The sequence below is a fragment of the Coffea arabica genome, chromosome 6c, assembly GCF_036785885.1.
Source record: "Coffea arabica cultivar ET-39 chromosome 6c, Coffea Arabica ET-39 HiFi, whole genome shotgun sequence".
Taxonomy (NCBI): Eukaryota; Viridiplantae; Streptophyta; class Magnoliopsida; order Gentianales; family Rubiaceae; genus Coffea; species Coffea arabica.
The window spans coordinates 23,438,915-23,511,003 of record NC_092320.1 but is presented as its reverse complement, the minus strand read 5'-3'; the positions used below and the strand labels follow the sequence as shown (position 1 = coordinate 23,511,003).

The 72,089-nt window shown below is 35.0% G+C and overlaps 1 protein-coding gene and 5 long non-coding RNA genes across 23 annotated transcripts in view; 2 read left to right on the top strand and 4 right to left on the bottom strand.

The window, feature by feature from the left end:
* Positions 1–2,358: 2,358 nt before the first annotated feature.
* Positions 2,359–6,304, bottom strand: LOC113691469 (uncharacterized). Of its 2 annotated transcripts, XR_003448712.2 has the most exons (3): positions 5,975–6,291; positions 5,032–5,073; positions 2,359–2,948 (listed from the first exon to the last, which is right to left on the bottom strand). It is a non-coding gene; the product is annotated as an uncharacterized lncRNA (long non-coding RNA). The 2 variants fall into 2 exon arrangements; XR_003448711.2 differs by having other exon boundaries at positions 5,032–6,304.
* A 32,608-nt stretch (positions 6,305–38,912) lies between these two features.
* On the bottom strand, positions 38,913–41,198 carry LOC140008019 (uncharacterized). Its single transcript, XR_011815434.1, has 3 exons — positions 40,874–41,198; positions 39,605–39,691; positions 38,913–39,118 (listed from the first exon to the last, which is right to left on the bottom strand). It is a non-coding gene; the product is annotated as an uncharacterized lncRNA (long non-coding RNA).
* Positions 41,199–52,936: 11,738 nt separating this feature from the next.
* Positions 52,937–54,860, bottom strand: LOC140008018 (uncharacterized). The gene is made up of 3 exons (XM_072051665.1): positions 54,009–54,860; positions 53,844–53,922; positions 52,937–53,757 (listed from the first exon to the last, which is right to left on the bottom strand). The coding sequence occupies exons 1-3, from the start codon at positions 54,030–54,032 to the stop codon at positions 53,069–53,071; spliced, it is 792 nt and encodes a 263-aa protein (XP_071907766.1). The 5' UTR covers positions 54,033–54,860; the 3' UTR covers positions 52,937–53,068.
* A 2,584-nt stretch (positions 54,861–57,444) lies between these two features.
* LOC140008565 (uncharacterized) lies at positions 57,445–58,656 on the bottom strand. Its single transcript, XR_011816055.1, has 2 exons — positions 58,579–58,656; positions 57,445–58,040 (listed from the first exon to the last, which is right to left on the bottom strand). It is a non-coding gene; the product is annotated as an uncharacterized lncRNA (long non-coding RNA).
* Positions 58,657–65,644: 6,988 nt separating this feature from the next.
* On the top strand, positions 65,645–67,645 carry LOC140008017 (uncharacterized). The gene is made up of 2 exons (XR_011815433.1): positions 65,645–66,116; positions 67,336–67,645. It is a non-coding gene; the product is annotated as an uncharacterized lncRNA (long non-coding RNA).
* Positions 67,646–69,787: 2,142 nt separating this feature from the next.
* Positions 69,788–72,089, top strand: part of LOC113715586 (uncharacterized) — a 5,456-nt gene continuing 3,154 nt past the window's right edge. For 8 of the 17 annotated variants that reach the window (XR_011816045.1, XR_011816043.1, XR_011816036.1 and 5 more), the window contains exons 1-2: positions 69,788–70,068; positions 70,462–72,089. The exon at positions 70,462–72,089 is cut by the window's right edge. This is a non-coding gene — a long non-coding RNA (uncharacterized lncRNA). The remainder of the gene's footprint in view (positions 70,069–70,461) is intronic. The other 9 variants (XR_011816040.1, XR_011816039.1, XR_011816049.1 and 6 more) reach the window with 8 other exon arrangements.

The window sequence follows — 72,089 nt, the reverse complement described above, 5'->3', positions numbered from 1 at the left end:
GTAGCCACAGTAGAACGATTTCTTGAGTTCCAGGTATGTTATTCAATAATGCCGTCTTTAATACTATTTTATTTGAGTATCAAAGCATATTTAATTTGATAACGATTCTATGATTTTTTCAATGTTTCTGGATGCAAGAATGCACATGCGTATCTGAGCATTTATTTTATCTGATTATTTTAGACTTTTCAATCTTTCAATTATATTTGTTGCTTATTGCATTTTTTTCCTTTTGTTATTTTTGGTTTTTGTAATTGTTGTCGTATACATCGGTATGAAGTTTGTGAAGGAGATTTGACTGGGTTTTTCGAGGGATATGTGCATCATAAAAAATGCTCAATTGCAAATTTCTTTGCTAAAAGAAGGGAAAAAAACTAGAAAAGTAACTGATAATTAGAAAATTAAGAGCTTAGTTGAAATTCAAATAATTGGCATGCATCTATTCCCGTGCTATAATATATACAGGAGTCAATAGCATTTGTCTAAAAAAAAAAAAAAAAAGCATTTGTCTAGAATATAATTTTTACACCATGAAAAGACTTGGACTAGCATTGTTAGGCATATTTAAGGAAAAAGTACCCAAAAGTTATAGTACACTATTTCAGTTTGCAATACGTGATCTTTCTCATCAATTCTGCTCCTCATCAATATCACTAGGCTAATTATTGATTTCTCATTTTGTTTTTCATCACATCCTCTACAGCAACAACGATTTGCCATGAAGTTCCTTGGTTTCAATTTCTTTGCTCGGAAACGACAAGTTGAAATACCTCCTCAAGTTGAGCAAGAGGAGTTGATGTTCATGGTATATTCTACTACAATTTCCTTTTCATCAAAAGTTAAATTTAGATAATTAATTTCTCAATGCTTAGTCTCTCACTCATTTAATTGGTTCTGTATTTCATTTTACTTTCTTCAGAATTGTGTTATAAAAATGAATAGGCTTCAAAAGGGGTGGCAAAAGGCAAGAATACAAATAATTGATTGTATCCAAGGTATTGTTAAAATTTCACTTTGTTGTTCCCTCTTTATTCATTTTCTTTTTTCCTCTATTGTTTCATCACTTCGCATACATCGCTATCTCTGATTTAGTTGTAAGTAGAATAGTCTTGGTCACAGAAAATTAAGGGATTTTCCCTTCAAAACCTGTGTGTATTGATGTTTAGCTGTACGATTAAAAAGAAATAGGTATAATACAGTTGTGTTGTGTGTGATTCAATTCGGTTATTGTATACGCTGAAAATTTTTATTTGCAATCACATTAATCATTATAATGTTGTAATGAATACATGTGAAATATTTATTTATATGCGTCACTTTTTTCACGAATATAATAATATACCAACTCTATACCAAATAAGATAATAAATACAACAACCAGAGTGAATCACACGGAATCACTGCCCCTAGTCCAAACAAAAAGTATTGCTGTTATTGCTAACAAAAAAAATGTCGAATTTGTTTCCTATATTACGTATGTGTCCTTGTAATTCACAAGTCTTGCGTTTTAGACTGGCTGAGAAAAGTGCTTTAGTTTTTCTTAATTAATTATCCAGAATTTTCAGTGGTTAGTTTTGAGCCTTCAACGCATATAATTTATATTCCAGAAATTATGGACTGACTGAATCTAAATGCTTAATTTGTTTGGCTAAATCTTGGTGTGCATTCATTTCTCTTCTCTACACCATCAGTTCGCAATTATAGAGGGGAACAAGACGAAACAATGATACTATCAGGAATGTGTCATCCCACGGAACTCTTAAGGACGATTAGGAATTGCAAAAAGAAAGCCGAGCTGTGTTGGTTTGAATATGGAAATTGCTCTAGCTATTTGTACGGGCCAAGCAGCGGAGTTCCTCGCCCACCACAGCCAAATCAACCTTCAAACATACCTGCCGCAAGTGCTAGTGATCAAGCAGCAAGAGGTACTGGAATTGCTACCCGAAGGGCTAATGATCAAGCAGCAAGGAGTGGAAATGCTACCCGAGATGGCAACAAAATCCACTACTAAGTAGTGGTGAAGGCATTAGTTGTTATGTGGTTTAAGGTTGAAGGGCAGGCTGAGATTTACTTTTTGAAGGGACTACGTTATAATAAGTAGTGTTTTTTCAAGCAACTGATGATATTTGACTGGAACGTTATAGTACTTGATTACGTTTTTTGCCTATTTATCTATATTGGAATGAGGGCAATTTGCTCTTTACTTTTTTTGTCAAGACTATCGCATATTGATTGAGAATCTTATGAGCCGTTTGTTTAAAATTTCAGAATCACTATCACTATATGCATCACAAATTGTAGAGCATGAAAGGCTTAACCAACAAAGTAAGTGAGAGAGCAAGATCTTGGAAGTGGCAGTTGAAAGTAAATGGGAACTTGGCACTGAGAATCTAATTAAAGTGCCCTAGCACAGCACAATAAAAGGAACAAATTCATGCTTCCTCCACCATATATATCTCTCTTGTTCTGTTTCTGCATTTACACTAGAATCAATAGGTAAAATTCTCCACTTTGCTAACTCCAAATCCATTGCATCCCTGCTTTCAGCAGCCAAATCCAATGGTTCATGGGTATAAAACCAAGCACATACTAGATAATAAATCACATTTACTACTTGTATTCCAGTTATCAGCCAGTAGTAATTCTCCAATCTTCCGTGATTGAGATTCCTATCAGGCAGCCAATTTCTTTCTTTACCACTGTATTTATGAACTGAAGAGACTAAGATGGACCTCTTTCGAAAAAAAAGAATGGTGGACCTGAAATATATCCACGTGTTCAAAGTACCACAAATGGGGCTTTATGTTACATCATAGAATTGGGCGGCACCAATTTGGGCTAGAACATATTAGTCCCCCCAAGTAATCCCATAGCATAAATGAGTTATTTTCGCAAGAGCCCCTTAATCCCAAATACATCCCACTCAATGCTCCCCCACCATCATCAGGCTGCACTTAAACAAAAAATCGAATTCTCAACCTTCGTGTCTAGTACCACCAGGAAATTCTAAGAAAGAAAAATTGAGAAAAGTGGAGAGGCAAAACAGACAAATGCATGCAGAAGACTCAAATCTGTTTCTCAACAGCGATCACACTAGGTGAAAAATGATCAGCACACAAAAGAATTTGTCATCCAATAACAGTTTCTAGTTATTTCTATTCTCAACTGAAGTTCAAGAATCTAAAACATAAATCCCAACTCTTTCTTGTTCGGTAAAACTTGAATCCTTGTTTCATGCATTTATATATCATGAAACTGATGGCAATTTAATCTGCTTAGCATATCGTTAAGGATAATAAATATATAAGAGGAGAGCAATAGAATCTACAATTGTGATCGTGGGGAAATAATTCGTCAACTCTCATATATTAGGCTTAACAGGTTGGAATAGAACAAATGACACAAGGAAGAAACTCACGTACCCAATGACATAAATGACACTAAATAATCAATTAGAGGCCTGCCAAGACATTTACAACTAAAGCAATTAAAATCGGTCATGTGAATTTGAGGACAAAGTAAAGCGGTGTTCAGAAGTAAGAGCATATCAACAAATGCTGGCATTCTCCACCTACAATTAAAAAAGGCACTACACATATATATGCAATGGATCAATCATCAGTTCCACATTATATGCCTATTCCTTTTTACTACTACTTCCTCCATGTCCTCTGTTTTTTGTTGGTAGATAGCAACTTGTCTGGTTTCTCAGGTTGCTATTTTAATATGATTATTACACCATGCCCAAGTCACCAGAAAAAAAGCTTTCTGAATTGTGTACAAAAATGCTATCTGAATTGTATAATACTTGACACAATTCAGAAAAATGCTATCCAAACAATCAGGTTGCTAATTTCATATGTTTGATTTCTCAAAAAGCTGAGTTTAATAAAACATTAACCCAACAATTCCTACGAAAATATTCAAGCCAGTGATGATTTTCCAAAATCAGATTGGTGAAACTAAAAAGAAAAGAGAAAGGAAAGAAACGAAAATAGCCAGAGCTGAATAATAGACAAAAAAAGGAAAAAAAAAATTGCCACAGCTGAATCAACCACTAACTACTTGTTTCTGCTTTTCACGTTTCATTATTTCAAGCACAAATTCAATGTGGTAATCAAAGATTTGCCAATTAGTTATACAACAAGCCATTATCAGTAGCAGAACTTACATCAAGTACTTCAAACATAGTGATTATGATTTCAAGTAGATGTTAGTCAGACTGTGATTTTGCGTACTTACATCAATATATGCATCAATTGACATAGGGACGACAGTATTCAGAAGACTATCTAACAAATACTTGTTTTCTCCATTTATTTGGAAGTTCTCATTCCTCACTACAAAGATGCCTGCTAACAAGGAAATTCTTCTGGTACTTGACCCAGGGGCCACAACAAAGCTTTTGATTTGCCAAGTAAGGAAGACACATAACTCATTCATGAAGCATTCCAATGACTTCTTGGAACTTAAAGAATAGAGTGAGATTTCCCCCGCTCATTAACACAACACATCCTTCTTTGTTAGTAGCTATAGGCATGGAAGAAATTGTGGCAGATTCTACTGCTTTGCCTATTAACTTGACCAGGTTGAAAATTGTTTGCCAGTCTTTGCCATGAATGGCTAGGAGCATTTGAAAAAAAAAATTTTGAAAAAAAAAAAAGAGATACAGAAAGTAACAATGACAGCATTAAGCCTCTCGCCTTCTGTGAGTACTTTCATAGCGTGAATTTAATTTCACTAAAACTGATAATGCATACTTAAGTCAATTTAAAAATTGACACCATCCTTCGGCCAGCAACATTACATATTTGACAATTTATTGTACATATTTTGCATGAACCTAATTCTATTTACAAATAAATAACAACCAACCATGATATGCCTGATTATATGTAAATGTCTGAGAATAATATTTTATTTATGGCTACTCATGGATGAAATTTAAAGATGATGACACAACCAGAACACAAGGGTTGTTCAACTTCATATGCAGCAAGACAAATTGTGAAGAATAAGCAAATGACTAACCGTACGAAGCGAGTATGTGCCACTGAGACGTGAGATCCATACCTGTCATGCTGAAAAATCAGAGATTAATTTGAAAGAGAGTAAAGAGTTAATCACATAGTATTTCGTTGCATTAGGATCAACAACAGCACTTAGTCCTTAAGCCGTAATGCCTCATCTTCGATACTCAAGCAATGGTATGACTTTCAATTTGCCTGAACTAATCAATACATAATAATAATTCATGTCAAATTATGACTAGATCCGATCAAAGACTAAAGACTGACTAGACAATTTAGATCCAGTATGCCACAATACATTTTACAAAATTAAGCACTTAGGCTTCAATTATGAGTTATTGAAGAAACAAAAACAAAACCTCATTCTTTTCCATAGTTCCTTCAAACTTCAGTCTGCAATTATTCCCAAAACATTAATACTCCACAGGAAAAGACTCTGTAGGAGTTCTGAAGTATTTCAACCAAAGTACAACTTTCATGCTTCTTTTTTTCAGAAACCAAAGAGATGCAAAAAATCTACGAATTATGCTGAAATAAAATTTGCAACTAAGAGTAATCCATAAATTTGAAATGCATATCCAGAAACCTTCCCAACTTGAGCAATTAGGAAATACGTTTCGGAAATTCGTTTGCTTTGCCATTTTTACAAATACATTTTGGGCATTAGCGAAAACGGAACTTTTTTCTTTCAAATGTATTTCTAACCTATCCGAACTCACAACCAATGTTTCAGCAACACAAAAAATAAGAGAACCGAACAAATAATCTACCATTATTAACCTGAACTAAACCCACAAACAAGAAAGTATGGTCATGAAAAGCATTTAAAATTGGAGCACAAAATTTCAATTTCAGATAATGACAATCCGGCGATAGCGATGGCGATGGTGATAGCGGTGGTGGGCTGAAAATTACTAAAAAACAAAAAACCAAAGAAACTTCACCGTGCTTTTCTGAAGAAGAAATCCAGCCACCACAGTGCTGGCGAAGTCTGGTCGGCAAACAATAGCTCCTCTCTATTACTCGAATTCCCTGTTTTGTTCTGGCTTTGCATTTGCTTTTCTTTTTTTTTTTTCCTTGTTCTCTTCTGTTTTGTTAGGTGGATGATTATGAAGATTGTGAAGGGATTTTGTATAGGAAGAGATGTTGATTACTGATTCTAGGGAATGAAATGTCTGAAATGAGAGTCAGTTCTTCAATCGTTCAAGTTGATCGTGCTTCTGAAATGCCCTTGAAGTTACCCAAAATTACAGTATAACCGATGCTATGGCAACTCCAACTCGCGGTTTTAGTATAGTATGGACTAAGGATGTATAAAATAAATCAAAAAAATACAGTTGAGCGTATCAATCATACGATTCTGAATCTGGCATTGTTATTTCAACTAGGTAGTATATTATGAAGTACAAATAACAAAAAATAATAATTACCATGGTTAGTAACAAATAATAATAATAAATCTAATACTAATAGTAATAATAATATTATTTTTAGAAGGACAAAAAATAATGGCTAGCACACATAAATTACCACATAAATGCGGAAATTTATTTTGGTTGCTCTCCCTATTTATACACTTTCTTGATTTACTTTCCCTTTTCCAAAAAATTAGTTCCCCATGATCAACCAAAAACGCTAACTCGAACTTACTAAATTTAAACATGGTTTCTCTTGTGTTTCTGAGTCACCACTTTCTTCTACATTGTGTCTCTTTTTTTGCTAATTTTCTCTTGATTCCTTAAGGAAACAATTATTCCTTTTCAATTTCTTGTACAAAAAAGGAAATGTTTCGTCTTATAATTGTGAATCTAACTTCTATTCCTTTCAACCTTTTAGCCTCTCCCACGAAAGGAAGAAACTATAAAACCCTGAACTTTATAGTTTTCTTCACAAGAAGGTAGCCACATCCGCTTTCTCTTCACAATTCAATTGTATCAGTAGGACGATTTCTTGAGTTCTAGGTATGTTTTTCAATAGTGTTGTTTTTAATACTATCTTATTCGAGTACCAAAGCATATTTAATCCGATAATGATTCTATGATTATTTCAATGTTTCTGCATGCAAGAATACACATGCGTATCTGAGCATTTATTTTATCTGATTATTTTAGACTTTTCAGGCTTTTAATTATATTTGTTGCTTATTGCATTTTTTTTATTATTTTCGATTTTTTGTAAATGTTGTTGTGTACATCCATATGAAGTTTGTAAAGGAGATTTGACTGGGTTTTCTGAGGGATATTTGCATTATAAACCTCTCAACTGCAAATTTGGTTGTTAAAAAAAGGAAAAAAAAATAGAAATGTAACTGATAATCTGAAAATTAAGAGCTTAATTGAAATTTAAATCATTTGCATGTATCTATTCTAGTGCCATAATATACACAGGAGACAATAGCATTTGTCTAGCATTGTTGAAAAGACTTGGATTAGCATTGTTAGGCATAGTTAGGGGTGTGCAAAATCGAAAAATTCCGATTTATCGACCGAATTCGAATTCGAATTGAATTCGGAATTTTCGAAATCGGTAAATCGGAAATCGGAATCGAATTCGGATTTTCCGAATTCATATATTTCGAATTTGGTTCGAATTCGGTAATGGAGTTTTTCAAATCGGAATTTCCGATTTCGAATTCACAATTCGAAATCGGAATTCGAATTCCGATTTCGATTTCAAATTCGTTTTTAATATATAAATATATTTTTTATACATGTAATATAAAATTTATACTATATAATATTATATAAAATTTATATAATATAATATAATATAATATAAAATTTATAAAATTTATATAATATTATATATTATTATAAATTTTATATTATATAATAATATATAAATTTTTCCGAATTCGGTGAAATCGGTGAAATCGGAATTTACCGAATTCCGAATTGAATTCGGTACGAATTCGAATTCGGAATTGGTGAATTCGAAATCGAATTCGGTCGAATTACCAGGTACCAAAATTTTGAAAAATTCCGAATTCAAACTTCCGAATTACCGAATTCGAATTCGATGCACACCCCTAGGCATAGTTAAGGAAAAGATTACCCAATAGTTATAGTATACTATTTCTATTTGCAGTCCGTGATCTTCGTACTTCATTTAAATAAAATATCACAAGGCTAATTATTGTTTTCTCATTTTGTTTTTCATCACATCCTCTACAGCATCAATGATTTGCCATGAAGTTCCTTGGCTTCAATTTCTTTGCTCGAAAACAACAAGTTGAAATACCTCCTCAAGTCGAGCAAGAGGAGTTGATGTTCATGGATATTCCACTACAATTTCCTTTTCATCAAAAGTTAAATTTAGATTATTAATTTCTCAATGCTTAATCTCTCACTCATTTAACTGGCTTCTGTACGTATTTCATGTTACTTTCTTCAGAATTGTGTTATAAAAATGAATAGGCTTCAAAAGGGGTGGCAAAAGGCAAGAATACAAATAATTGATTGTATCAAACGTATTGTTAAATTTTCACTATGTTGTTCCCTCTTTATTCATTTTCTTTTTTCCTCTATTGTTCCATCACTTTGCATAGTTCGCTGTCTCTGATTTAGTTGTAGTTTTGGTCACAGAAAATTAAGGAATTTACCCTTCACCACTTGTGTGTATTGATGTTTTGCTATATGGTTAAAAAGATTAGGGATAATGCGATTGTGTTGTGTGTGATTCAATCTAGTTATTGTATATGTTTGAAATTTTTTTTTCAAATCACATTATAATATTGTAATAAATATATGTGAAGTATTTTATTTATATGCATCACTTTTTTCGTGAATATATCAATACACTAACTCTATACCAAATAAAAGTACAACAACTAGAGTGAATCACACGGAATCACTGCCGCACCGCCCCTAGTCCGAACAAAAAGTATTGCTTGTGTTGCTAACAAAAGAAAATGTCGAATTTGTCATTAATTCCCATATTACTTAAAGTGTCATTGTAATTCACAAGTCATGCATGTTAGAGTGGTTCAGAAAAGTGCTTTAGTTTTTCTTAATTAATTATCCAAAATTTTGCATTGGTATAATTTATATTCAAGAAATTATGGACTGACTAAACCTAAATGCTTAATTTGTTTGTCTAAATCTTGGTATGGATTCTTTTCTCTTCTCTACCATCAGTGCGCAATTATAAAGGGGAACAAGACGGAACAATGATAATATCAGGAATGTGCCATCCCACGGAGCTCTTAAGGACGATTTTGAATTCCAAAAAGAAAGCAGAGCTGTGTTGTTTTGAATATGGAAATTGCTCTAGCTATTTGTACGGGCCAAGCGGGGGAGTTCCTCATCCACCACCGCCAAATCAACCTTCAAACATACCTGCCGCTAGGGCTGTGCATTGAAATCGAATTTGGTAAATCGGAATTTTTCGAAATTTTGGCCTGATTTTTCCCGACCGAATTCGATTTCGAAATGGCAAGTTCCGATTTCGAATTCGATACCAAATTGAATTCGGAATTCGGTGGATTCCGAATTCACCGAATTCAAACCTGTGCATTTTTTTTTTTGGTTTCCCCTCTTTGTCAAAAACAGAAAAACCTGTTCAAATTTCATGCAGTCCCCTTGTACAAGGACATTGCCGCTTCTAAACAATCATATTGATGCCATTAGCCGATCAAACAATATAATCCAGGATTCAGCACTGATCAAGATTGAAGACCATGCTTAGAAATAAGTGGACTGTGATCACATACTCAGCATAAGAACACTAGAAACTGTCAAACATGTCCAGCAATGAAACATCACCATAAAGCTGAGAAAATGAACACAAAGTATCTTTTTGTTCAGTCAATGCAACTACTTACAAGACCCACAAACATGAATAAAAGGACTCAGAATTCCTAATCAGTATCTGGAAGTAAAAACTTCATTATGTCAATACCCATAGGGGGGGAAAACCATCAGAAAGAAATTCAAGAAAAAGAAATGATTGTCAAGTCTCTGAAACAGAAATATTACAGGTACAGATAAGAATATTCCAGTCCAAATTTCAAATACAAAACAATTCCAGCAAATAATACAAATCAACTATTATCAAATAATACAAATGTAAGCAACAATTCCAGTCCAAATTTCACACAAACAATTCAACAACATTTCAATTTGCAACTTCCAAGGGATTGAGGGATAGGTTTGACTAGTCAATCTTGAATTTCTATACTCCAAATCAGAATCACCATTAGAGAATTCAAACATCAACAATTGTGGCTTCTGCACCTCCTTTAATCAAACCTATTATTCAAGAAAGAAAAAAAAAGAATGAAGTAACTTAATTGCATTTATGAATAGAAAAAATATTTCAAGTTTGTCAATAAGAAAGAAGATAATTTACCAGATTCAAATTCCTCAAGATCTTCCAATTTTTCTTCTACATTCAACTCATTTTTGGATGCCCGAAACCAGTTTTGAGCACAAATCAAGGCTTGCACAATTCTTGGAGTTAAAGAGCTTCTGAATGGGTCAAGAACACGTCCTCCGGTACTAAAGGCAGATTCGGAAGCAACCGTAGAGACCGGGACAGCCAACACATCACGAGCCATTTGCGAAAGTATTGGCAACCGAAAACTATTACCTTTCCACCAATTCAAGATATCGAACTCGGGATCCTCATCCTCACAATCCTCACTTAAATATTTGTCAAGTTCAGATTTAGCATTCTTTCCTCCAAGTTCAACTTTTCTTTTCTTAAACTCAATTCTGTATCTATCATTTATTTTTTTGGAGACTTCTCTATCAAAGGAAGAGATGCTATTTTCAGATCCACTAGAAAGTGAAGAGGTAGAGGAATGAGAAGATTCAACAGGAGTATTGAGTCTCTTGTACTCATCAAACAATTCATACATTGCATCCTTGGCTATATGAGCCACAACGGCACCCTCGGTATCACCATACATTTTACAAGCAATGAATTCAAAATACTCAAACTTTGTCCTAGGATCAAGCATGTAAGCAATGAAGATCAACATGTTCATTTTCTCCAATCTTCCCCAATACTTATCATACTTGTCTTTCATCGTTTTTGCTATTCCACTCAAGTCAGGATTAGCACTTTCTGCCATTTCCTTTAGGATGCCATTAATGTGATTAAACTCATTGATAAGATTATTAGATGTCATATATTTGGAACCAGAAACCTTTACTGTGAGATCATAAAAGTTCTCCAAAAATATAGTTAAGAATCTTGCCTTTTTCCAATCACCTTTTGTTGGCAACTGCTCTAACTCATGCAACATATATGGATCTTGCTCCTCAAACCTCTCAAATTCCCTCTCAAACCTATGAGCACTGTCTAACATTAAGTAGGTTGAGTTCCACCTAGTTGTCACATCTAAACTTAGTAACATTTTACAGTCAATTTTTTCAATTTCAGCACATTCCTTGAATTTTTTCGAACGAGAAGGTGATTGTCTAATATATCTCACAACTGTTCGGATAAAATCAACGGACCCCTCAAATTTTTTTAGGCCATCACTCACAATCAAATTGATTATGTGAGTTACACATCTTATATGAATACACTTTCCCCCTAATATAGCTTTGCCCCAATTTTACAATTTTCCAGCCAAATATTGCACAACCGTGTCATTTGAAGAAGCATTGCCAACTGTTACTGTGAAAACATCATCAATCCCCCACTCTAATAAGCATTTCTCAATATTCTTCCTAATTTCAATCCCTTTATGACTACTAATTGGACAAAAATTTGAAATTCTTTTGTTCAATAGCCAATCACAGTCAATAAAGTGAGCTGTCAAACACATATAATTTATTCGCTGGATAGATGTCCAACAATCAGTGGTAAGACAAACTCTAACAGCTCTACGCCTTAACATATTGTGAGGACTCGCAAATTCCTTGCATATTTCTCAAAAATTCCCTTTAATTTGAAAATTATTTGGAAATTATTATTTCATGTTATCCATGGTTCAATCACCCTAGAAAAGTGCCAATGACCATAGGAAATTAGGGTTTTCCTATTCGTTTTCAATTCAAGGTGAAATCGGATTTTTCGTGTAACCGCAGTATAATTATCCGGTACCGAGTAAGGATCAAATTTGGTGCTTAAGAGTGACTTTTAAGTGAGAAATAATATGTGGTTAGAAGCAATGATAAAAAGTTAGTGAATTGGAAGTAAAAACCCTAGTACGCGCGATTTAAGAGAAAACGCGTCACACCGACGTGTACCGTGCACTACCGTTTGAACCACGACTTGACCACCACTTTCTTGCCATACAAGTTTATCATTAATGGAGCAAAATATCTTCCCCCTCTTAGCCCTCCTATTGGCCGAAAATTAGAGGTTAGAAATGCAACAAGAGAGAGAAAAATTTGTGGTCAAGATTAGTCCAAGTGTTAGCCAAACTTGTGGCTAGAATTAATCCTTAGCTTTCCAACCTTCTTATAACACAAGCTTAGCTTAATTTCCTTCATTAATTCTGCATCTTGGCCGAAATAAGAGAGAGAGAGAGAGACAAAGAGAGTTCATCTCATTCTCCTTCATTTCTTCTCCAAATCTTGAAAAGTTTCTTCTATTCGTGCAAATCTACTCCGATTAAGTTGTTATCTAGCACAAAGGCTACCTACCGGTGTAATTTTCTTGAGGAACAAAGGCCTTGAACACTTGTTTCTAGTCTCCTTGGAAAGGTATACATGCTGGAACCTTGACTCTCCGATTAAATTCACGATTAGTTGCTAAATATGTCACATATGGTTGAATTATTGAGGTATGTGGTGAAATAGAGGCTTGGGTCATGATTTTCCATTTTATTGGAATATTTTTCAGCTTTCCTATGATTTTTCTAGTGCTTAAAATTTGGGGCTTTGATGTTTAAAGTCTAATATGGGAAGTTAAGATGGTGAAGCAAGCCAAAAATAAAGAAATTAGCATTTGATTTCAAGAATTTCCAGATTTCAGGGACTTGAACATTCAGTTCTGCCCGTTTCTATATCACCTAGTTAGAGGCCGAATTTGGCTTGGCATAAAACATGAAAGTTGTAGATAATGGTATTTTATAGGTGTCTACAAAATTTCAGCTCAATCGGAGCAACGTAAGATGTGAAAAGTCCAAAATACCCTTACTGTTTTAAGTATTTCCCAAGCAGTCCGTGTGATCAGTTAAGTCCAGTTTATCACATTTTTCGACTAGGATCCATTCTGATTTAGCTTTTTTCCAAAACATGAAAGTTGTAGTATTCTGAATTAGCTTTCAAATGCCTCTAAGAACACCTGATTCGGACTTGTGTACTCTGAGATATGTCCATTACAGTGTAATGCATTTAAACAGCCGACGAATTGATTTCTGGTTTAGTAATTTGAGAATTTGACCAAGTTACATTAGAAACTGGACTAAGTGACCTTCATGAACATTGTAGCCCTGTGTCTTAGCTTCGAAACGGCATAAGTTGTGTCTTAATCCGATAAGCGTAACCTCGGATAAGTTATTTCCGCTTTCATACGTCAAATCTGTCTTTTGCTAAATTGAATTTCTGCACTTGTTATTTCTGTATTTCTTATTCTTATGATATTGTGAGCCTATGGAACGGCTCTTGACTTGAATTGCTTATGTGTGATGTTGGGTTGTGGTTGAGGAAAAATAATGAAGCCAAAATGGCTGGAAAATTAGGTAAACACAAAGGGCATGCTGCCCAAATTTTCGCCCGAAAGCTAAGGTTTATTTGAACTTGTAAAATACTATGACCGTTTTTCCATCTTAAAAACATGATCCTTCTTCAATTGGAACTCCAAATGTTTACTTACTCTTACCAAATAAAGAGGAGTAGTTTAGGATTTTCTTGAGTATTTTGTCCTCTCTTTTTCATGAATTTCATTAAGACAATTAGTCTATAATATCTACTTGAATATGAGATAAGTTTCAACCATATAAACGATTCCAAAAACGGTATTTCTTAGTCTATCTAGTTGGATTTTGACTTGTCTTTAGTTCAAGTGTTTCCATTAGAAAATTTATAACCCTTTTGAGTTTGGTTTTATGTGTGGTCTATGAAACCCTAGTTATTTTTGTCCACGGGTCCAAGTGTTCTCGTTCCACTTTAAAGTCTTTTATTACGTTCTACTCATCATTCGTCGAGCCTCTTTGATTGCACCTAATTGGTTGTGATAAATGAGCTGTAATATTCTTTTCGTTTAATCTTAGGTTTTCTCGGTGATTAAAGATAATATCCGAAGAGATATTTTGCCATTGTTTTTCATACGTAGGTGAGTGTTCTATATACGTTTTGTTTCTATGACTATGTGGATTGTTGGGTCTATGTGATTATTTGTGACTATTTGATTAAATGTTACTTGTTTTCTATGATTTCTAAAATGAACTTTTTCTAGGTGAGTGTGTACTTTATCGCACTCGACCTAAATAAATATGAAATTTTCAATGATTTAATGATGGAAACATTAGTTGCGCATGATGTAAGCCTTTTGGCTGAATTGGGCCCTGCCCTTCGTTACCGATCGACTCGAGCCAGAAGCGGACTCGGTCGGGCGATATGGTGACCCTGGGTGAATTTGGTATACTCGAGTATTACCTTGTAGTCCGGCTACGTCCGGATGGGTGGAGTCCGGCCAATGTCCGGATGGGTGGAGTCCGGTCAACGTCCGGAAAAGGGGATGAACGAACAAAAGGATGAACGAGGAATTCTACTTACAAAAAAATGTATTTTCAAACGATTGGAGGAATAAGGGGAAATGTCAGGGGAACGAACGAACAAACAAATAGCTCCTCGTGAGCCTGTATCCTTTTAATGAATGTATTATCATTGCTTTATATTGAACATGTTTTCTGGATTAAATGTTATTACATGACTAATGTTCCTTGTTTAATTACTTGTTTATATATATAGAACCTCACTGGGCTTTTTAGCTCATACCACGTCAATTGTTTTCCTTAGCAGGGGAAGGCGAGCAAGGACGAGCGTTCTGTATAGTCTAGTTGATCTAGTTCTTTGGCCTTGTAATGGTTCTCGCCCTAGTGCTTGGCACGGGCTGGTTGTATGAGGAATGAGAACCCTTGTATATTCGATGTTTGTACTTGAATGGTAAAAACTTTGAGGACTTCTGGTGTGTAGAAGTTTCTTATCTTTTACTTGAGCATCTATTGTCTATGGATGTATATACATGATTTGAGTTCCATAGTGAGTGAGTCCTGGCGAGAGCTGGGCAGGCGACCCGCTGAACCCTGGGGTACGCCCTAGGGGGAAGTGGGGCCGTCACACATATTCTTCAACTTAATTTTTTCATCTAAATAACGTTGATAGCAATCTCTAGTAATTGTCCACCTTGAAGGAATCTTAAAAGAAGGACAAGTAGTTCTCATGACATGCTGAAATCCTTTGCCTTCTACATGTTTGAATGGCAATTCATCAACAATCAGCATATAAGCAATGCTTTTTCTAATTGCATCAGGGTCATACTTCCAACTAATAAGAGCACTCTTAACATCCCCCCCAAGAGCACCAACTTCTCCCAAGCATAACGTACCTTTCCCCTTACTTTTATTTGCAGGATTCGTTTCACATGATTTAATATGGGATAAGAGAGGAGTAGTACCATGAGACTTCGGATCAGCAGGTATCATTTTGGTACAGTAGTTACATACGGCATGACGAACACCTTGGACATACTGAGGCTGAAAATGATCCCAAGCCGGTGACCTTTTCTTGTACTCGCCTCTCTTCTTCTTAACACCAAGGCCAGATTCTTCATAGCTGTTGGAAATAGGAGCTGGACATGAAGATGGTGTTGAATCACTTGAACCTTCTATCTCCTCAAAAGTGGACATGTTTACTGGTATGCAAAAATCAAGAGTAGTTTTTTTGATGAGTTAAAAATCAATCAGATGTGACTTTTTCCCATAAAGAGGAAAATGCAGCTGAGGAACATTTATTTCCAAAATATGATACAACTCATTATTTTGTCAGACACAGGATACAAAATGAACATCATGCCATTAAATATGCTATGACAGCAAAAACTAGACACAACTCGGAACTAATAAAAGCTAGATATTTTAGAGTCCTGCCGAGAAACTCTGGTTGGGAAACCACCAGCATCACAGAGAGACCCACCAATGATCGTTATGGAGTTCAACCCCTTATTTGCCTTCTAACTCCCACTTTTAACTCAAAAAATAATTTATTTTGGATGATCGATACCTCACTGCTTAAGTAAGAAGGCCCTTTCCAAGCATTCCTATTGGCTGTATCATACTAAATTATATTGAAAGAATGCTAGTTACAAAGGCAAACCCCAGCAGAGATGGAGAAATTCATCAAATCACCCCTTTCCAATGGAACCAAACCAAAAAGAAAAACAGAAAAGGTTCTTTATTGATGACATTTGATTTAAATGGAACACAAACCAGATACTATTCACAAAGCAAACAATTTGCCAGATAGCAAATAAATACTCCATGGAGTAAAATGACAAGAAAATGAAAAGACAAGAAAGCAACTCAACAAAATGAAATTGACTTGCATCTGTCAGCGCTGCTTCAGCACCTTTAATTCCAGACTTAAAGGACAAGAAACACATGCAAGTCGGACCTTGTATTCTCCTTTTTAAACAGCAAGCTACTGGACAAGAAACATATCTAAGAATACATCAAACATCACAAAACTCAAAAACAAAAGGCCAAGGTATGCAAGCTGTTTGATGAAATGACTAAGAAAAATACACTAGAAACATAGATGAAAGCTAAGTAAAATCAGCCGCGTACCTCAATTTCTCCTTGAAGATGAAGGCTGATGATGGCTTGAAAATGAAGAGTGAAGATGGCGTGAAGATGTCTGTCGCCTGTCGGGCTTGAAGATGATGGCTATGTCTGTCACTGTCAAGCTTGAAGAAATGGCGTGAGGATGAAGGTGAAACCGAGAGTGAGAGAAAGTGGAGGTGGTGGAGGTAGAGAAAGAAAGGTGAGACAGTTAGTTAGGCAGTGGAGGCGGTGGTCGGTGGAGGCGGAAGAAGGAAGGTGAGAGAGAGACGAGGAAGAGGCGGCGGAAGACAGATTAGGGTTTTTGCAATTTCAATTGTTAGATGTTATGTTAGTATTATTGTTATTACTTATTATTTATTAACTATTTAACCTATTATGTTATATAATATGTATTATATATAAATATTATAATTTGAATTCGAAATAAAAGTTCCGATTTCAAAAATTATAATTTCGAATTCGACCCGATTTCGACTAATTCGAAATCGGAATTACCGAATTCCATTCCGAATTACCGAAATTCCGATTTTGAATTTCCGAATTCAAATCGAAATCGGAATTTTTCGACTTTGCACACCCCTACCTGCCGCAAGTGCTAATGATCAAGCAGCAAGTGGTGCTGGAATTGCTACCCGAAGTGCTAATGATCAAGCAACAAGGAGTGGAAATGCTACCCAAGATGACAACAAAATCCACCACTAAGTAGTGGCGAAGGCATTAGTTGTTATGTGGTTTAAGGTTGAAGGGCAGGCTGAGATTTACTTTTTGAAGAGATTACGTTACAATAAGCAGTGTGTTTTCGAGCAACTGATGGCTCCGTTTGGATTAGCTGTTTTTGAAGGTGTTTTTTAAAAACTTTATTGTAGCTGTGTATATGAAAAACCTTTACTGTAGATGTTTTTTGGATTATTTTAGAGGTATTTTTGAAAAATAATTTTGAGTATTTTTATAATTTACAATTTTTTTGAGATTTTTTAAAATATATACTGGCTATGTTTCTATATATTAATATTTATTTATTTATATATATAATATTTTTTATTTCAATTTTGTTTTATAACATGTATATTAATATATATTTATATATGTATATTAAATATATATTAATATACATATATAAATATATATTAATATACATATTGTAAAACAAAATTTAAATATATACATTTACATATTTATATAAATATATAAATAAAAATATTTATATAAAAATATTTTAAACAAAATATTTATATTTATATATAAATATATATTTATTTCAATTGATATAATATATATAATATACATAATTGAAACATACATATTAATATTAATATACTTTATATATATATATATATATATACTATGATATACATAATTGAAATACACAAATTGAAATATACATATTAATATACATATTATAAACAAAATTGAAATAAATATATTTATATATTTATATAAATATAAATATAATATATTTATAAATATGTATAAATATATTTTAAACAAAATATTTATATTTATATATTAATATATAATATTTATTTCAATTGATATAATATATACAATATACATATTAATATACATAATTGAAATATACATATTAATATATATTAATATACATATTATAAAACAAAATTGAAATAAATATATTTGTATATTTATATAAATATATATAAATATATTTTAAACAAAATATTAATATTTATATATGAATATATATATATATATTTATTTCCATTGATATAATATATATAATATACATATTAATATACATAATTGAAATATACATATTAATAGTAATATAATTTTTATATATAATATAATATACATAATTGAAATATACAAATTGAAATATGCATATTATAAAACAAAATTGCAATAAAAAATCTTATATATATATAAATAAATAAATACTAATATATATATATTATAAAACGAAATTGAAATCGAAAAATCTGATTTCTATTTCCAATTTCAAAAACTCCATTACCGAATTCGAGCCAAATTCGCATAATTTGAAATAAAAAATTCCAAATTTTTTTGTATGTTTGGAGCTGTTTTTGATATATTGTTTGAATATAGTGTTTTTGGAGTTGTTTTTGTTTGTATATTACTGTAACATTGTAGATGAAAAAATTATTTTTCAAAAAATGCTGAATCCAAACAGAGCCGATGATATTTGATTAGAACGTTATAGTACTTGATTATGTTTTTTGCCTATTTATCTATATTGGAATGTGGAAAAGCTTGGGTCTGAAAATACTATGGCAATGCTAAATTTTTGCCTAATGTGTTTGGATTGTCTTCTATTTCACTTTATTTACACCTTATTTACACACACTAATTTGCTTGCTGTACGCAATTAAAATGTCAAGTCTGCAAAACGACAAGAAAAAAGAAATACACGACAAATATGTAATATATAAATTTGGAAAAATATGTGGGTACAATCTCTGGAATTTTCTCGAACTTATAGAGAGTTTTCTTCGATTCTTTTACTTGATCTTCGATTCTTTTACTTGAACGTCAATCCAAGGGCTTCACAGCTTATTCTTGGATCAACCACTGATTCTTTCAAATCTTGATATGGAAGATTTGAAGAACTTGAAAATATTTGGAGGTTCAAGCCTTGATATATGGAAGACTTGAAGAGTTTGAAGGCCCAAACCTTCGTAGTTTGGAGCTTCACTACTTGAGTGTATGAGATGCCTCCTGATGTGTATGTGTATCCCTGACTTGGTAGAGAGATCCCTATTTATAGCTGTAGTATGAGGTAGAGGTTGAACACCTGTATACCACTTTACTTGTCTTGCAAGACGTGCAGTTATATTAGGACTGTATCAGTCAAATATTATCTCTTCATTTTTTATTTATTAATAAAGAGATAAGTAATTTCTCGATTGGACAAACTCGTGGGGACACATGATGTGATGCCGTTTGACTGGACAAGCTATTGTAATATATAAGAAATATGTATGAATTAAACAGCTCTAAATATTGTCTCTTTAATAAGAAATAAATATTTAGATATTCATCCGTAATTTGCCAAGTCATAAAGACATGCGACATGGTATAATTTGGTTGGTAGAGATATCCCGGCCATTTCAATTGATTGAAACACTTCAACTTGACACGTGGCAAAATATAATTGGCCATTTAATAACCAATTTTTCCAAGTGTTCATGACATATGGTAATATCTGATTGGATAAAAACAAGCCATAAAAATAATTTATAAACTAATGGTAATTTTTTGAATTTAATTAAAATTCCATTGCCTACAAATACCCCCTCGAAACTTGTTTGTGAATACTAAAAGAAATTGATGAGGTATTTGAACAAACAAGTTTTGACATTCTTAATTTGAATGTGGTAAGATCAAGGCAATATTGATTTCCAACTAAAATCCGTAGGTGAATTTGCATAGACCTTTGATTAATGGTACGGAATGGTGATTGAAAGTATTAGTACTTTCAATTCCCGCGACTGGATTACTCCACACTGAAGCTTTACAATAAGGTCCGTGAATAGACTTTACTTAAAACTTCACAATGTCGTGCTTTTGAATTGATCATAAGATGGCCATCTGGGGTGCCACCAATTCATGCATAATTTAGTGATATCAATCCCCAGGGTCAAAACATATCATGCCAAAGCCTCAAGTCCACCGCTACGCATGCATCATCAGACAAATTTCGATGGCTTCAATTTCCAAGGCCAAAGGACTTCATATCAACTTGCCCAAATTTTCAAGTCTTCCTTTGCCCCTTAGGACGCCAATATCATGCACATGTGACATTTCAAAGCTGAACCCGAGACCTTCTCTAGTTAAACACAATGAAAAACGTGGTCCCTCCCATTCCAGCTGACCACTGGCACTGTTTGCTAGTTTGCTGCCGTATCTTTGTAGATTGCTTGATGCTTGACCATTGGCATACTTCTCCTTTTTCCTCAGCGGGTGAATTAGAGGAGGTCTTTCTAGCAATCTTGACTCAACTCATGAGCTCATTTGAGACGCCCTAGTTGACAAGGTGCATCGCTCCCTACTCCATGACAGCTTTCTTTAATTCGTCATGACATCTCTCACGAACAGCCTCGTCTTCTGCTTCAATCTCCCTCAAATCAATGGTAGGCACCTGAGACGCTTTGTTGTTTTTCTCTTCCTTAAAGACATTACACATGTTCATTAGCTCTTCCTGAAGCCTCGTATACTCTTTTGGTATTGATCCCACTGCTTAGCCAAACTCTCAACTCTTGAAGTCACCGCAGTAGTGGTCATTTTTCCTGTATGATATTCTACACGATTAGCTACTTTTGATAACAAATTTTCTATTTAACAGTATATATATACATATATGGCCTGCTGAACCAATTTAAACACTGCCCAACATCCTAGGCATGGGCTATATACATAAACTGTGCCTCTGCTAAATTTGTCTGCAAGTTTCTTGATTTTTCATGTGTTGGGCATAGTTTATAGGTTATTCACGTGATGGAGTTGAATACTACTGTACTTAAAAGTACATTCCAAAATTACGAGTTAGGTAATTCAACCCATGGCAAGCTCCACCCACGAGAACCCAATTTTCTATGTGAGTGATCTGTCTCATAATATAGTTGGTTAAAGGACACCGTATTGGACTTGAATTCCATTTATTGGAGCTCTACTAAAAAGGATACTGTATTGGACTTGAATTCTGTTTACTGGAGCTCTGCTAAGCATGCGTAGTCCTCAGGGCAAAACTTCCGAGTAGTTCATGTAAACCAGAACTCTATTCGCGTTGGGACTTGAATACCTGTCGGCTTTCGATGAAACTCTCCGCTATAAAACACTCAAGGCCAATGTCATAAACTCATAATTTTTTCCAGAGTTGTGAATCTCCAGTTGCTGCCCTTTTTTTTTGCCCACACTCTGCAGTTTGCCTAGCAAGAGTTGCCGCTATTTCTTTGTTCGCGGCCGTCGCTTCCTCTTTGCTTATGACTTGTAAATCGCTGTCTAGAATTGCAACGGTTATTAGAGCCAGCGTTTGTTGCTACTAGTGTGGAATTTTCATTGCTGACATTGCGTCGATTTAGAGGTGACTATCTCCAATTTTTGTTCACCCTTCATAAATATTTATACTTTTAACATAGTAATCACTTTGCATGCAAGATACGGAAGCTTTTACACCATTGATTTGCATGATTTATTTTGGCACTTTGCATGTGACTACTACTTGCAGTTTTGCATACTAATCTACCATGACTTGAACTTGGAAAATTGAATCATCAACTTATTATAAGATGGCATGATTGCCGAGTCCCGAAGCTTGTGGCCAATTAATATATGAATCCTTGCATGTCTCGATTACAAGTATCTCCACCAAGTTGTATTAGAATCTCAACAATTCATGATTGTCTAACAAAATAAAGTGATTTTTTAATGTTGTACCATAAAACTGATTAATACATTAGCCACCATAATTGCATATATGACTCCCTACAATTGAGACTTCACCGATCCATATTGCTGACCTTCTTGATATCCAAAGTCTATTATTCAAACATAACTTGATTGACTTGCTGAAATCGTAACCCCTTTATCAATTATTTGTGGACACCGTATCTCACTTTTATTTGCCTTTTATTGTCAGGTCTAACTTTAATAGGAAATCAGCATCCTGCTCAAGGAATTAGAAACTCAAGCACGAGGTATCTTGATTGCCAAAGTCTCGTAGAAAAGAGAAAATTTTTTGTTACCAACTCAACCCTTCCTTTTTTTTCCTTCAAATTTCAGCAACCATGCAGATTAAGAACTACACCACGCCGTTGCCGCATATTTCATTGACGGATGAGAGGGGAGGGTTTCAATCGAAAAGTTTGTCATTATATGTGAACAAGCTAGCGATCGGTACCTTTGCTGAGCCTTGTATACCCCTTAAAGGATGCATTCATCTTGAAAATTGGACTAGCAAGTTGACTAAGAAAGTGGTGGCACCATCGACTTTCTCCACTATGTTGAGGGAAGAAAAAGTGATCGTATTAAAGTCGTCACTTCATAATGGAGATCCAGAAATAGCCAAATTCATGCTTTCGTTCGTGGGATTCAATATGGACAATACTACATGCAAGATTCCTTCGTTCTTCTTTGACAAGGCGTGCTTCACCTCTCATTATTGGAGTGGGTCGAGGACATCCTTGGAAGACATAAAGAAGTGCTCACACGTGCTGGTATATTTGAAACCATCTATGCGTCGAGATTCTCCTACGACCGCTGCGAAAATATCTTGCGTGTTTTTTTCAAATATTGGTGTCTCTCAACAAATACACTTCATATACCCGTTGGAGAGTTGTCCACCATACTTTGGGACCTTTATCGACTTGGTGGCTTTTCGATCGATGGCTCGTTCTTTGATGAAGTTGTTCCTTCAGCGTAGGAACTTCTCACTCGTGACAAAGAAGGGAAGCCACTTCTCCCTAAGAATTGCAGGCATTTCTTTTCCGTTTACTACCACTTTTGGACGAACGACCAAGAAAACGATTTTGTCTTGTCATTCCCATGCTTGCAAGTATATATCATGAGTTGAGGGAGATCGTCTACGCCCCTAACCTTGGAGAATGTGGGGTAACTTTTCCAATCCATTACGTCTCTGCTTGGATTGGCCAATACTTTGACGTATATTATGAGAATAAACAAGTGAGTAACCGCCATGCGTGCATGATGAGATTTAACGGTGAGAAAATGGCGATATTTTAGGGTAAATCAGAAGCCGAGAAAATCTTCAAAGAAATGAATCCTTGATGCTTTCCAAACTGTGCTGGACTGAGAATGAAGAAAAAGTATTGATCGACGATGGATCCTTATCATCAAGGCTTACGAGCTACTTTATCAGTCAACACTCTTGCTACTTAACTCTACGCAAGGATAATATCTTTATTATTGAAAACTATAATCCTTGTAGGTTTAGCGGATAGTTCGACTTTTGTCAGGATATTTCAAATAACTTGAAAGAGATCACTTACACTTATACTTTGGGTGAGACTATTCAATTATGGAATTCCTCAATTCGCATGCAAACGCAACCTCAGATGACTATACCTACGCATAGGAAGCATCCATTGATCACAAAAGACGATGATGCCTGGTGGTCAACACGGTCAAACAGCGTTTCTTCAACTTCCTTTAAATTCACGGTTAAAATCCCCCAACAGTCATCGAAGAAGGGCAAGGTTACTTCTATTAATGAGCTGATATATCACAACGGAGCTATAGGGACTGGAATAGGTTTTACTGCATTTACCTTGCAGGAAGGCAAAATGACAGGCACTCGCCTGAAAAGTGTTGTCACAAAAAATAAACTTTCAAAGAATTCTCAACGAACTCTCAAAGAGACGAACCTAGTGACTCCAGTAAAGAAGGCGCCATCCACCATTCCAAAATCTTTAACCAGGACTTCCATGGGAAAAGTCGTTGAAATTGAAATGTTGGATAATTACGATTCTATCAAGACTATTGAAAAACAAGGAACTCAAACTCAGGGCACCGGATCTACCCAAGGAGAAACCCATTCATTAGCAAGCGGCAGTAGCAGTCAAGATCGTCATTGGAACCGATCAAAGAAGAGAACAGCTGATTTGGAGGAGATTTCCTTTATACCACCGTCGGTTGGAGTGTCGCCGCTTAATGTAATCATCTCTCCATTTTTTCGCTTTTTGTAACCTTTCTTTTTCTTTTTTTTGTAACTTTTCCTTTTTTTTTCTCTCAGCCCCCATTTCTTGAATTTCGCCAAGAAAATGTTAGTACCAATTCACCAATTGAACTTGAAACTGATGATACAATTTTAAACAAGAAAGGTGATGAAATCATTATCAGCATTCCAAAACAACTTGCCTCCAGTGGAGGTATCTCATTAATACATAAGAAGGAGTTGACTAGTTCGAACGAGATCCGGGAAAGACCTAATGTAGTATTGGTCTCCGAATTTCATGGTAAAAAATTGATCTAGGCACATCGAAAGAAATACTTGCAGAGTTTGTGGATGAATTTTCGCAGACAGATTCTTGACACTCTTATTGAGCAAATCTCTTCTTTAAAAGAGTGTGCAGAGGAAATTATTGCAGAAATCACAAGGACAGATCCTACCAATGGTCTTCCTTTAAAAAATTACTTGATAAAATTGTTTGCCAAAGCAGAGACGTACGATATTTTGGCATCTTCATTATGAAAAAAGATGAGTAGAGAAACACATGCAAAACTCCGTTTCAAAGTGACCGCTCAACTCGGAAGAGCCAAGACAAAGGAAGAAGAACTAACATGTCATCTGCAAAATATGGGAAAAAAGTTGCAATCTATTGAAGATAGGAAGAAAGTTCTGCAACAGGAACTTATTGATTTGGAGAAATAAGGCATGAAAATCAGCTCAACCATCGATCAAAAGTATGAAACCTTCAAAGAGATCCAAACTGAGATAAGCCAAGCACATGACGAGCTCTCTTCTATTGAAAATACTAGCATCTTGACTGATAACGCGGTGAAGGAACTTGAAATATGAAGTCTGCACTGGAATCATGCAAAATAGCTGTAGTGGACTACAAATTTGACATTTAGACTTTTCACCATGTCATTTTTTTTGAATTTTTCCTTCATTTTTTTTCATGTAATGAAATCTTCTATAAATGGTAAAATACTTTTCATTTCTTAGTTTTCATTTTTTAAGATAAAAGAACTCAAATGTAGCATTTTATTTTATTTTATTATTATTTTTAAGGAAGAGCAGATTTTTTCAAGGAAAAAGTATTTGGTTTGGAGTGGTGCAACTGAATTTAGAGGTTACCCTCTAAATTGCCTACGTATCCCCAGAGGGAATCAAGTAACACGTAGTTCTTGCCGTTCACATTTTAATTTCATGCGGGTCAAGAGTATCTATTTGTTTACCACCTTAGATTTGGTGGAGCGTTTCAACAGTTTAACCACATACTACATTATTGGCGATTGTCATCTATAGTTTTAACTCATGCGGGTTAGGAGCAACATGCTGTTCTGATTATGCATAGCACTTTTTTAGGTATTTACCGTTAATGAGACCAACTCTTAATCCATTCTCAACAACCAATTTATACGAACCATTCGTATACACTTCTCGCACAACATATGGACCATCCTACTTAGGAGTAAATTTTCTTTGTCCGCCATGAGTGAGAATGATTGCTCTTCGAATCGCGAGTACTAACTCTCCAATTTGAAAAAAGCGAGATCGAGACGAGCCTGATAGCACTCAATCTGTTGCTAAGCTTCCAATCTTTTTTCATTGAATGCTTCTAACTTCTCAAGGTGAAGACGAACATTATTTTCTCCACTGAACCCTTCTTAAATCGCGCAATTCTTAACGAAGTTATTTAACACTCAAGTGGAAGAATAGCTTCAACACCGTAAACAAGCGCATATAGGGTTATTTGCTTGAGAGTTCTAAAAGTAGTTATATATGCCCAAAGAGTTTCTCCAATTCGAAGATACCAATTCCTTTTCAATTTATCCACGATTTTCTTCAACAGATTACATAATGTTTTGTTGAATGCTTTAGCGAGTCCATTTGCACCAGCATAGTATATGGAAGAGTTGTATTGTTTGAAATGAAACTTTTCGCAAAACTTATTCATTGCTACATTGCAAAAAGGTTTACCATTATCGGTGATGATATAACGTGGGACTCCATACCAATAAATGATGTGCAAACGAATGAAATTCACTACATTCTTCTTTTTTACCCCTCTTAGCGGAACTGCTTCAACCCACTTTGAAAATGATCTGTAGCTGCCAAAATAAAGATATGTCCACTAGAAGATTTTAGAAGCGGTCCAACTATATCCAAATCCTAAGTATCGAACGGCCAAGAAGCTACAGTTGGGTGTAATGATTCAGGAGGTTGATGAATGAAATTGCCATGAAATTGACAAGTTTGACATCTTCTAGCAAATTCGATGTAGTCCTTTACCATCGTTGGCCAGTAGTATCCCATTCTCTTAATGCGAAAGTGTAATTTCAGATCAGATTAATGAGCACCACATATCCCAGCGTGAGCCTTCTCCATTGCTTGCATAGCCTCATCCTCTCCAAGATATCGTAAAACACTCCATCGAATGATTTTCGGTAAAGCATCCCTTTGTAATAAATAAAACGTGGTGCTCGACGACGTATATCGATCCTTTTCTTGGGATTTTCTGATAACTTTTCATGATTAAAATAATCAATAATGAGATGGAGTCAATCCTCCTTTTCAATCTCATGGACAAAAATATGATAGGTATTTTCTTCCCCACCATTATCTTCTTCATCGAACATTGGAGGTATGACTCAATTTTAACATATTGAAATTTGATTTCGATGAGAAAATAAAGTGATCATGGACGTCAATCTTGCCAAAGAGCCAGTTTATTGGTTGAAATTTCTAGGGATATATTTTATAGTGACATTGTCTAAACATCCCATGAGTTGTTATGCATACTTATAATATGAGATCAATTCAGGTTTCTTGACATCATAAATGTCAAGAAGTTGATTTACCACTAATTTTGAATCGCCATAGACTCTAAGATGCAATTGCTTCATGTCTACAACCGTTTCAAGATCGAGAATTAACGCCTGATATTCAGCCACATTGTTTGAACACCAACGTGTTAAAGTGAAAGAGTATGACAATATATTTGCTTCAAGAGTATAAAAGATAACTTCCGCACCAACTCCATCACGGTGAGCAGCTCCATCGAAATACATCGACCACGGAGATTCGACCATAAACACTTTTTCATCGGGGAGTTCATCAGTCAACTCCTACTCGACAGGCATGGGATGATCGTCTAGAAAGTCTGCCAATACTTGCCATTTGATAGCCTTCACAGGTACATAAATAATTTCGAATTGTTGAAACTAAAGGTACCATCTCGCAAGTCGATCAGACAGTACAGATTTTATCATGACATAGTTAATGGGATTGGACTTGGATATGAGTCGGACAGTGTGTGTTTGAAAATAATGTTTCAACTTCTAAATGATAAATATAAGTGTCAAACACAAATTTTCGATGGATGTGTAATTCAACTCATTAGGTGTCATCATGCGACTCAAGTAATACAGTACATTCTCCTTACCTTCATCATTTTCTTGAACAAGTAAGGCCCCAATTAACCGTTTTTGGGCGGAAATATAAAGGATCAATGATTTTTCTGGAATTGGCGCAGCTAACACAGAGGGATTCATGAGATACGTTTTAATGCTTGTAAAAGCATTTCTACACGCTTCATCCCACTCGAACGGTACCCCTTTTTTCATCAGTCGATTGAAGGGTTGGCATCGTCCCGTCAAATTAGAGATAAACCTCCGGATATAAACCAACTTTCCTTGAAAACTCTTCATTTCATGAATATTTTGCAATTCAAGCATGTTCACAATAGTATCAATTTTAGATCGATCGACCTCTATTCCCTATTGATGAACGATGAAACCAAAAACTTGCTAGAAGTGACCCCAAATGCGCACTTCAAAGGATCATTTTCAGTTGGTATCTCCGAATGCATTGAAAAACTCTTCGAATGTCTTGAATATGATCTTCTCGCTTCTTTAATTTCACTACAAGATTGTCAACGTAGTATTCCACATTTCTATGAAACATATCATCGAAAATTCTTTGTATTGCTCTTTGATAAATCACTCCAATATTTTTCAAACTAATGGCATCACTTTATAGCAATAAATTTCCTCGTCCTCGGCTGCAATGCGTATCTGGTTGTAGTCAGACGATTCATCTAGAAAAGATAGTACTTCATGTCCTGTTGTAACATCTACTGTTAATTCTGGGATGGGGAATGAAAAATCATCTTTGGGACAAGTCTCATTTAAGTCTCGAAAATCAACACAAATTCGAATTTGTCCATTTTTCTGCCTCACATGGACAATACTTGAAATCCATATTGGATATTTCACTTCTCATATGAATTCAATCTCGATCAATCTATTTATCTCATTTTCTATCAGAGGAATCAATTTGGGTCGAAAGTATCTTTGAGTTTGCTTGACAGGTTTTATTTCTCACTTGACAGACAAATTATGAACAACGATCCTTGGATCTAAACCAGACATTTTTGAGTAATTTCAGGCAAAGACATCTTTGAATTCGAGTAGCAAATCAATATATTCTTTCTTTTCTTCAGACGTTATACAAGAACTTATGTAAATTGGGCCAGGAGTCGTCATTTGTGCCAAGGTTAATCTCTTTTAACATATCGACTGTACTTTTTATTCCTTATTCAAATTTAGAGGAAGCGTCATCCGCATCTTTTTCTTCTTTTTCAGGATCACTAATTGTAATATGATGGCAAGAAGCAATACTTTCTTGACCCTGTTCTTCAAAGATGGTTTCGATCCTTATGTTAAACAAGTTTTCATAATGCATAAAGATATTGAAAACTCATTTTTTCGGACCATTCTTCTTTATTGGAGTAAGATTTTCTCCCTTGACAACTTGATATTCTTGTTTTTTGCTGCCTAATCTCTCATAGATGGGCGGTTTCAAATTCTTCAATTGCGGGTCTAGTCTATCAAATACAGAAGTGCACTTTGACTTATTTCGCAATCTATCGAAAACGAACATCTTTCGACTTGTGACCTCCATTTTTTCGTTCACATAGTTACAATTTGCCCTTTTGATCATTATATGAACAGGAGAAGGCGGTTGATAACCAAGACCCATCGATGAACTTTCAACTTTATAGTCTCATTCTTTCAACATTTTCTGCGTAGGCATCAATCCATGAGTCTTCTCGCCAGTCACTTCAAGAGGGAGATTGCCCAATGCATTCTTCTCATTTGGGTTATAACCTGCCTTACCAAGAAGTTTATATGCATTTGAATCAAAATTTTCTTGAATCCGATTGGTTGGTAGTGAATAATGTTCCACTGTAGGTTTTTTTTGGGGCGGACAAACCCTTACAAGTTCGCTTTCTCACTTTTAACAGGCTCTATTTTGGTGAGCGGAACATCTAATGCGTCATTCCTAATAAAAGAAGATTGATCTTCTTCTCTCTTTGATTTTCGAATATAACGCAAAATGGGTACTTTGGATCTTGACTTTCTTCCCTTACTGATTCTTTTCTTTTTGCAGATAAAATTTGGCGTCTGCAAAGTGAGTCTCGGCCTTAGTGAAAGGTTTATCATCGGCAGTAACTTTCTTAACTATACCATCTCGACAATATTTGAAACATTGATAAAGGGTAGACGGTATAATTTCATTTTCATGAATCCAAAGCTTTTCCGAGAGCATGTTATTAGAGATTTTGATGTCAATAATATGAAATAACGTACTTGAAAATAACTCACCAATGAGTAATTCAAATCTTATGAGGCCAATTGCTCTTTGCTCCCCTTGATTAAATTTTTGGATCATGAGGTGGCTCTGGAAGAGCTCATTGCTTGAGATTTCCAGTTCTTTCATAGCGTGTATGAACTAAATATTGATAGCAGATCCCCCATCAATGAGTATCCGATTTATCTTCTGTTTTCAGACATATGCACTAACAAACAAAGGTCAATTGTGGATTTTGAAATCAACTGTTAATTCGTCATCATAAAAAATGATAGTCGTTGCACAATTCACCGGTGATTTATCATCAATTTTAAGTTTTTTCTTAACTTCAATGCTAATCTGTGCGACTTGAGGATTTTCAGCCTTGATGACGTGATAAGAAATAGAATTATCATCATCGTCACTTAAATATCCCTTGAGTATAAATTCTCTCAGTGTCACAGGTTGTCGAACCTCTTGAAAATGCGGATGATTTGAAGAGATTGGTGTTACGGTCACTCCTTTTTGTTCCTTTGTTGCATTTCGTTGTTTCATTGTCACTTTAGTTTTTGTCGAACGAATGCTTTTTCAAAAGGCGTACTTCTTTATTTTTGCTTGCAAGTCTCCTTTCGAGTGACTAAAGTCCATCTTTCGTTGTTATCTTCAATAACATTTTCAATTGAAGATTTTTCAAGTTCCTTTTTTACAGACAGAGCACTGCTTGATGTGGATAGAACTTCTATCGGACAACACATAGATCCAAATATTATTGTTGTTTGGTTTGCCGATACTTGATCCTTCTTGAGGAGAATTTTTCTTTGATGATCTAATTCCATAATTTTATCTTTAAAGATAAAATATTTTGTGAGAGGATGGCCAATCAGCCGATGATAACAGCAATAATTTGGATCATTGACTTGACCGGCTTCCTCTGGGCGCTTCATTTCGAGAAATTTAAGAAGTTTCTCCTTGAAAGATCATCAAACATCCCTTGTAAATCAGATTCAAGGAATGGGTATTTTTTTTCTTACATCTCTTTTAGAGTGGGTCTTTTTATCGACTTGTTTTGGGAGGAGTCTAACTTTTCGGTGACCTTTCGGCTCACCTTGATAGCAATCTTCATGGGAGCAGTGTTTATTGCCATGGACTTTTTGTTACTGAGTCTTGGAGGAAGCTTTTTTCCTTTTTTATTTTCTTGTCTTTCATCACTTTGACGGGGCGGTTGTACCGGCGAAACTTGAATAGGAAACCTATCAGTTGCATTGGCCGTGATACTCAATTCTATATCATGAGCGCGAGTAGCTAATTTTTCAAATGTGTTTGGACGTATACCTTGTAGAATGTAGCTTAAATTCCAATGCATCCCTCGAATACACATTTCTATGGTAGAGGGTTCAGACAGTCTATCTTTGCAGTTAAGACTCACATTTCTCCATCTATCGATGTAGTTGACTACAAGTTCATCCTTTTATTGATGAGTGTTAGTCAACTCCAACATACTAACGGTTCTTCTAGTACAACAAAAGTGATTCAAGAACTTTTACTCAAACTGTTTCCAACTGTCGATGGACCCCGATATGAGATCAGTGTACCAATCAAATGCGTTGCCCTTCAAGGACCGAACAAACGGTTTGACTAGTAAGTTACCATAAGTTCCCATAAGTTCCAGCATTATTGCAGGTCTCGATGAAATGGGCCACATGTTGTTTTGGACTGCTTTTTCCATCGAACTGTTAAAACTTAGGTGGTTGATATCCAACAGGTATTGCTAGATTGTCAATTCTAATAGTGTAAGGTTTGGAATAGGTGAAGCTTGACTTTGAGCCACCTTCCTTTTTGTCTTTAATCATGTCTTCAATGAGCTCCTTCAGTTAATTTATGGGAATAGTTCTTTCGACGGTCGCATATACTTCTTTCACCTTGTCCTTGCCTTTAGAGGAGGGAATTTCACGTTCTTAGTGCTCCTTAGGATTCATATGGCTTCTTTCAGGAACGTGATCTTTCTGAGTGAGTAGTTGAGCGATAAGAGTAACTTGGTCCTTGATATGTTTCATCATGATCTCCATCATTTTGGACATGTTCGAAACTTGTTCTTCAAGATTGTACCACATTATTCCACAAACGGCTACTAGAATGCATAAATCAAGCAAAACGGCAACATTGGAACATGTATGGCGGAACGGCTTACGAAAACGGAAACAGGCATAGTTGCTGTCCCAAATTGTTTTGACCATAAGTTGGGCTAGAAATGTCGGATTAAGGTCTATGAAGTACCATTATGAAACAAAGAAGAAGGGTTATGACTTTCATGAAGACACCTCAAACCAGATCTCAACGAAATTAGGGCAAAAATGCACAAGACAGTCCCAACCGTTTCAATTCAAGGTACCAAACAGGCCCTGTTTGAAAGACTACAACTCATGACTCAAAGATCAGAATTAAGAAATTCTAGAAGCGTTGAAAAACTCATTTATAAGGCTATAACTTTTGTGTTTTGTCCAAAAGTTGAATCAGTACAGAGTATAGGGAAAAATGGGTCTAAAGTTTGTGTTCAGAATTGACCAGTCTTAATGGCAGTTCTGATACCTTACATTGTTTTGGGCATAACTGGAGCTACGGAACTCGGATTTGGACACACTTTATACCGTTTCGAAGCTGAAACAAAGATCTACAAGTTTTATGAAGACCTCAACACTCAGTTCCTTTGTTATCATCATCAACCGAGCATGGTCAGAAGCAAAACCACAACATCACCAAATCCACAGTTTTGCATAGCTATTAGTGTTTTGGTCATAACTCAGGCTATACTGATCGGATTGGGGTGAAATTTTACAGTACAACAAGGACTTAAGAAGCCACAATTTTAATATTTTGGGCAAATCCTAAATTGATACGTAGCATAAAGAAAAATAGAGCCAAAATTTGTAAAGAAACTCGGTAAGTTTCTCTACCTTCTCTTAGTTGAAATGGAAAGAATTCCAGTAGCTATTTCTAAACATTTCCAGCGTAATCTTCCCGTTTTTTTTTTCATAAGTTTTTCCAGCTGAGCTTCTTATAAAACTTAAATTTAAACCTTTGGCATGTATTTCCTAACATTATTCCCCAAAGAAACATGAATAACAGGCTGCAATTCTAGTTTTTCTTTTCAACTCTTAGTCAATCACCAAACAACATTATTCTCAGCTAAAACTCATTTCCTAGCTACAATTTAACATGCAACTTAAGAAGTCAGTTATACCAGATAATTAAAGGATTATTGCAGTCATAGGTGAGGGTTTCAAAATCTGTACGGGTTGCACTTCGTAGATGAGGGTTTCATCTAACTCCACGTCCTCGGGGTATAAAATATGGGTAGGGTCGGGATGGTATTTCTTGAGTAATGAAACATGGAAAACATTGTGAATTCGGGATATACTGGCCGGCAATTCCAACTGATATGCTATCGATCCAACTCGTCGTTGAATCTTATACGACCCTATATATCGGGGTTTCAATTTCTTTCTTTTCTTCCCCTTAGTGGTATAATTTTTAGAAATACCATGTCTCCCATCTCAAACTCCAGGTCTTTCTTTCGATGATCGGCATAGCTCTTCTGCCGACTCTAAACTGTTTGTATTTCCTGGCGAATGATTTTGACCTTCTCTATTGCTTCTTCAATCCATGGTGCTGTGGTCGAATCCAATACCTTCCTCTCACCTATTTCATCCCAATAGATAGGTGAGCGGCATTTGCGCCTGTATAAGATTTTATACGGTGCCATGTGTATGGTGGAATGATAGCTGTTGTTATAAGCAAACTTGATCAGAGTGAGGTGTTGGCTCCAGTTTCCTCCAAAATCCATAATACATGATCGAAGCATGTCCTCAAGGGTTTGTATAGTCCTCTCCGATTGTCCATCTGTTTGAGGATAGTAAGCTGTACTTAAGTGAAGTTTAGAGCTCATAACTTCTTGCATCCTTTGCTAAAATCGTGACACGAAACGGAGATCTCTGTTCGAGATAATACTCACCGGTACTCCATGTAGTCGTATAATCTCATCTAGATATAATTGAACTAATTTTTCTAGGGAGTACTTCATGTTCACGGGAAGGAAATGAGCGGATTTGGTTAAACGGTCCACAATTACCCATATGACATCATGTCCTTTTTGTATCCGGGGTAAACTTGAAACAAAATCCATTGTGATGTTTTTTCACTTCCATTCTGGCACTTCTAAGGGCTGAAGTAACCCTGAGGGGTTTTGGTGCTCAGCTTTAATCTGCTGATAGGTTAGATATATTTGTACAATTTGAGCTACCTCCTTCTTCAGACCATCCCACCAGTATAACTTTTTCAAATCTTGGTACATCTTTGTCGTACCCGGATGTACAGTATATCGTGATTGGTGAGTTTTTTCCAATATCTCCCTTTTAATGTCTTTATCCTGTGGTACAACCAATCGATTGCGATACCTCAATATTCCATCTAAATTCACATTAAAGTCAGGTATTGTCCCTTTTTCAACTTTTTTCTTCCATTTTTGCACTTGAAAATCATCCTTCTGAGCTTCTTTTATACGAGGTATTAGAGTAGAAGTTATCATAATATTGTTAAAAAACACTACTGACGACTTAAGTTGAGGATTCCATTCCCCAACTTTCTCTAATAATTTCCACTTTTTTACCTGCAAACTGGACACCTGAGCTTTATGGCTAAGAGTATCAGCTACTACATTAGTTTTCCCTGAATGATACTTAATGGTGCAATCATAATCCTCTAAGAATTTCATCTACCGACGTTGCCTCAAATTCAACTCTTTTTGCGAAAATAAATACTTGAGATTCTTATGGTCGGTGAATACCTCAAAAGTTATCCCATAGATATAATGACGCCACTTTTGAAGAGCAAAAACTACCGCTGCTAATTCCAAGTCATGAGTGGGGTAGTTTTGCTCATGAGCTTTTAACTTTCGGGATGCGTACGCTATCACCTGCCCATTCTGCATAAGTACACAGTCTAAACCCATCTGAGATGCATCTGTATATACCACAAAATTGTCCTTTTCATTGGGCAATGTCAAAATGGGTGCGGAAGTTAATCGCCCTTTCAACTCTTGAAAACTGGTCTTACACTTTGAAATTCAGACAAATTGATTATGAATTTTGGTCAAATCCATTAGAGATCCAGCTACCTTGGAAAAATCCTTGATAAAGTGGTAATAATATCCTGTCAGCCCTAAGAAACTCCTAACTTCCGTTAGGCTTTCTGGTCGTTTCCATTCGGTGATAGCTTTTACCTTAGCGGGGTCCACCGCTATACCATCTTTTGAAATAACGTGGCCTAAAAAGGATATTTTCTCCAACCAAAACTCACATTTACTAAACTTGACATATAATTGGTGGTCCTTAAGAGTCTGTAGCACTAGTTTCAAGTGTTGTTCATGGTCCTTACGAGTCTTAGAATAGACCAAAATATCATCAATAAATACCACAACAAATTGGTCTAGATATGGTTTAAAGACGCGGTGCATGAGATCCATGAACGCAGCTGGAGCGTTGGTCAATCCGAAGGGCATGATTGCAAATTTAAAATGTTCATACCGCGAATTAAAGGCGATTTTGGGTATATCTTCCTTTCGTATCCTCAACTGGTAATATCCCTGCTGAAAATCCAACTTAGAAAATACAACTGCGCCTTGCAGTTGATCAAACAACTCATCAAGAAGTGGCAGGGGATATTTATTTTTAATGGTGAGATTATTCAACCCTCGGTAGTCAATACACATTCGTAGTCCTCCATCTTTTTTCTTCACAAACAATACCGGGGCTCCCCAAGGCGATTCACTTTCTTGTATATATCCTTGATCCAGCAATTCTTGTAACTGTGTTTTGAACTCTTTAAGTTCTACAGGAACCATATGATAAGGAGTTTTTGATATTGGTTCTACTCCAGGATGCAAATCAATCTTAAATTCTACTTCTCTCTCCGGGGATAGTGATGTCAATTTTTCGAGAAACGTCTTAGAAAATTCACATACCACCGATACATTTTCTACCTTCAGCTGATCCACCGGAGCATTCATTAACATCGCCAAATAACCTCGTGCACCATTGTATAGTGATTTTCGATCCCGAATCCCAGATATAAGAGTAGAAGAAGTTAACTTGCCTCTTACATCTAATTGTAATGTATGCTCACCCGGTATGTGAAAGTCAACTTTCTTAGTACGGCAATTCAACTGTGCATGATATTTGGCCAACCAGTCCATCCCTAAAATGATATCGTATCCCTTAAGAGCTAACTCAATAAAATCCATCAACAATTTTCGTTCCCCTATCCATACCTCACACTCCTTGTAGACCACATTGACAATTAAACTCTTATTGGTAATAGGGGTTTTTATTTCTACATCATACAGTAATTTTTCAGCTTTAACATCTACATGAGTCATAAATGCAGGGTTAACAAAAAATTGCGTGGCACCAAGGTCAATTAAAACACTTGCGGTACGCCGAAAAAGAGCGCCTACCTTTAATGACTGCCGAAGGATCAGCCACCTCTTGTTGACCCATTGCAAATACTCTGGCCGGTACTTTGGGCCGATTTTCCCCTGTGTTTGTCGGCTTAGTTGTGGTCCCTTCTGTCGGTGGCTTAGGTCCCTCCTTCTGCTTCTTAGGGCATTGAGCAATCAGATGTTCTGTACTACCACATTTAAAGCATTTTCGTATCGAGCTGTTTTTCCAGCAATTATCGGCAGTGTGATTGCCGTTACAAAAACTACAAGTCTGCTTAATTCCTGTAGTTGACCCTCCGCGCTGGGCACCCCTCTGGGCCCCTTGCCCTACCTGACCTCTTCCAAAAGTACCCCGATTTGGAGTTTTTGCGGGTCGTGAACCACCCATCCCTCGACCCATCTTAGAGAGTGGTTCATTTCTAGAGCTCTGTCTGGCCGTGAAGTTACTCGTGCTAGGTTGCCTCCTTTTCCGGTCATGGAAGACTTTCACTTGTCCCCTAATTGTGTCAATTCTCTATACCTTTTCTAGTGTCTGGCTAAATGTATCCAACTGAACAGCTGCTAATGCCTCCTGAATCTCCACATTTAAGCCTTGAACGAAACGACGGATTCGTTTTTGCTCCGTTTGCACCAGATCCGGAGCAAAGCGAGACAGTTTCATAAACTGAGTTTCGTACTCCGCCACACTGGATGCCCCTTGGCGCAGGCGGATAAAGTCATCCTCCCGCCTCTCTTGTACAATAGGTGGCAAATATTTCTCATTAAATTTTCGTATAAAGTTGACCTACGTCCAGGGGGTCTGCTCCCGCTCCCACTTAGCCTAATCACATTCCACTCGGGCAGCCCCCTCAAATTGAAAAACAGCAAAAGATATCTGCCGTACCTCTGAATACCCAAGCGCGGCAAATATATTTAACATGCGGTCCAACCAACCCTCCGCTAAGTCAGGGTTAGGTCCACCTATAAATTTCGGAGGTGCAAACCTTTAGAACCGTTCTAAGGCACGGTCCTCTCTCTCGCGATTACCCGCATTATTTCCAGGATTTCCGACATTATCTCCTTGACCCTGACCCTGTTGGTTAGCCATTCATTCCAACAGGTTAGCCATTCACTGGATGGCGGTAGCTATCGGATCAGGTTCATTCTTATTTTCTTCTTTGGGGTCTCGTCCTCGCCCTCTACCTCTATCTCAATCACCGGAGTCCATTTAGGTTCAAAAGTCTATAAATCAAGACATAATGTGTATTTATTCTTCAAAATATGAACAAAATAAAGAACACAAGGCATAGGCATAAAAGACACACAAAAGATTATACTCAAATATATACATATATTTACAAGGTCACGCCAAAAGATATACCAGTTATCCGACATCCGGTCGGTACAAAACCCATTAAATACATGAGCACTTAGGCTCCAAAAATCTAGTCAACCACCAGATAACAAAAGAAATCAGCCATATTGGTTATAACAAAACATATCAGATGTTCAAAAGAAAAGTCAAGCAGCGGCCTTATGCGCCTCACCTAGGGCCCCAATCCCTAACAGAATTTAGAATGTCCACCTCATCCATCGGCTCAGCACCGATAGCTCGTGGTGGTGCCTCCGCGGCCACATCTAGCAGGACCTCATAGTCTAGTATGATCCCCCGGACCCTCTCCCTCAGCTGCCCATTCATAGCGAAGAGGTGCTAGTGTGTGTTGTAGAGCTGACGACGAAAAGCATCTGTCCTCTCCTCCTCATCTCTGAGGCCCTGCTCCAACTCTCTAATGCGCAGAGCCTGACCGTGGGCCATATTCCTGGCCTCCTCCAGCTGTCTAGCCAAGCGATCGGCCGCCTTCCCCAGGCGACGTTGCTCGTCGTTCACCGCCAGGACGGCCTCGTATGGGTAGCCAAATGTGTGTCGGCACTCACATGGCCGATTCTGCCGACCAAAAGGTGAATACAACGTATACGGCCCCATAGGCCTCCTCTAGAATCGAAACACATGCCGACGTAACACCTGGTTCATCGGGCCCCCTGCACTCGGAGGTCTCGGCCCTAGTCCAGCTCCACTAGGTTCCCTGGCCTTCATACCTACAATACTTATTTGGTCAGTTCTTCAGCATTTCAACTTAAAGTATACCATTCAACTTAACTAGCATCACATATTCCTAAGGCCTAATGCCTATCACGTATATCCCAATTGCCCAAATCTTCTAACCTAGGCGCTCTGATACCATCTGTGACGCTCCCGTTTCTCCCAAGGGCGAACCCTAGGGTATCGGCGGACGCCTGTCTAGTTCGCGCCAGGACTCGAAAATACAAAACAATAATAACTATATAAAGCGTACTATTCATAATATATACGACTCCAAAAGAGTTCTATTTACTTCCTCAAAAGGAGTTATTCAGACTACTACATTATCTTATGCTAGTATACAAAAGTAGAGAGTAGGCCCAAAGAGGGGTCCTTATACAGATCACCAAAACAAGAAAAAACATCTTAGTTGTCCGGCTATTACAAACAAATCCTAACTATTCTAGTGATAGTGCCAAAAGTTCCCCCGCGTCGGCCCCTGTTAGGAAAAACAAAGGGAAAGGGGTAAACTATATACTTAGTAAGTAAATAGGGGAAAAAACGTAAATTTCACATTAAGACGAACAATTACATCACAAAGATGTTAAATCGAAAATATAAAAGTAACAACACAAGTTAAGGATACAGGTTGGCTCCAAAGCCACGTTATGTGCCATGTGTGACCTCCTGTCGACACTCCGTCGACCACCGATCAGGGTCCGTAGAACTCCATTTGTACTCCCACCTAACACCTTATCACCCTCATTGGCCAGTCACCTCACGAAATGGCGCGAGCAAACGAAACGAAATTGAACTTGATTCACAAGTTCGGTTCATAAATTTGGTTCACAGAATCACAAACTTGGTGACCTTAAGACTAGATTGGACAAGGTCGAGTGTAATCAATATACTCTCGCCTAAGTACCCTCTCATTTACATCAAAGCACATAAGTAAGTTATACACAAAAACGGCCTGAATACTTACTCAAAAAGCAAGTATAGCAAAAGAGCGGAGATCACGTCACGTGTAATAGCTAGTAGGCCCCACTGGATCCGTCTAACTCACCACCGTCTGAAATAGAAAATTGTACCACATTATTCCACAAACGACTACTAGAATGCATAAATCAAGCAAAACGGCAACATTGGCACATGCATGCGCGGAAATGGCTTACGGAAACGGAAACGGGCATAGTTGCTGTCCCAAACTGTTTTGATCATAAGTTGGGCTAAAAATGTCGGATTAAGGTCTATGAAATACCATTACGAAGCTAAGAAGAAGGGCTATGACTTTCATGAAGACACCTCAAACCAGATCTCAACGAAACTAGGGAAAAAATACACAAGACAGTCCCAGCCGTTTCAATTCAAGGTACCAAACAGGCCCTATTTGAACGACCACAACTCATGACTCAAAGACCAGAATCAAGAAATTCCAGGGGCGTTGAAAAACTCATTTATAAGGCTATAACTTTTATGTTTTGGCCAAAAGCTGAATCAGTATAGAGTATAGGGAAAAATGGGTCTAAAGTTTGTGTTCAGAACTGACCAGTCTTAACGGTAGTTCTGACACCTTACATTGTTTTGGGCATAACTGAAGCTATGGAACTCGGATTTGGACGTACTTTATATCGTTTCGAAGCTGAAACAAAGATCTACAAGTTTTATAAAGACTTAACACTCAGTTCCTATGTTATCATTGTGAACCGAGCATGGTCAGAAGCAAAACCACAACGTCACCAAATCCACAGTTTTGCATAGCTATTAGTATTTTGGTCATAACTCAGGCTATACTGATCGGATTGGGCTGAAATTTTGCAGGTACAACAAGGACTTAGAAGCTACAACTTTCATATTTTGGTCAAACCCTAAATTGATATGTAGTACAAAGAAAAATAGAGCCAAATATTGTAAAGAAACCCGGTAAGTTTCTCTACCTTCTCTCGGTTGAAGTGGAAAGAATTCCAGTAGCTATTTCTAAACATTTCCAGCGTAATCTTCCCGTTCTTTTTCATAAGTTTTTCCAGCTGAGCTTCTTATGAAACTTAAATTTAAACCTTTGGCATGTATTCCTAACATTATTCCCCAAATAAACATGAATAACAAGCTGCAATTCTAGTTTTTCTTTTCAACTCTTAGTCAGTCACCAAACAACATTATTCTCAACTAAAACTCATTTCCTAGCTACAATTTAACATGCAACTTAAGAAGTCAGTTATACCAGATAATTAAAGGATTATTGCAGTCATTTTACCTCTTTCTTTCTTCCTAGAATTTGAGAAATTGTAGCCTGCACTTTTAGTTTCTGCTACAGTTCTTCCCAAACCGGACCAGTCTCTCCTTATTTCTCATTTTTGGCTCACGGTTTTGAGGTTACAAGCTGGAGAAATGAAGCTGGCGAAGCTCCCACTTTTTCTCACTTTCTTAGTTTTGCTCTCGGTTGTGTTTTGTAGAGATTGAATGAAAGAAAAAAAAAAGATAGAACTACCTAGTTTCCTTTGCTTTCGGCCACCGCCCAAAGTTTTTCACCGTTGTCCCCTTCCCCCTTGGTCATCACTACAGTTAACAATTAAATGGGCAGCTATCGTACTGGGTTTATTCATCGCCCTAGACTAGAGGCCAAATCCTATTGGTTTCTCTCTTCCACCGCTTAAGTTTGGTGGATAATGGTCTAGCTTTCCTTTGGTTCCATTCTCTCATTCGGTCACTGCTTACTCAGCAATTTTGGTAGCAGATTCATTCCGGCAGCTGTCCAAATAAGAGTTACTCACTGCCCCAAGCTAGCAGCCAAATTCTACTCATTTCCTTTCCACCATTAGTCTAGTATGTGGTTGACTGATCTCTATTCGGTTTCAACTCCTTAAGCTCTTGGTTTGTTTTATGAATTTTTTGATGGTTGCCATGAACCCGAAATTTTATTGCCTCACACCTTGACTCAAAATTTTTCGTTTGTTCCAATTTTGTACTTACCTTGAAAACTTTCTAAATATATATCTATCTAACAGATTTTCGCACACTTGATCTTAAAGAAATTCAACTAGACGTATCACTTATTCCACTAATCAATATATTCATAGGACACATATGGTAATATGCATATTGGATGTTTATTTGATTCATGTAACTAATTATTATTTTTCCTTCGCCATTCTAGGATATTGCCAAAACCTTACTTTATAGAATAATTAAATGTAGTCATTTAATTTGACCAATTAAATAAGGGTAATAATGGCTAAGTCTATAATATTTCAAATGACAAAATAAGGATAATAATGGCTAAGTCTATTCAAGATTTTCTTGAGTTATCACATTTGTAATGATCAATTGTAGTTCTTCAAGACAAAACTCAGTGGCAACCTTTAATATGCAAGTTCACTAAGTGACGACTATTCTTGTCACTGAATACTAGGACCGATAGTGACAAGCCCAAGTCGTCACCGTAGATTTCAAATTTGTGATGACTTTTGCTACATTTATGACAAATAAATATGTGAAACAATGACAAGAAAAGTTGTCATAGAATGATCACCATAAGTGATGCCTCATTGAATAACAAGATTTTGTGATGACTTTCACCTATTTGCAACATAAAATCAGTGATAACCATGTGACAATGGAAAAAGTCAGCATAATACTCGTATAATGACGACTTGTTGGTTTTTAGTGATGACTTTTTGTTGTCATAAAAGGCCAAATTTCTTGTAGTGTTTGTTTTTGTGGCGTGTTCATATCAAAACCTATTTAAAAACTTTTTATATAGAAATTATAAATAAATCATCGCAAAAGAGTAAAACATGAGTCTCTTTCAAGAAAATATGAGATGTTCTCTTAATATTTTCTAGTTTTAACTCGTCATTAAATATTACTTATATAAGTTTTGAATGTATTATCATTTTATTAACAATTAACAACAAAGTTAGTTTCACTTTTGTTTCACAAAATTGAAAAACTTTTAGAAAAAGGAATGGACAAAAATATGGAAGAGAAAAGTAGTATAAGCAAGAATATATTTAAAAAATGAGACAAAAAGAGCAGAAAATTTGTAGAAGAGTGTTGAAGTAAGGCTAGAAAAGAATATGTAGTCACAAAATAAGGAAGGATATATAAGTATCAGCATTTAATCAAAAGGTAAGTATTTGGAGACTAAAGAATGAAGGCAGGAATAAAAAACTTGGACCATATAAGTAGTATAAACAATGTTTCTAATCAAAAGTAGTATATAAGCAAAGTTTTTAAACTTGGACTGTTAAGTGAATTGGATGAACTTTCGATTTATAGTTCAAACCATTTCAACTTAGTTCATATGTTTTTCTATTTTTATTCTTTTTTTCTTTACATAAATTGGATGACTTTAATTTTTTTTTTAAAAAAAATTAGTATGAAGAGGCTCAAAAATCTGATTTTCATCAATTCTGATTGATTCGACTAGTTTTTGACTGGATTTGCTTGCTTCAATTGATTTTCTAAATTGACCAGTGAACTGAATCTGTGCTACAATTTGAATTGGCTGGTCCTCGATTTTCAAAACACTAACTACGAGAAGAAATCACAAAAAAGGGGGAAATGGGAAACAAATGTGGTTTTGGTTACTCCAATTAATTTTTATTCATAGTGATATAACCCCAAAGTAATATGCAATTAATGAGTGTGAGATAGTATTGTTGGTCACCATTGATCGAACACTTTATTGAGAGAGCAACAGAGAAATGTTGTCCTTAACAAATTTAAAGTATAGCACTTTTCAATTTTGAAGAAATGAAAAGTTTAATATCGATATTTAACCCCTAAACTTCTTTGGTTGATAGAGAAATTCGCTTTATGGAAGAGTTAGCCACACAAGGTAGTTTAAAGGATATTTAAAATCCATTCATTTCAAATTCTACTATTCACATCCAAACACACTTCCAATTGAATCTATAAGGTATAATTAACTTCAAAACTAGACAATCAACAAAATTCACAAAATAAATCCAATAACCAAACAATTACAACTAACATAGAAGGTGAATCAATTTCAACATCCTGGACAATTTAAGCACTTGCAAGAAAGGAAATCTCAAATATCTAAAGTTTAAAAGAATAACACATAGGTCAAATTTGACTATGGAGACAAAAGGTTATGTCTTGTGGTCCTTCGCAGGTAACTCTAAAAGCACATAATATTCTCCTGTATCTTGTATAACACTGCAACCAATTGTATTGTAATCATTGAAGTAGTGAGTGAAATTCTCGTAATCCCCAAATCATATGGATATGATATTGGTGGCGGTGTCGGTATTCTCAAGTGATACTGATCATATGAAGCTAATTTACCATTAAAGAAACGCACGCATTGTGACTTTTAAGTCTCACACCTTCGATTACTCACAATGCTTTTGTGCAATTTTTCATGGCATTCTTTATAGCAACTAGTTTTGAGTCTTACTACAATAATCTAAAATAGTGTGATCAATCAAGAAAGCTAATAACCACAATTTCAAACTATAAATTACAAAAACCATAAGGACTACTAACAGTTACAAGATCAAGAGCATGATTTTTCATTGCCAAACCTTGTTACGTGGAGGGAAAAAAATAAAAAGAAGCTTGAAAACTATTTTAATATTTAAGCAACATTACAAAAAAACAATTAAATATAATCCAAACTCTAGTAATTCAAGAGAAATTTGAAGTTTCCACCATGCAAAACCCTAAAAATAGGTAGCATATGTATTATTCCATGAGTAGCATTGCATTTTCATATAGTTTTATATAAGTTCATGAGAAGAGGCAAAAAAGTGTGCATGTGTGCACACATGTCTATTTGTTTGTAATGATGACTTCAATGTTTGGCAAGTAACTCTCTACTTTATAAACCAAACTCAATATGTTATAGCAATATAATTTAATCAATTAACTATTTTACCTCTTGGAAGCAAGACTTTGGTTACTAGGCCAACTCTAGTGGTTCTAATCTCTTGTATTTACTGTATAATCATGGTAAACACATATTCTTTTAGATTATCATGTATTTGAAATTATGGTTGTCAGTAATAAAACACGTAGAATAATTTAGCGTCATGTTGATAGATGTTTTATAAACATTTTGGTTGAAAAAATGATGTGGTACGGAATCGTAGGAAAACCCACAACAATTGGTAGAAATCAACCAAAGTTTGATTAATATTTGATAAAGGCATGAATACAAAAGTCCTAAAATGCCTATTTATAAGTTACAACAAGTTAAATTAAAATAGGAAATAAAAACTATTAAAACCCTAAAGGGAACAAAAGTCACGTCCAATTGCTATTGTGTATGGATTCATTATTGTGTGGTTTGCGGATTCGAGGTATGGATCTGAGGCAGTAGCTCATTAACCTAGATCTGCATGAAGAACCTAATTATGTTGGGAGAGAATCTGATTGCGAATCTTTTCTGCGAGGTAATTTAATTAATTAATTATTTTACCTTTTTGACGCAAGTACACATACATTAACATAGCAATACGATTCTATGAATATTTTGCTCTTCTAGATAATCTTTTAGCATCACTAGGACAATAAAACTTTTTCACAAATTTTGTCATTAATCCCTTGTGATTTTTTTAATTTTTAAGTTTGATCCCCATCCCACCCTACACTCTCTCTATCCCAAACTATCAAGTACCGAATTTGAACCCCGAACTTGATACTAAGGAAGACTCCAATAGCTTTTCCCTAACCATTGCACTAACTCTAGTGGTTCTAATTCCTTGAGTTGTCATACAATCAAGGTACATATATTTTCTAGATTATTATGTACCTAAAACTTTAGTGTCAGTAATTAAACACATAGAATAATTTAGCATCATGCAAATAGATGTTGTATAAAAATTTTGGTTGAAAAAGTGTTATGGAACCATGAGAAAGCTCACAGCAGCTAGTAGAAACCAACCAAAGTTTGATTAATATTTGATAAAGGAATGAATACAAAAGCCCTATATGTGGCTATTTATAAGTTACAATAATTTAAATTAAAATCAGAAATAAAAACACACTAAAACTCAAAAAGGAACAAAAGTCACGTCTAGCCACTAATATATGCGGATTCATTATTGCGGTTCACAGATTCAAGGCGCGGATCCAAGGCAGTAGTGCTTTCAATCGAATGCACAAGGCAATGTTGTGTTTTTTCTAATTTTTTTCCATTCTGCACACACTATTATTTATTGACAGAAATAAATTAAAAAATAAATGAACAATTAGAAATATTGCTAAAACTAGTGCGATTATATAAATTATTTAATCCTGATTAATTTTCAAGCTGCCTTGCCATTATAGAATGACAAATTCTAGGATAAGAGTTCTTCATTCTGTATTTGAAATATGTTCTTGAACAAGTAGTTACACATGACCAAGGAAGTATGCATGCGGTGCTTGCTACATCTGAGGAGGATAATGCAATTAACAAAGAGAGAGGTTGTTGACATATTCAATTGCCACATCAGCTATGATGTGTCACCGAAGGTCGATCTTGTAATGCATATATGTACAGCAAAGAATTTCACCAACTCCCATCAGCATACCTTATTTCTTAAAGACATAGAAACCATCTCTTAAGCTTGTAGACTTTCTTCTTACAACTTAATCTTTTGAGATGGGCAAGAAAGGTTTGCCTGAACCTATAAACATTCATCAATGGAATCTAGCCAAACTTCATGTCTCTCAGAGGAAGAAGTGAAGATAGCAAATGTTAGTATATAAGGACGGCATTTTGAATGTTCAAGCCTATATTCATTTTTTATATTCTTTCTACTCATCTTTGTCTCTCTACATAATGAACAAAATTTTCTTTCCAATGAAAAGAAATTTATGGCATTGTATAGCATTTGATGAGCTCAAATCATGATTCTATCTTTTACTCCAATTTCTTTGTTGAAGCAGGAGATTGTTGCCATAATACTAACGTGAATTTGCAAAGGAGATTTAGCCAAAGAAGATAATGTAGTTCTTGATTCCAAAATATATGATAAAGGAACTAAAAGGAGTATGAAAATTGTTTTAATATTTAAGCTACATTATAAAAAAGTAATTATCGATAATCCAATCTTTGGTAACTCAAGAGAGATTGGAAATTTCCACCATGGAAGACCACAAAGATGGGTGGCATAAGCAATATACCATAAGTAGCATAGTATTTTCATAAAATACAATATAAGTTCCCGAAAAGAGGCAAGAAGGTGTGTGTATGTCTATTTGTTTGTAATAAATAACTTCAATATCTTGCAAGTAACTCTCTACTTTATAAAGCAAACTCATTATGCCATCACACGATTATTTAATTAATTAATTGTTATAACTCCTGGAAGCAAGTACAATATACATTAACACGTCAATATGACTCTATGAATACTTTGCTCTTCAAAATATTCTTTTAGTATCACCAGGACAATAAAACTTTTTCACAAATTTGTCATTGATCCCTTGTGGTTTTCTTAATTTTTAATTTTTACCCTCCTACCTCTCCCTATACTCTCCCTATCCCAAACTACCTAAGTACAAGATTCGAACCCTAAACCTAATCATAGGAAAAACTCTAATAGTTTTTCCCTAACCACTGCAGTAACTCTAGTGGTTCTAATTCCTTCTACTTGTCATATAATCAAGATACAGATATTTGTTTAGATTATTATTATGTATTTGAAACTGTAGTTGTCGGTTATCAAATACATAGAATAATTTAGCATCATGCTAATAGACGTTGTATAAAAGTTTTGGTTGGAAAAATGATGTGTTATAGAACCCTGAGAAAGATCACAACAGCTGCTACAAACCAACCAAAGTTTGATTAAAGAATGAATACAAAAAACCCTATATGTGCCTATTTATAAGTTGCAATAAGTTAAATTAAAATTGGAAATAAACACACTAAAACTCAAAAAGGAACAAAAGTAGCATCTGGCCACTAATGTATGCGGATTCATTATTGCGGTTCACAGATTCAAGGCGCGGAACAATGTTGTAGTGCTTTCACTTGGATGCACAGGACGGGTCCAATCCTGATGGGAGAGGATCCAGCCACGAATCTATTCTGCAAGGCAATGTTGCATTTTATCTAATTTTTTTTCCATGCTGCACTCACTATAATTTATTGGCACAAATACATTAAACTTATAAATGAACAATTAGAAATATTGCTAAAACTAGTACTAATCCTAATTAATTTTCGAGCTGCCTTGCTATTATAGAATGACAACTTCTAGGATAGGAGTTCCTCATTCTTTATCTTAAAGAAGTTCTTGAACAACAAGGAAGTTTGCATGCGGTGCACACCACGACTAAGAAGGATAATGCAATTAAAGAAGAAAGAGGTTGTTGACATATTCAGCTGTCGCATCAGCTATGATGTGTTACCTAAGGTCGATCTTGTTGACATATTCAGTTTGTTTGTATAAATAATACACCAGCATGTTTTTTTGTATAAATAATACCCCTGCGTGTATTATGTACATTGAATAAAATATTCTCATAGATACTTTCTCCAATTAAAATAAAGGGACTAGTCTCGCGATAGTAATAACTCCTAAGACTTGGATCTGTATGTTTGCAAGGGAATTGCACTTGTCATATAATTAAATGTTTTAGCCCTTTGTGGTTTTCTGCTTTCATATATAGACTCAAAACTTACGCATAATTTACTTGTGAATTGGATAAAAGAGTCAAAGTGAATGAAATTATCCGCTGCAGTGGACCTAGTTGAAATGTCAAGATATTCATTTTATTTCTTTTCAAAGTCAAATTACAAGCAACTTATATCTATTTTATTCCTTTTCGAAATCAAATCACAAGCAACTTAATGAAACTGACATAACTTTGAGAGAATACCCACCCAAAATAGCATAATTTTGAAAAAAAAATTCCTCACTTGCTTCCTTTTTCTATATTTTGCTTTCTTCATTCTTCACTAATTTTTGAAAGCTCCATGAAACATTAGCCATTGCAATGCTGCGTCTCAAATAGCAACGGCCCCACTGCCATGAGTTACAGAGCCTCGTTACCTTGAGCCATTTATGGCAACTGACGGGTATTTTACATACGTGCAAGCTAAAAAATACCGAATTACACCCGTTCACTGCAAGTATACAGATCAACTAGTAGTTTAGGGTATATATCGGGTCGATCCCACAGGGAAGAGTGAACAATTACCGGTATTACTAAAGCTTCTCTATTATTTAGACTATCAACGAATTATAACAAATTTAACCTACTGAAATTATACAAAATAACAAATAAAAGCTCCTTAGGTTGTGGTATCCCTAACTACTCATGCAAGTGTTATATTTGGATCATTAATTACTATATTTAGGCTAGTTATGGTGTAATTTCCTTACACATGTGAAACTACTTTCGTAGTGAATCAACTATACTCATAACTAATCCATACCTATTTTCATGGTTATGAAATTAGCTACAAGTTCATTTCTTCAATGAAATTACATGAAATGAATCACTAAAAACCACATAAGTGCACCTCTACTTTCGTGAGTGTACTCCCTATGTTTAGCACCTCTTGAACTAGTGTTAAATCTCAATTTTCATTGCAGAAACAACACCTTAGATAATCACAATCAATGGTACCAGATTAATCATGATTTAAGAAGCCAAAGTGCTAAATAACTTGCTCAAATCATAGCAGTCAAATAACCAAATAATAAACACTAACAATCATAGAAAGTTCAACCAAACCCAAGGCTTAAACTTTAAACACACATATTGAACACAAAATCCAGAACTTGTATATTAACTAAACTTAGAATCAAGTACAAAAGATAAAGATTTTGGAAGGAATACAACCCTTGTCACATGAGCTTTCTTCCTTGCCTTCTTCATCCTCCATCTTCTTCTTAATCTAGCTAATAACAAGAAAGGATGAACTACTAGCTAAACTAAACTAACCTACTACTAAGAAGATGAAAGAACTACATTGTTGCAGACCAAGTTTCTCCCGTATGTCTCTTCTATGTCTTGCTCTCTATTCTTCCCTCTCCTTCTATTGCAATCTTGGCTATTTTATGATGAAAGATGGTCAAGAAATGAGGCCTCCACCTTCCTTTTACAGCTGGAGATGTTTCTCACATGTCTAGCATCCCATGTGAGTTGGTGGAGGTGAAATTGAGTTTTCCGCGTAAAAAGCAGACCTCTCTGACCACAATCCGGCCAGAAATCCGGCCACAAATCCGGACAAATTCCGGCCGGATTGCTACAGTGACCATTTGGTCACTTCTGGTTCAATTTCCAGCTCTGCTCCGATTTTGACTCAACTTCAACTGAACTTTTCTTGATGATAAAAGCTGATTTAGCTCTTGACCAAAACATAAAACTTGTAGCCCTTTGAGTTAGCTTTCCAATGCATCAAGAATCACCTCATTTGGATCTGTGTAGGCTGAAAAATGACCGAAATACCCTTACCTGCTCATTGCCCTGTTCCAGTTTCGACCAGTAGAAATTTGCTATTGTAATTCGGCATTTTGACCTGGAAAACCTTCAAACTGGATTTAGATGTCTTCACCAAAGTTGTAGATCTATCTCTTATCTTCAAATTGGTTCAAGAATCATCTTAATCCGATCACTGTAGCTCAAGTTATAGCCGAAATACGAAAATGTGTCAAAACTGTCAAAATACACAAAATCCAAGTAAAAAGTGATAAAAACCTCATTTAACCACTTAAAAACATTTTTCACCAATTATAGCCAAAATGAATCATTTTCTTCCAATAATATACCCAAAGTGACTAAAAATAATATAAAATATCATACAATTATTACGTAAATTAGTCACTTATCAGCAACCAGTTGTGTAAGTGTAAACTTGGAAAATATCGCTATAATTGTGATTTTTGTTCAAATTTAATTGAATAAGTTATAAATTGATGTTTTACACAAAAATTATGCTCATTTACTCTGGATGCTTACATAACTAACATGAAGTGAATAACAACTCAACTTGTGAAGGCATGGATCCCAAGGCCATGGCTAACAGTTGCTAAAATTTAACCAATTTTGTCCTCAAACGCTTTCTTTTGCATAGATAGTGACTTTAGAGTAGATTTGGCCTAAAGTGGTTGGAAAGTCCTGAAATGGGTCGATCTTTTTCTCTTTCCAAATCACTGTCCAACCTGGTAAGAGTTCGTATCATGATGATCCTTATTGGATTTAGCAAAAATATGAAACTTTACTGGGAGCTTTTTACATATTATGGAGGAAAGAGATGGTAGGCTTGTTAGTAATTTGACAACTACAATTTCTCATATAGCTTGTTATGCCATAACTTGTTAGGAAAACTATAGCTATTATTTTGACACTCTAATCCAAGGCGTGAGAGCATTCGAATAGATATTGAAATGATAAGAGGGTTACGTGAAAAAGTCAATGACAATACATTATCGTATATGTTTACGCCAATATTTGAACTTTATGTAAGACCAAAATTTTGGGTTAAATGCAGTAGACCAAAATTTGAACTTAATCTTTTTCCATGGTAACTTTTCATTAAATATTATGTATATAACTCCTGAATGTATTATCATTTCATTAACAATTCACAAAAAAGTTAGTTTTGTTTTTGTTTCACAAAAATAGAAAACTTTTGGAGAAAAGAATGGATAGAACTATGCATGAGAGAAGCAGTATAAGCAACAATACATTCAAAAAACTGAGACGAAAATAGCAAAAAATTTGTAGAAGAGTGTTGAAGTTAGCCTAAAAAAGAATACGTAATCACAAAAGAAGGAAGAATAGATAAGCACTATCTGATCAAATGGTAAGTATTTGGCAATTTAAGGCTAAAGATTGAAATGGGAAACAAAATCTTAAAAATCCTAGAAGTTGTATATGTTGGTCAATTCTGGCAAAAAAAAAAAAAAAAGATTGAAGGTGAAAAGTGAAAAATTAAAATTACAAGAGTTGTATATGTGGATTTGTGGAGTTTGGATTTCAATGCGTGCTTTGCCTATAAACCTATAGGAAGTTAGTTGTATTATTTTAATTCTTAAACTTTAAATTTAGAAACAAAAGTCCTATATTTTGGTTTTGTTTTAAGAGGAACCTGAGAAACAATTTTTTAAAAATATTTTAACATGCCGGTAAAAAATTAATCATGTCAATCCTGGGGTAAAAAATTAACTATGACCCATTCTATTTCTATGTCATGTTCATGTCAACTCATTTTTGTCACAAATTATTCATACCGTGTTTTATTTAAAATTTTTTCATGTTGTATCAGATATTGCCGCCCATATCCTAATGTTATTTTTGTTGCTAGAGGGAGTTTAGATTTCTTATCCATCTTCAATTGGGATGGATTTTTTTTTATTCAAATGGACTCAAAGTAAAATGTATTTCAAATCACTCACTCACACTTCCTCAATCTATCCAATAAGCTTGGATTGTTGCGTGAGTATATTGGAAGAGTATCCTTTAGTCACCAATATTATATACTATAAACAATGTTCTTAAACTAGGATCGCTAAGTGAACTGGAGGAACTTTGGTTTACAGTTCAAAGTGGTTCAATTCAACCCAATTCAAATGTTTTTCTATTTTTATTTTTTAATTATTATATAAATTGGATGACTTTAAATTTTCTTTGAAAAAGAAAATTTTGTATGAATCAGCTCAAAAATCTAATTTTTATAAAATTTGACCAATTCGGCTAGTTTTAGACCGGATTTGATTGGTTCAATTGGTTTTCTAAATAGACAAGTGAATTGGACCAGTGCTATGGCCAGAATGCATTTTGACTGCTTAAAGTATCTTTCGAATTTTAAAACAAAACTACGAGAAGAAATCACAAAAAGGTGAAAGTGGTGAATAAACAATATCTTTGATACTCCAATTATTTTTTGTTCATTGTGATATCACCCCAAAGTAGTATGCAATTAATGACTGTGAGATAGAAATGTTGACACTTTATTGGGAGAGCAATGGAGAAGCGGCGCTCTTAATAAATTTAAAGCATAGTACTTATCAATTTTGAAGGAGAAAGGAAAACGTAATATCAATATTTAACCCTTGAACTAATCAATTTTTTCTCTACCAAACATCTTTCACTGATTAGCGAAATTCTTTTTATGGAAGAGTTAGCCACACAAAGTGGTTTAAAGGATATTTGCAATCCATTCATTTCAAAATCTACTATTCATATCCAAATACACATCCAAATGGATCTATAAGATATAATTAACTTCAAAACCAGACAATCGACAAATCTCACAGAATAAATTCAATAACCAAACAATCACCACTAACAGAGAAGGTGAATCAATTTCAACATCCTAGACAGTTTAAGCACTTGCAAGAAAGGAAATCTCAAATATCTAAAATTCAAAAGAATAACTCATAGAGTCAATTTTTTGACTATATATGGTGACACAGGTTGATGTCTTCTACTCCTTCACATGTAATTCTAAAAGCACGTAATGTTCTCCCATATCCTACATAACAATGCAACCACTTGTATTGTAATCATTGAAGTAGTGAGTGAAATTCTCAAAATCCCCAAAATCATATGGATATGATGGTGGTGGTGGCTGCGGCATTCTCGAGTGATAATGATCATATGAAGCTGATTCACCACCAAAGAACCGTGAGCATTGTGGGTTCCAAGTCTCATACCTTGAACTATACGAGTCAAAATGCGCCTGTTTCTGATAATCTGCATGATTCCCAAACATTTGTTTCCCCACCCAAGAAGGCACACCTCGATTGGTACTTGCATTTCTTTGGAATCGGAAGTGTGGATGCTTGAATATATCCTCTTCATCATCCTTTTCCTTTCTGGGTGCTTCGTGATCCCTGTGAGCCTCGTCATTGTTATCTTCCTTGGGTGGATGCAGATCATCATCGCGGCAGCAAAAGTTGGGATGCTTTTCTCTACCATTTTGCCAAGACTTTGGATTGCCATGATCATCATCATGGTTAGGATGCTTTTCTTTGCAACAATTTCCACTCCTTTCGTAATGGTACTGGTGCTTGTCCTCTTCAATTTTGGGCTCCTTGTCATAAAATATAAGTTCAACAGGTTTTCCAGTTCTGCCAATCTCCTTAACTAGCAAGAAAGGGTCTATATTGCCTCTAATTAATACCAGATTCTTTTCTGGATCTATAGACAATTCATGAATACCTAACAGGGAAGGCCAGAACAGTATAAAATATAAGCAAAACTTAAAATCAATCAATGACTTGAACATATAGTATTCATTAACAGACCTTCGATTGCTCGCAAACCTTTGTGCACTTTTTCATGACATTCTTCGCAGCACCCAGTTTTGACTCTTACTACAATAATCTGAAATAGTTTGATTGATCAAGAAAGCTAATAACCACAATTTCAGACCATAAATTACAGAAAACATGAGGACAACTGACACTTACCGGATCAAGAGCACGATTTTTCATTGTCCAAGCCTTGTTGCATGGGGGAGGGAAAAAAAAAAGAGCATGAAAACTACTTTAATATTTAAGCAGCATTGCAAAAAGGCAATTATATATAATCCAAGCTTTGGTAATTCAAGAGAAAATTGAAGTTTCCACCATCCAACACCACAAACATCGGTAGCATCAGCATTATACCATAGGTAGCATTGCATTTTCATATAGTATAAGTTCATGATCAAAATAACTAAAGCAACAAGACGAATGTAATTGAGATTTTTTTTCGTTGTATGATTAGTTCCAGATAAGTTAACCCTTTGAATCCTTTTCCCTGTACTTCCAACAATAAACGCTTTCACATAGCTCCTCTCCACTGATGTAGTTCAATCAAGAGACATGCCATATAATACGAGTTCCAGCTTTATGTTGCCTAATGTTAGACCTTTGATCTGAAAATCTCTATGTACAGTTCAGAATTGTATCCCTTTAATCATAAAAGGCAAAAAGTGTCCAATTAATTGTCTCTGGCTCTATAGGTTCGTTCAAATCATGGGTACTTAACTATCAAGATCTTATCCCTAACCCTTAAACAAAAAAAAATAAAAAAGAAAGAAAAACTTAGCCGTAAAATACTAAGAACAACTAGATCCTTAAAACACTACGTTAGGACACTTGACAAAATTTATGAAAATCAATGCAAGTGAATTAGAACCAAAACCAAAGCCAAGTTGAAAGCTTACCAACTTCTACTAAAACAGTATTGCCAAGTATTTTGCCCCAGAGTTCAAACTAATTTTTGTGCCAAAACATGCATGGGATGTACGAATAGAAAGAAACTTATAAAGCAGAGACATGTTGGCTAAAGGAAGTTGTTTATCCACCATGAGAACACAAAAATATTTTAACCAAGCCATAGTATCCAGGCAAACTGAACTTAAGGAAAATTAAACGGAAGAAAAATTAATGTAATTTTTTTTCGTACCAGTTGTGGGGGGAAAAAAAGAAGAGAGACAGGATGCAAAAAGGCACCCACAAGGACCAGAAATAACAATAAGTAGACGACTGAAACCTACGTCATTAGCATTACATAAATGTATTCTTTTTTTTTTTTTTGTCTGTCTTGAATATATGAAGTAAATTTTAGTTTATGTATTAAACAAATAAAAGAAACAGCTAAGCGTATCAATCTTACGATTCTGATTCTGCTAATGTTGCTTCAAATATGTCGTATATTATGAAGTACAAATAACAAAAATAATAATTACCATAATTAGTAACAAATAAAAATAATAGAATTTTTAGGAGGACAAGAAACAGTGGCTAGAACACATAATTACCATATAAATGCGGAAATTTATATTGATTGCTCTCCCTATTTATACACTTTCTTGATTTACTTTCTCTTTTCCAAAAAAACTAGTTTTCCTTAATCAATTAAAGAGCTAACTCGAAGTTACTAAATTTAAACATGGTTCCGCTTGTGTTTCTGAGTCAGCACTTCCTTCTACATTGTGTCTCCTTTTTTGCTAATTTCCTCTTGATTCCTTAAGGAAACAATTATTCCCTTTCATTTTCTTCTGCAAAAAAGGAAATGTTTCGTCTTATAATTGTGAATCTAACTTCTATTCTCTTCAACCTTTTTCCTCGCCCACGAAAGGAAGAACTATAAAACCCTAAACTTTATAGTCTTCTTCACAAGAAAGTAGCCACAGTAGAACGATTTCTTGAGTTCCAGGTATGTTATTCAATAATGTCGTCTTTAATACTATTTTATTTGAGTATCAAAGCATATTTAATTTGATAATGATTCTACGATTTTTTCAATGTTTCTGGATGCAAGAATGCACATGCGTATCTGAGCATTTATTTTATCTGATTATTTTAGACTTTTCTAACTTTCAGTTATATTTGTTGCTTATTGCATTTTTTTTCCTTTTATTATTTTCGGTTTTTGTAAATGTTGTTGTATACATCGGTATGAAGTCTGTGAAGGAGATTTGACTGGATTTTTTGATGGATATGTGCAACATAAAAACGCTCAACTGCAAATTTGGTTGTTAAAAAAAGGAAAACGAACTAGAAAAGTAACTGATAATCAGAAAATTAAGAGCTTAATTGAAATTCAAATAATTGGCATGTATCTATTCCAGTGCTATAATATATACAGGAGACAATAGCATTTGTCTTAAAAAAAGCATTTGTCTAGAATATAATTTTTACACCATGAAAAGACTTGGATTAGCTTTGTTAGGCATATTTAAGGAAAAGAGTACCCAAAAGTTATAGTACACTATTTCTATTTGCAATACATGATCTTTCTCATCAATTCTGCTCCTCATCAATATCACTAGGCTAATTATTGATTTCTCAAATTTTTTTTCATCACATCCTCTACAGCAACAACGATTTGCCATGAAGTTCCTTGGTTTCAATTTCTTTGCTCGGAAACGACAAGTTGAAATACCTCCTCAAGTCGAGCAAGAGGAGTTGATGTTCATGGTATACTCTACTACAATTTCCTTTTCATCAAAAGTTAAATTTAGATAATTAATTTCTCAATGCTTAATCTCTCACTCATTTAATTGGTTTCTGTATTTCATTTTACTTTCTTCAGAATTGTGTTATAAAAATGAATATGCTTCAAAGGGGTGGCAAAATGCAAGAATACAAATAATTGATTGTATCCAAGGTAATGTTAAAATTTCACTTTGTTGTTCCCTCTTTATTCATTTTCTTTTTTCCTCTATTGTTTCATCACTTCGCATACGTCGCTGTCTCTGATTTAGTTGAAAGTAGAATAGTCTTGGTCGCAGAAAATTAAGGGATTTTCCCTTCAACACCTGTGTGTATTGATGTTTAGCAATACGATTAAAAAGAAATAGGTATAATACAGTTGTCTTGTGTGTGATTCAATTCGGTTATTGTATACGCTGAAAATTTTTATTTGCAATCACATTAATCATCATAATGTTGTAATGAATACATGTGAAACATTTGTTTATATGCGTCACTTTTTTCACGAATATAATAATACACCAACTCTATACCAAATAAGATAATAAATACAACAACCAGAGTGAATCACACGGAATCACTGACCCTAGTCCAAACAAAAAGTATTGCTATTATTGCTAACAAAAAAAAATGTCGAATTTGTTTCCCATATTACGTATGTGTCCTTGTAATTCACAAGTCTTGCATTTTAGAGTGGCTGAGAAAAGTGCTTTAGTTTTTCTTAATTAATTATCCAGAATTTTCAGTGGTTAGTTTTGAGCCTTCAACGCATATAATTTATATTCCAGAAATTATGGACTGACTGAATCTAAATGCTTAATTTGTTTGGCTAAATCTTGGTGTGGATTCATTTCTCTTCTCTACACCATCAGTTCGCAATTATAAAGGGGAACAAGACGGAACAATGATACTATCTTGGAAGTGGCAGTTGAAAGTAAATGGGAACTTGGCACTGAGAATCTAATTAAAGTGCCCTAGCACAGCACAATAAAAAGAACAAATTCATGCTTCCTCCACCATATATATATCTCTTGTTCTGTTTCTGCCTTTACACTAGAATCAATAGGTAAAATTCTCCCCTTTGCTAACTCCAAATCCATTGCATCCCTGCTTTCAGCAGCCAAATCCAATGGTTCATGGGTATAAAACCAAGCACATATTAGATAATAAATGACATTTACTACTTGTATTCCAGTTATCAGACAGTAGTAATTCTCCAATCTTCCGTGATTGAGATTCCTATCAGGCAGCCAATTTCTTTCTTTACCACTGTATTTATGAACTGAAGAGACTAAGATGGACCTCTTGCGAAAAAAAAGAATGGTGGACCTGAAATATATCCACGTGTTCAAAGTACCACAAATGGGGCTTTATGTTACATCATAGAATTGGGCGGCACCAATTTGGGCTAGAACATATTAGTCCCCCCAAGTAATCCCATAGCATAAATGAGTTATTTTCGCAAGAGCCCCTTAATCCCAAATAAATCCCACTCAATGCTCCCCCACCATCATCAGGCTGCACTGAAACAAAAAATCGAATTCTCAACCTTCGTGTCTAGTACCACCAGGAAATTCTAAGAAAGAAAAATTGAGAAAAGTGGAGAGGCAAAACTGACAAATGCATGCAGAAGACTCAAATTTGTTTCTCATAAGCGATCACACTAGGTGAAAAATGATCAGCACACAAATGAATTTGTCATCCAATAACAGTTTCTAGTTATTTCTATTCTCAACTGAAGTTCAAGAATCTAAAACATAAATCCCAATTCTTTCTTGTTCGGTAAATCCCAACTGATGGCAATTTAATCTGCTTAGCATATCTTTAAGGATAATAAATATATAAGAGGAGAGCAATCGAATCTACAATTGTGATCGTGGGGAAATAATTCATCAACTCTCATGTATTAGGCTTAACAGGTTGGAATAGAACAAATGACACAAGGAAGAAACTCACGTACCCACCTCTCAATTTGTAGCAAAGTAAGCATGACAACGGAATGCAATATCTTAGTTCCTGAAAAAGCCAAAATGATTTTTCCTTTTAACTTACGTACCAAAGTGATGTTATTGGTATTCACTGCCAGCCCATGGTGGAAGCAAGACAGCTAAGATGACCCTGCCACACAAGCACAAGCACATTGTTGGAAATGCCGTGACAATGCTATATTTGTAATGATCAATTGTAGCTCTTCAAGACAAAGCTCAGTGGCAACTTTTAACATGCAAGTTCACTAAGTGACGACTATTCTCGTCACTGAATACTATGATCGATAGTGACAAGCCTAAGTCGTTACTGTAGATTTCAAATTTGTGATGACTTTTGCTACATTTATGACAAAAAAATATGTGAAACAATGACAAGAAAAATCGTCATAGAATGATCACCATAAGTGACGACTTTATCCTCGTCATTGAATAACAAGATTTTGTGATGACTTTCAAAGGGTTGTCACATGGACCTATTTGTAACATAAAATCAGTGATAACCATGTGACAATGGAAAAAGTCATCACAATACTCGTATAATAAAGACTTGTTGGTTTTTAGTGACGACTTTTTGTTGTCACAAAAGGCCAAATTTCTTGTAGTGTTTGTTTTTGTGGTGTGTTCATATCAAAACCTATTTACTAACATGTCTAGTTGTGTTTTAACCCAATTTGACCCATTTAACTTTTTATATAGAAATTATAAATAAATCATCGCAAAAGAGTAAAACATGAGTCTCTTTCAAGAAAATATGAGATGTTCTCTTAATCTTTTCTAGTTGTAACTCATCATTAAAAATTACTTATATAAGTTTTGAATGTATTATCATTTTATTAACAATTAACAACAAAGTTAGTTTCACTTTTGTTTCAAAACATTGAAAAACTTTTAGAAAAAGGAATGGACAAAACTATGGAAGAGAAAAGTAGTACAAGCAAGGATATATTAAAAAAATGAGACAAAAAGAGCAGGAAATTTGTAGCAGAGTGTTGAAGTAAGGCTAGAAAAGAATATGTAGTCACAAAATAAGGAAGGATAGATAAATATCAATATTTAATCAAAAGATAAGTATTTGGAGACTAAAGAATGAAGGCAGGAATCAAAAACTTGGACCATATAAGCAGTATAAACAATGTTTCTAATCAAAAGCAGTATATAAGCAAAGTTTTTAAACTTGGACTGCTAAGTGAATTGGATGAACTTTCGATTTATAGTTCAAACCATTTTAACTTAGTTCAAATGTTTTTCTCTTTTTATTCTTTTTTTCTTTACATAAATTGGATGACTTTAAATTTTTTTTTTTTAAAAAAAATTAGTATGAAGAGGCTCAAAAATCTGATTTTCATCCATTCTGACCGATTCGACCAATTTTTGAATGGATTGGCTTGCTTCAATTGATTTTCTAAATTGACCAGTGAACTGAATCTGTGCTACAATTTGAATTGGCTGGTCCTCGATTTTCAAAACACTAACTACGAGAAGAAATCACAGAAAAGGGGGAAATGGGGAACAGATGTGGTTTTGGTTACTCCAATTAATTTTTATTCATAGCGATATAACCCCAAAGTAATATGCAATTAATGAGTGTGAGATAGTATTGTTGGTCACCATTGATCGAACCCTTTATTGAGAGACCAAGGGAGAAATGTTGTTCTTAACAAATTTAAAGTATAGTACTTTTCAATTTTGAAGAAAGGAAATGTTTAATATCGATATTTAACCCCTAAACTTCTTGGGTTGATAGAGAAATTCACTTTATGGAAGAGTTAGCCACACAAGGTAGTTTAAAGGATATTTGAAGTCCATTCATTTCAAATTCTACTATTCACATCCAAACACACTTCCAAATGAATCTATAAGGTATAATTAACTTCAAAACTAAACAAACAACAAAATTCACAAAATAAATCCAATAACCAAACAATTACAACTAACATAGAAGGTGAACCAATTTCAACATCCTGGACAATTTAAGCACTTGCAAGAAAGGAAATCTCAAATATCTAAAGTTTAAAAGAATTACACATAGAGTCAAATTTGACTATGGAGACAAAAGGTTATGTCTTGTAGTCCTCCGCAGGTAACGCTAAAAGCACATAATATTCTCCTGTATCTTGTGTAACAATGCAACCAATTGTATTGTAATCATTGAAGTAGTGAGTGAAATTCTCGTAATCCCCAAATCATATGGATATGATATTGGTGGCGGCGTCGGTATTCTCGAGTGATACTGATCATACGAAGCTAATTTACCATTAAAGAAACGCACGCATTGTGACTTTTAAGTCTCACACCTTCGATTACTCGCAATGCTTTTGTGCAATTTTTCATGGCATTCTTTAGAGCAACTAGTTTTGAGTTTTACTACAATAATTTGAAATATTTAGTGTCATCAATCAAGAAAGCTAATAACCACAATTTCAAATCATAAATTACCGAAAACATAAGGACTACGGACAGTTACCAGATCAAAAGCATGATTTTTCATTGCCAAACCTTGTTACGTGGAGGGAAAAAATAAAAAGAATATTTAAGCAACATTACAAAAAAGCAATTAAAGATAATCCAAACTCTAGTAATTCGAGAGAAATTTGAAGTTTCCACCATGCAAGACCCTAAAAATAGGTAGCATATGTATTATTCCATAAGTAGCATTGCATTTTCATATAGTTTTATATAAGTTCATGAGAAGAGGCAAAAAAGTGTGCATGTGTGCACACATGTCTATTTGTTTGTAATGATGACTTCAATGTTTGGCAAGTAACTCTCTACTTTATAAACCAAACTCATTATGTTATAGCAATATAATTTAATCAATTAACTATTTTACCTCTTGGAAGCAAGCACAACATAGATTAACACAAGACTCTAATAATCTTTCTCTGGTTACTAGGGCAACGCCAGTGGTTCTAATCTCTTGTACTTACTGTATAATCATGGTAAACACATAGTCTTTTAGATTATCATGTATTTGAAATTATGGTTGTCGGTAATAAAACACGTAGAATAATTTAGCGTCATGTTGATAGATGTTTTAGAAACATTTTGGTTGAAAAAATGATGTGGTACAGAATCGTAAGAAAACCCACAACAATTGGTAGAAATCAACCAAAGTTTGATTAATATTTGATAAAGGCATGAATACAAAAGTCCTAAAATGCCTATTTATAAGTTACAACAAGTTAAATTAAAATAGGAAATAAAAACTATTAAAACCCTAAAGGGAACAAAAGTCACATCCAATTGCTATTGTGTGTGGATTCATTATTGTGTGGTTTGCGGATTCGAGGTATGGATCTGAGGCAGTAGCTCATTAACCTAGATCTGCAGGAAGAACCTAATTATGTTGGGAGAGAATCTGATTGCGAATCTTTTCTGCGAGGTAATTTAATTAATTAACTATTTTACCTTTTTGACGCAAGTACACATACATTAACATAGCAATACGATTCTATGAATATTTTGCTCTTCTAGATAATCTTTTAGCATCACTAGGACAATAAAACTTTTTCACAAATTTTGTCATTAATCCCTTGTGATTTTTTTAATTTTTAAGTTTGATCCCCATCCCACCCTACACTCTCTCTATCCCAAACTATCAAGTACCGAATTTGAACCCCGAACTTGATAGTAAGGAAGACTCCAATAGCTTTTCCCTAACCATTGCACTAACTCTAGTGGTTCTAATTCCTTGCAGTTGTCATACTATCAAGGTACATATATTTTCTAGATTATTATGTACATAAAATTGTAGTTGTCGGTAATTAAACATATAGAATGATTTAGCATCATGCTAATAGATGTTGTATAAAAATTTTGGTTGAAAAATTGTTATGGAACCATGAGAAAGCTCACAGCAGCTAGTAGAAACCAACCAAAGTTTGATTAATATTTGATAAAGGAATGAATACAAAAGCCCTATATGTGGCTGTTTATAAGTTACAACAATTTAAATTAAAATCAGAAATAAAAACACACTAAAACTAAAAAAGGAACAAAAGTCACGTCTGGCCACTAATATATGCGAATTCATTATTGCGGTTCACAGATTCAAGGCGTGGATCCAAGGCAGTAGTGCTTTCAATCGGATGCACAAGGCAATGTTGTGTTTTTTCTAATTTTTTTCCATTATGCACGCACTGTTATTTATTGACAGAAATAAATTAAAAAATAAATGAACAATTAGAAATATTGCTAAAACTAGTACGATTATCTAAATTATTTAATTCTGATTAATTTTCAAGCTGCCTTGCCATTATAGAATGACAAATTCTGGGATAGGAGTTCTTCATTCTGTATTTGAAATAAGTTCTTGAACAAGTAGTTTCACATGACCAAGGAAGTATGCATGCGGTGCTTGCTACATCTGAGGAGGATAATGCAATTAAGGAAGAGAGAGGTTGTTGACATATTCAATTGCCATATCAGCTATGATATGTCACCGAAGGTCGATCTTGTAATGCATATATGTACAGCAAAGAATTTCACCAACTCCCATTAGCATACCTTATTTCTCAAAGACACAGAAACCATCTCTTAAGCTTGTAGACTTTCTTCTTACAACTTAATCTTTTGAGATGGACAAGAAAGGTTCGCCTGAACCTATAAACATTTATCAATGGAATCTAGCCAAACTTCATGTCTCTCAGAGGAAGAAGTGAAGATAGCAAATGTTAGTATATAAGGAAGATAGCAAATGTTAGTATATAAGGACAGCATTTTGGATGTTCAAGCCTATCTTCATTTTTTATATTCTTTCTACTCATCTTTGTCTCTCTACATAATGAGCAAAATTTTCTTTCCAACGAAAAGAAATTTATGGCATTGTATAGCATTTGATGAGCTCAAATCATGATTCTATCTTTTACTCCAATTTCTTTGTTGAAGCAGGAGATTGTTGCCAGAGTACTAACACGAATTTGCAAAGGAGATTTCGCCAAAGAAGATAATGTAGTTCTTGATTCCAAAATCTATGAAAAAGGAACTAAAAGGAGTATGAAAACTGTTTTAATATTTAAGCAACATTATAAAAAAGCAATTATCGATAATCCAATCTTTGGCAACTCAAGAGAGATTGGAAATTTCCACCATGGAAGACCACAAAGATGGGTGGCATAAGCAATATACCATAAGTAGCATAGCATTTTCATAAAATACAATATAAGTTCCTGAAAAGAGGCAAGAAGGTGTGTGTATGTCTGTTTGTTTGTAATAAATAACTTCAATATCTTGCAAGTAACTCTCTACTTTATAAAGCAAGCTCATTATGCCATTACGCGATTATTTAATTAATTAACTGTTATACCTCCTGGAAGCAAGTACAATATACATTAACACGTCAATATGACTCTATGAATATTTTGCTCTTCGAAATATTCTTTTAGTGTCACCAGGACAATAAAACTTTTTCACAATTTTGTCATTAATCCCTTGTGGTTTTCTTAATTTTTAATTTTTCCCCTCCTACCTCTCCCTATACTCTCCCTATCCCAAACTACCTAAGTACAATATTCGAACCCTAAACCTAATCATAGGAAATACTCTAATAGCTTTTCCCTAACCACTACAGTAACTCTAGTGGTTCTAATTCCTTCTACTTGTCATATAATCAAGATACACATATTTGTTTAGATTATTATTATGTATTTGAAACTGTAGTTGTCGGTAATCAAATACGTAGAGTAATTTAGCGTCATGCTAATAGATGTTGTATAAAAATTTTGGTTGAAAAAATGATGCGTTATAGAACCCTGAGAAAGATCACAACAGCTGCTACAAACCAACCAAAGTTTGATTAAGGAATGAATGCAAAAACCCTATATGTGCCTACTTATAAGTTGCAATAAGTTAAAGGGAAAATGACCTGTTTCATCCCTCACATTTCATAAAAATATTCTTTTTGTCCCTCACATTTAAAACGAAGCAAATTGGTTCTTCACATTTAAAAACTGAAGCTTTTACATACTAGAAATAAACTCTCAGTTGTGAATCAAACCATCTAATAACCCGGTTACAAATTTTGGGGGTAGAATTGGTAGATCACTCGCAAAAACATATTTCTAACAAATAAGTTAAAGCAATTAAAAAATCTTAATTAAAACCCATTTGTTTCTTCAAAAGAACGAAATTGTGCTAAAGCTCTCAAGCACTAAACCCTTAGTGCAACAAAACTGAGGAATTTGTCTAAGGGTTTAGTGCTTGAAAGCTTTAGCACTATTTCATTCTTTTGAAGAAGCAAATGGGTTTTAATTAAGATTTTTTAATTGTTTTAATTTATTTGTTGGAAATATGTTTTGCGAGTGATCCACCAATTCTACCCCTAAAATTTGTAACCGGGTTGTTAGATGGTTTGATTCACAACTGAGAGTTTATTTCTAGGATATAAAAGTTTCGGTTTTTAAATGTGAAGGACCAATTTGCTTCGTTTTAAATATGAGGGACGAAAAGAATATTTTTACGAAATGTGAGGGATGAAACAGGTCATTTTCTCTAAGTTAAATTAAAATTGGAAATAAAACACACAAAAACTCTAAAAGGAACAAAAGTCACATCTGGCCACTAATGTATGTGGATTCATTATTGCGGTTCACAGATTCAAGGCACGGAACAAGGCTGTAGTGCTTTCACTTGGATGCACGGGAGCGGTTCAATCCTGATGGGAGAGGATCCAACCACGAATCTATTCTGCGAGGCAACGTTGCATTTTTTCTAATTTTTTTTCCCATTCTGCACTCACTATAATTTATTGGCACAAATACATTAAATTTATAAATGAACAATTAGAAATATTGCTAAAACTAGTACTAATCCTAATTAATTTTCGAGTTGCCTTGCTATTATAGAATGACAACTTCTAGGTAGAGCTGTTAAGCCAAACGAGTAGCTCGAAAACTCGTTAAGGCTCGGCTCGATAAGGCTCGAGCTCGGCTCGTTAATTTCAATAAACGAGTTGAGCTCGAGCTTAAAAAAATACTCATTTAGTTATCGAGTCGAGTAAGCTCGAATTCCCTTCTTTATCGAGTAGCTTGATTGAACTCGACAAAGAAGGGCATTTTTGTCATTTTAGCAGTCAAAGAGAAGAAATTTGGACTAGGGTTCGATATTGCATCGTTTCATTTCAGCAACCTCCCAAGTCCCAACCCACAGCCGCACTCTCCCCCACAACCCACAGCCACACCCCTTCCTCTCCGCCGCACCCCACTCTCCGCTGCACTCCACAGCCACTGCAAGCAACCTCCCTCTCCCCCACAACCCACAGTCGCACCCCTTCCTCTCCACCGCACTCCACAGCCACTGCCAGCAACCTCTCTCTCCCTCGTAACCCACAACCGCACCCTTTCCTCTCCGCCGCACCCCACAGCCAGCGACCTTCCTCTCTGCCGCACCCCACAACCAACAACCTCCCTCTCCGCCACAGCCCACAGCAATCTCTGCCTCTCCACCGCAGCTCTCCACTGCAACCCACAGCAACCTCTGCCTCTCCACCGCAGCCCACAGCCGCAACCCACAGCCAGCACCTCTATTTTCTTCCATTAACAACCGGTCCACTGCCACGGCCAAAACCAGTCCAATTTGACTGGTTTCACTAATCCATCATTGATTTTTGGTAAGTGTTGTCTCTTTTCATAGGTAAATTATCCCAACATGTACTGTAATAAACTGCATAAATGGCGTGTAGCCAACATGTACTTAATTGAATAAATCACATAAATCACTTCATAGATCATAACCAGATTATAAGCTTATTCAATTTTTTAAATACTATATTGTTGGCAACACTGAATTTAAGGTAACGTGCTATTACCAAGATAAAATTAGGCCAAAATATACTTACACCTGAAGTTTAGTACACTTTACCTGAAGTGTAAATTGTTGAGAAAGTTGCTTTGGCTGGATATGTATGTCGCAATGAGAAGCTCTTTTTTTTTGCGTCCCTGTGAGAGAAAGAAGGAAGAGATGCTTTTGAGTTTTGAGCAACATTACCAGATTCCTAGAAATAGATCCTTTTTTTTTAATTATGGAGACAACTGCACCCAATCTATAATCCACAGTTTTCAAACTCGGGATAAAACTTGAATCAATAAGCTTTCTGTTCATGTTCAACTGGGTCAATGATATAATATTTTTTAATTATTTTAATATTACATAATTAGGATGACATTGAAATATTTTTTAAAAAAATAGTGAAAAATGGTTCAAAAGCCTGGTCAAAAAATACTACTAGTTATGGATGGCACGAGTTCATGACTAGCTTAGTTCTATTGAGCTGACAAATATTGGGTCAAAATTAAGCATACTTGGAAGGATCAGTGCACTCTTTTTAGCAGTTGTAGCAGAATGATAATGCAAGAACTCCTGTTAATTTAAATCCCGCTTGGAGTTGCTGTGTTATAAAGAAACTCTTCTAATACAAATACTTCTAATAAAAAGTGCTTTTAAATTATCAAACCTAGAGTATTTATGTTACCAAAAATTAGTCACCAAATACTCTAGAAATACTTTTAGTGATCCTCGAAAATAAATACTTTTAGTGCTTAAGAAGATTTTTTTTCTGTTGAAATTGTTTGTTATTCATTGCATAAATGGTACTTCAGGTTTTATTGCTAATTTGGATAAATGCATTTGTAGAAATGGCGAAAAGCAAGCTGAAAATAGTTATTAAATATTATATGGACTTGATTGCATATATTCCTGCATATGTTCCTTATGGACTTGACTCAAGTATATTTTCCCTTGTAAGTAAAATATATCTTCTACTAGTTGTTTATTTTGGCAGCTCATTTTGTCTTGTTAGGAGTTGTAACTTTCCTGTTTTCATTTTGTAGGAACCACTCGATGTTCCCGAATCATCTACAATTGAAGAAATTGATCTTCCGGACATTTGAAGGCTGTTTTCTAGAATATGTGATGCTGTTTCTTGTGATTTGTAAAGCTAGACTTGTGAAATATACTTTTTCTTGTGATTTCTGAAGGGGTTGCTGTACTTTTTCTTGTGATTTCTGAAGTTGGACAATTTTTAGCTATGTAGCAGTGTTTGGCTGTAGTTTGTGTGTTTATTTGGCTGGACAAAACCTGTTATGATATATTGGCTTTTATGGATGTTGTCTCGTATGGAATTAGGCTGTAGTTTGTGTATTTGTTGACTTTTATTCCTAGAGTTTGTGTTGTATGGATGTTATGGTCTTATATGTTGTCTCGGATAAAATGTGGTTAGAGTTTATGTATTCTTGAATGAGAATGGCATTGGTTGCCAATCCTAGTAATTTTTGTTGATTTTGGATAGCCTAACTTTGGACAAATTTTTGGATCTATTCAATGGAACTATGCTGGAGCAGGACTTCATGATAACTGATTGCTTGACAAATATTTCAAAATCGAGCCTCGAGCTCGGACAGATATTTCGAGCTCGAGCTCGAGCTCATCCGAGCATGGCTCGTTTGTGATAAACGAGTTAAGCTCGAGCTCGAGTTCGAGCCACATTTTCATTTTTCGAGTCGAGTTCGTGTGCATATCATGGCTCGTCCGCGCGATCGAGCGAGCTCGAGCCTGGCTCGAATTCGTCTCGAGTTGAGCTCGGCGTTTAGATACTCGGCTCGACTCAGCTCGATTAACAGCACTACTTCTAGGATAGGAGTTCCTCATTCTTTATCTTAAAGAAGTTCTTGAACAACAAGGAAGTATGCATGCGGTGCACACCACGACTAAGGACGATAATGCAACTAAGGAAGAAAGAGGTTGTTGACAAATTCAGCTGTCGCATCAGCTATGATGTGTTACCTAAGGTCGATCCTGTGATGTATATATGTATAGCAAAGATTTCACCAACTCTCATCAGCATCCCTCATTCCTCAAAAACTTAGAAACCATCTCTTAAACTTGTAGACTTTCTTCTTACAACTTAATCTTTTGAGATGGACAAGAAAAGTTCACATGAACCTATAAATCAATCATCAATGGAATCTAGCCAAACTTCAGGTCTCTCAGAAGAAGAAGTGAAGATAGCAAATGTTAGTTTATAAGGAGTGCATTTGGGATGTTCAACTCTATATTCATTTTTAATATTCTTTCTACTCATCTTTTTCTCTCTATACAATGAGCAAATTTACCTTTTCAACAAAAAGAGATTTATAGCATTTGTATAGCATTTGATAATTTCAAGTCATGATTCTATCTTTTACTTCAATTCCTTGTTGTAGGAGGAGATTGTTGCAAGAGTACTAATTCAAATTCGCAATGGAGATTTAGCCAAAGAAATATTGTAGTTCTTGATCCTAATACACACACACACACACACACACACACACATAGATACTGAATGTGGCTTACAAGTTCATATTTAAATTGATGTACTGTATCAAGTCATTGAAATGATTAAAATAAAGGGACTAGTCTCGCGATAGTAATAACTCCTAAGACTTGGATCTGTATGTTTGCAAGGAAATTGCACTTGTCATATAGTTAAATGTTTTAGCCCTTTGAGGTTTTCTGCTTTCATATATAGACTCAAAACTTACACATAATTTAACCAATTTGTGAAGGCATGGATCCCAAGGCCATGGCTAACAGTTGCAAAAATTTAACCAATTTTGTCCTCAAACCCTTTCTTTTGCATAGATAGTGACTTTAGAGTAGATTTGGCCTAAAGGGGTTGGAAAGTCCTGAAATGGGTTGATCTTTTTCTCTTTCCAAATCACCGTCCAACCTGGTAAGAGTTCGTGTCATGATGATCCTTATTGGATTTAGCAAAAATATGAAACTTTACTGGGAGCTTTTTACATATTATGGAGGAAAGAAATGGTAGGCTTATTAGTAATTTGACAACTACAATTTCTCATATAGCTTGTTATGCCTTAACTTGTTAGGAAAACTATAGCTATTATTTTGACACTCTAATCCAAGGCACGAGAGCATTCGAATAGATATTGAAATGATAAGAGGGTTACGTGAAAAAGTCAATGACAATACATTATCGTATATGTTTACCCAATATTTGAACTTTATGTAAGACCAAAATTTTGGGTTAAATGTAGTAGACCAAAATTATACGCAAATCATTGCAAAAGAGTGAAACATGAGTCTCTTTGAAGAAAATAAGTGATGTTCACTTAATCTTTTTCCGTGGTAACTTTTCATCAACCTATATAGTAAAAGCGCGAATGGATTTGTTAAGAACGGTGGTTGTTGTGCTGATGTGGCCAAGTTTTATTGGCTGGATGGTGGTCGTCCATCATGTGCTTCTCACGTGACAAAAAAATTTGTTTTAGGGCTTCCCTTGTTTTCTTTCCCCTCATTCATCTCCGCCGCTTCGTTGTTCTCCAAAGCTCCTCTCCTCTCCCCTTCCATTTTTCTTTTCATTTCTTTGTTCCTTTCTTCTTTTTTGTTGTTTTTTATTTGGTCCTTTTTTCTATGTTTTCCTTCCCGTTTCCCCCCTCCCCCCTTTTCCCTTTCTTCTCTTTCCTTTTTTCAATTGTATGATTCTAACTGATTTTTTTCCCTTGTTAGAATTGGTCTGGATATGAAGCTACTAAATGCATGAGACACAGAAATCATCTTAATTGGTAAGCTCCAATATTTCCCTAAAGTTTTACAGTTTCCTTTATTTACAAAAGAAAGATATTTTTCCTGCTAAGATTTGTTAATCTTTCGATTAATAACCCAGAGGTCTGAAATACTATTCTTCCATCTCCTTCTTTGAGCAAACAAACAAAGCCGTAGTAAAATCTTCATCCAAAAGCAGCGAAAGTCGAGCGTATTTATAAACCCAGAGATCTGCTATTTTTTATTTTCTTCTGACTTTCGACTATCACTCATCTACATGTTTTCTTTCTTCTTTGTTAATCAACAAAAATTTAAAACAAATATGGCACTTTGATTTTTTTTGTTTAGTTTTTGTTTCTTTCTTTGTTTTCTTGAATTTGCAGTTACTCACAATCGCATTTTGCTTCTCATAGATTGCGGACAATGGATTGAAAGTCCACGAGAAGGAGAAAAAGAATCAACTTCCAGGTTGTGCGATTTTCTTTAATTTATTTTTCAGTCTTTTTCCAATTTTACTCTAGCCTTCAAATTTTTGTTTCCGTTTTTTTTGTAAGAAAAGTTTTTGATTTCAGATCTCTTGCTTAGTACTTTAGTTTTGTTGCTGTTAACAATCTCATTTCTGCTGTCTATTGGACAGATAGGAATCTCATTTTTCTTTTAATAAATTGAGGGAAAAATGGAAGAAAAGTCGACGGGAAGAAGAAAAAAAGATTTAAGTTTTCAAGGTTCGAATTTTTCTGTAGTTTATTTTCCAAGCATTTTTCTAATTTTACGCTAAACTGGATCTTCAAGTTTCCGGTTCCTTCTTTTTTCTTTTCTTTTTTGGCTTTTCCATTGAAGATTATATGTTTTAATTTCTTGTTTAGTTATTTAGTTTTGCTACTGCTAATAGTCTTATTTTCCATTTATGTCATATTTTGATTTCTATTTAGTAGATTGAGGAAAAACGCAAGAAATATCCACAAGAAGAGATAGATTTAACTTTTTAGGTTGTGATCTTTTTTTTCCCCAATTATCTTTGCAGCTCACCTGAAATTCAGATTTCAAGTTATATTCTATTCATTGGTTTCACAAAGTAGCTATAGGTATTATTTCTTAGTTTTGCCTTTTATCTTTACTATTGCCTTCTTAACACGGATGGTTATGCATCCAAGTTATACATGCAACTGGGAGATCCTGTTTGAATTGTGCTTGGAATAGATGTCTTTGTCATTACTTTTCCATTGCAGTAGTTGTGACTTTGTATTTAGAGTATGCATAGAGTGGTGCAGTTGCATTTACAAGTGTGGTTAACACTTATTGCTAAAATGTCTTATGGGTGTCTGAGTTTTGCAACGGAACCAAAAGTTTTTATGCTGTAATTTGCTTCAGTACAGTATTGAGTTTTTGGTTGAGCTTAACATGTCTAGTGTATCAAATTCCAAAAAGTCCTTGCTCTCAAATTACATTTGTGCAGTGCAAGAAATTCTGATACACAATGAGGAAAAAGTGATTGCCAAAAGTGTGTATATTTGGCCATACTCTTAACTGTGATTATTTTATTTGGCCATCTCACCTTTTGTTCAAAGTGTTGTATGGGTTCTAGATTTATCTCAAACATTCTGTGCAGAAGGCATTCAATGGAAAATCATATTGTTTCTTAATGTTTATGTGCCATCATCCTGTACAAGAAGGAAAGATTTTTATGTATGCAGGGATTATACTTGGTTCAGAGCCCATGATTGCAATGTTTTTTTTCTTTTTTCTTTTTGGGTTTTTTTGAGTATCCAAAACTGATCTGGTGTTTTTAATAGGTACTTTGTGTTAAGCTGATTGCTGGTAGTGATAGGAGGGAAGCTGCTTATATTATTCTCACTAGCTTTAAGGCTACTTAAGTTTGTTCTATGTTTAGCCTTTTTCTACTTAATTAGGTATGTTTAGTCTTTTAATGTACTGTTGTTTACTTAATGTTTCTTTTACCATGAGATCCTTGTACTTTTGTAGTCTCTGAATTTTTTAGTAAGAAATTTTCATTTATTGCAGATTATTTAATATTTGATTT

Bases quoted from the DNA above. Each gene is read 5' to 3' on its own strand.
- LOC140008018 (XM_072051665.1), bottom strand. From the start codon at position 54,032: ATGAAAAATCGTGCTCTTGATCCG. The intron at 53,923-54,008 runs GTAAGTGTCAGT...AAACTATTTCAG, and splicing joins AAAATCGTGCTCTTGATCCG to ATTATTGTAGTAAGAGTCAA. The intron at 53,758-53,843 runs GTCTGTTAATGA...CTTCCCTGTTAG, and splicing joins AGGTTTGCGAGCAATCGAAG to GTATTCATGAATTGTCTATA.